Source organism: Blennius ocellaris (genome assembly GCF_963422515.1).
Source record: "Blennius ocellaris genome assembly, chromosome: 12".
Lineage (NCBI taxonomy): Eukaryota > Metazoa > Chordata > Actinopteri > Blenniiformes > Blenniidae > Blennius > Blennius ocellaris.
Genome location: NC_137661.1, coordinates 17,894,848 through 17,966,936, shown reverse-complemented (window position 1 = coordinate 17,966,936; position 72,089 = coordinate 17,894,848). Strand labels below are relative to the sequence as shown.

The 72,089-nt window shown below is 43.3% G+C and overlaps 4 protein-coding genes across 4 annotated transcripts; 1 reads left to right on the top strand and 3 right to left on the bottom strand.

Moving 5' to 3' along the window:
- Positions 1-5,091: 5,091 nt before the first annotated feature.
- Positions 5,092-12,692, bottom strand: zbtb7a (zinc finger and BTB domain containing 7a; the record flags this gene model as incomplete). The annotated part of the gene is made up of 4 exons (XM_080506447.1): positions 5,092-5,527; positions 7,462-8,363; positions 9,066-9,629; positions 12,660-12,692. 4 exons carry the CDS (start codon positions 12,690-12,692, stop codon positions 5,092-5,094), a joined length of 1,935 nt encoding a protein of 644 aa, XP_080362573.1.
- Positions 12,693-22,272: 9,580 nt separating this feature from the next.
- LOC308137949 (dual specificity mitogen-activated protein kinase kinase 2) lies at positions 22,273-35,356 on the bottom strand. Its single transcript, XM_080506857.1, has 11 exons — positions 34,711-35,356; positions 34,332-34,542; positions 30,987-31,133; positions 30,759-30,836; positions 30,176-30,227; positions 26,961-27,085; positions 26,160-26,373; positions 25,891-25,955; positions 25,729-25,790; positions 25,098-25,143; positions 22,273-24,996 (listed from the first exon to the last, which is right to left on the bottom strand). Exons 1-11 carry the CDS (start codon positions 34,797-34,799, stop codon positions 24,886-24,888), a joined length of 1,200 nt encoding a protein of 399 aa, XP_080362983.1. The 5' UTR covers positions 34,800-35,356; the 3' UTR covers positions 22,273-24,885.
- A 6,819-nt stretch (positions 35,357-42,175) lies between these two features.
- Positions 42,176-51,708, bottom strand: LOC308137525 (E3 SUMO-protein ligase PIAS4-A-like; the record flags this gene model as incomplete). The annotated part of the gene is made up of 10 exons (XM_080506278.1): positions 42,176-42,444; positions 43,013-43,158; positions 43,979-44,139; positions 44,230-44,303; positions 44,454-44,559; positions 45,640-45,768; positions 50,715-50,805; positions 50,970-51,011; positions 51,112-51,196; positions 51,309-51,708. The coding sequence occupies 10 exons, from the start codon at positions 51,706-51,708 to the stop codon at positions 42,176-42,178; spliced, it is 1,503 nt and encodes a 500-aa protein (XP_080362404.1).
- A 7,458-nt stretch (positions 51,709-59,166) lies between these two features.
- On the top strand, positions 59,167-60,739 carry foxq2 (forkhead box Q2; the record flags this gene model as incomplete). Its single annotated transcript, XM_080506277.1, has 2 exons — positions 59,167-59,682; positions 60,365-60,739. 2 exons carry the CDS (start codon positions 59,167-59,169, stop codon positions 60,737-60,739), a joined length of 891 nt encoding a protein of 296 aa, XP_080362403.1.
- Between the last annotated feature and the right edge of the window lie 11,350 nt (positions 60,740-72,089).

The following is a 72,089-nucleotide window of genomic DNA, read 5'->3' as shown; positions in this document are numbered from 1 at the left end:
GATAGATTCAGCAAATTGTATTTTTTTTTTTTTTTTTTTTTATAATAGCAAAGGAAAAGAACATATCAAGGTCTATTTGTTCTGTCTGTCTCAGTGTCGCCTGTGTCAGAGTAACCTTGGTCTGGGGCCGAGGCTGGGGACATACCAACTGTGGAGGCCGATAAAGACACAGCTCTAATAAAGACTTTTACATTTTTTTTTATTAAATATTAAATAAAACTTGCGAGAGATCATTTCAGTATCAAGCCAAACAACAATTTGGACCAAAATGTGGCAAGACGTATACTAATAGTTAAAAAAAAAAAAAAAAAGGATGGATGGATTTTGTCAGTCCCTTTCCACATAAGGCACGCTGTGGCCCTTGATGCTGCATTGTCCACCTGGTGGAAGTGAGCCTCAGCCCCAAAACTGGACAATGTGACTGACCGAACGACATGGAACGCGACAAGCTTAGTGCTACCCCGACAAGGCCACGATAGGGTCCGTTACAAGAAGAGAACATTTAGATTCAGTTTTTTTTTCTTCTCCCCGGAAACTGAAATCATCCAATTCAGCAGTGATCAGAGAACAGTGTTTAAAAAGCAACATCATGTTTCATCATTATTCATCAGTGAACTTAACACAAGAGGGAGCTCTCATAGTTGACTTTAAGAAAAAACAAAAACAAAAACAAAAAACAAAAAAAAACTGGAATCATCTCTGGCAACTTCACACAATACATCTCCACCACTGGATCAAGACAGTCAAACGTCAAATGCATCGCTGCTTGTCAAAGTGTCTTATTCTCAGATCATTTCTTAATTTAAAAAGAGCAAATATCGTTTACTTCCATCACAAATTACATCCAGAATCTCTTTTCAAGAGGCTTCAGATCAAATAACAGAACGCCATTAATCCAACATTACATTAGTAGCATACAATGCCCAGTGACTTAAATGAAAGCCATGGGGGATTTTTGTTGTTTTGTTTTTTTTTCTCCTTTGGTATTTGTTGTTGCTGGACGTCTGTATTCCTTGATACACTAACACATGATTATTTCTATGGAGGGGATGGATGGACTCTTGAGACCGTCGAGTATTAGCTCTGTGCTCATGAAAACTCGCAGGCCCTTTCGGAGGTCTCCTGTCCTTAATAAGCAGGACAAGGACAATTAACATTAGTGCAAACTTTTGCTCTCTCAGCTAAAGCACCATTTCCAGTGCTATCAGGCTTTTATCCATAACCCCGCCCCCACCCCCACCCCCACACAGACATTTACCCAACCCTCCTGGCACAGCATCCCAAAACCCAGTCACCCCCACCCCCAAACATGCACACACACACACACACGGACAGCCATGGAAAAAATAGCTGTAGCACAACATATCATTTTAAGAAAAGCAGGTGTAGAAGCTACTCCTCCTTAAACCTCTCATTCTCTTCCTCACAAGGGACACGAACAGTGAGAGAAAAGCAAAACTCAAGTAAATATCTCGCATGATCTCGCACACATTTTTCTGCATATGCATTTTGAGAGGAGGGCACCTGTGTGTGGGCGCCGTCATGGAGGCCCAGTCTGAATGATTTAGATGTCTACTTTCCATACATCGCGTTGACAATATACTTAATAGAGGGCAAAAAAAAAAAAGCTTTGGTTAATTAACACACAACGTAAGACAATAGGGGAATATATATATTAAGATTTAAGTTTAAGATGGCTCACGGGTCTGACAGGAAAAAAAAAATTTCTGCCACAAGACAAAGTGGGTGTAAGCAATTCATGCCAAGTACCACTATACATAAAGATCACAAACCGAGTAGACATTATATTACCCAGCGTACACTGGTCTGTCTGTAGGAGTGAACCTGTGCAATAAGAAACCCCATCTTTATCATAACGAAGAAGCAAAAATAGAACGCGAACCTCTCAAGACCAAGCCAGCCTTGACAATGACCGACGGGGGTAAACAAAGAGTGGTGCAAATGTGCACCAAGAGAGCTATGAAGTAAACAAGCAACTGTCCAATGGGTTGTTTTACAATATGGTCGTTTTTTTTTTTTTGGGGGGGGGCTCCAGCGGTAGCACAGACCTGTTATAACTGTAGTTCCTCTGAGAACACGTGTGGTTATGAGGGGAGCTGGTGAACAGATGGGCCAGACACAAAGTTTGTTTATCCAGAGTTGTCCTAAGACCCTCCAACCAGCCAGCCGGCACCGCATGCTCGTGCACACGCTCCTTAAAAAAAAATAAAAAATGCATCCATCCATTCGCACACACAGTGCCCTCTCTTCTTTGTATGCCTCCTCCTTCTAAACCTATGACTTTACATTAAGACACAAAGACAATCACTAGATTTCTTTTTACAGCTAATTTCAAGTGCTTTCAGTTACATGGATTGATTAGTTTGTTTGTTTTGTTTTTTCTCTCATTAGTTTAGGTCACAAAACCCAACATGCGTATAGGCCTCTCCTTCAGAGATTTAAACTCGTATATTACTTATTTGATTACTACCTATGAAGTTTTTTGCTTAAATTTTTTTTTCTTTTTTTTTTTTGGCAGCTTGTCGTCAAAACCTGAACAAAACCAGAGAAGGAGGTCAAACATCTCCACTGCGGACTGAAATTAAATGGAACGGATCTCAATTGCAACTGGTTTGTTTCATAGTACCCGTTTTGTTGACAAAAGTGCCCATCTCAGTAACAAAGTGCATTCACAACCTGCTCCGATCCAATTAAGGTGCACTACTGCAAAAAAAAAAAAAAAAAAATTATATATATTGTGGGCTGCTAAAAAGGGGGGGGAACTCTACATCACACACATCGTCTCTTTGTCTTAAATGCTGAACGTACTTGTACGGGAAATAACATTACGTTTAGAGATTGTTAACATGACGCAAATCATTTAAGATTTCTGCCCCCCCCCCCCCCTCTCTCTGGAGGATACCTGGACCCAGCAAAGTCTGAGAGTGTGTGTGAGAGAGAAAGTGCACAAGGGCTGTCAGCTCAGGGTGCATGTTTGAACAGGCTGTGGCTGACTCACACACTGATGATGTGGCCAGAGGGACCCTGGCTGCCACGCACACATATGCACGCAAACACACGTACATGTAAACAACGCTTCGGACACTGAACCGCCAGCGCCAGGCGTCCTCTCCATTGGAACACCAGGCTCTAATACAATAATATCCCCCCCCCCCCCCCTCCCCCTCCAGGCTCGTCCGGGGGCATTAGAGGACTACACAGGGGGAGAGTGAGAGGGAGAGAAAAGGCCTGATTTGATCCCCTTCCTGCCTGGAAACGTGGCTGAGCTGGGGGAGATTATTTTTTGGAATGCAACAGACATTGTGAGATCCCCCTCCCCTTCCCCTTGCCCCCCCCCCCCCCCATCAACCAGCTGCAGCTGCGCTTCTATTTGGCCTCCCAATTTGGACAGGTATTTATTGCTCTCTTCAACATACAGGTTGCCGACGGTTGTGTGGTCCCCCAGGGCAAAAGAAGAAAAAAAAAGAAGATTGGAATAAGCAACGATCCACAAACCTCCACAACGTCAACCCACTTCCATTATATAGACCTCTTCTCTTTCTGTTGGATATCTTTAGTAAAGCTGTGCAAACATAGAGAAAAAGAAAAAAAGAAAAAAGGTGCTCATCTATCTCTCCTTCGTACTGTTTGTCACTCTCTCGCTTGGGCTCCCTGCCAATCCTTTAACCTGCGGTTGGTTAAATGCTACCCGCGCCTTGTCACACAAGGACAGATTCCGAAAAAAAAAAAAAAAAAAAAAAAAACTGCACAAAAGTTAAGCACATTCATTCATTCGACCTCCTCATCTCATCCTTTGGGCAGGAACTATACATGTCAAGTGTTAAGTTCAGGACAAATGGGTGACACAATGTTTTGTTTTGTTGTTGTCGTCGTCAAACATTCATACAGTTTGTTTCGTTCACCCACGAGCTTCACTCTGTGAGAAATATGACATCAAGCCTAAGAGGAAAAACAAAAAAAACAAACAAAAACGCGATTGGTAAGTACACCTCAGCATTAAGAGGGGTCTAATGTCATATCACCACCTGCTGTATATACATGTATACAATTATAAAGTGTCAAGTACCCAAAGCAGTCAACAAAATTTTTTTTTTTTTTAAGACAAAATCAAATAGGAAAAACAAATATGCTGACATTGCAGGGTTGTGAGGGATAAGAGGCAACGTAGTAAAGCCAACAGATACATTGACAATGGTAGTGCTTTAAAAACACAAACCCTTTCACCCCTCGTATTCCCGAGTCCTGCAATTTCTGAGCCCCCAATGAAGTGGATTCGACTCGAACGCAAAATTTGTTGTTCAAATAAGACAAACCATAGATTCCTAAAATTCATTTTTATAAGAGTAAGTAACACTTCAATCAAACCCTCGCCTGATTCTTTCTGGAACATTTAGAGAGAGAAAACTGTTGCATCGAAACTGTGGTGAGTTTTTTTTTTTTTTTCTTGCATATGCCGTAATGTGGCAATGTTGTTTCTATGGTAACTGTACATTTCAGACCTGCAAAAGAATAGAAAAAGACTTGTTTTCAAATGGGAGGATTTGTCCTCGCTTCACCCGTACAGCAGCCAGAAGGTGCTTGACAGACACCTTTCTCAGAGCTTGAAGGCTGTGAGGACAAAACCAATAAAAATCTAAATTAACTGCATAGTTGCTGAGAGTTTCTTTCTACCTATCATACATTTGCCAATGTATAAAACCCAGAATATTACAAAGAAACAAATGGCCCAGAAAGTGGACGTCATGGGTGCGTGATTTGAAGCATTCTTTGCTCTTTAACAAATAAAACAACTCAAGTGCTTGCAAGTCTACTCCATTTCTTAAAGTAATAGGAAAAAAAAAAAAGGAAAAAAAAAAAAGAAATATAAAGATTAGATTTTTGTGACACCCTGATTTGGTTTATAGAGGAATAGTTAGTTGTTTTGTTGTTTGTTTTTTTTCTTTAAATTGCCTTTGCATGTTTTTTTTTTTCCCTCCTCTGTTCACAGACCTGTCTCACAGGCGGTGCAGAGTGACTACGGTGTCCAGCAGTGTCCTTGTCGCCCCCCCCCCCCCCCCCCCCCCCGTCGTATCAGGGCGCCACCTCCCCCGCCAGCTCCTGCAGCCGAGGACTCTGTGCGTGTGCTCCGGCGGCGCCCTCCACCTCTGCCGCCAAGTTTGCGTCGGGGCGCCGCCGTCCCCTGATGGTACGAGGCCCCATGCCCGTTTCGGAGCCGGGGCCCAACATGCCCGGGGGGGGCTCCAGGAGCCCGGGCTCCCTCACCCGGGGCTTTCGGCCTCGGCGAGAGGGGATGCCGTTGCAGCCGTCCTTCTTGAGGTGGCGGTGCAGGTGATCCGAGCGCACAAACGTCTTAAAGCAGCTTGAGCACTGGTAGGGGCGCAGGCCAGTGTGTACACGCATGTGGTTCTTCAGGTCGTAGTTGTGAGCGAACGCCGCTCCGCACTGTGTGCACAGGTAAGGCTTCTCTCCTGTATGTTTCCGCATGTGAACCTTGAGCTTGTCTTGCCTGGAAAGGGACAGAAATAAAAAGGGCATGGTCACAAACAATTACACAACAATCTAAATGCATTTAAGGATCAGCTCACACCGACTTGAACGCACTTGGCCTGAGTGATACATGCATTTGTGTCGTATGCATTTACATTATTACATGAAAAGCTTTATCAATTCGATAGTCGTATGCACAGAGGGCAGTGTAATGTAACTTGGGAGTGTTTTAGTTTGTCTTAAAGCAGCTATCTCTTGGATCTATTCCCATCCTGTGCATGTGGTCAACCAGGGAGGAGCCAGACACTGTACATTACTATCAGTGTAATTAGACACAAGAGTAAACAATGAGCTTAATGTTCAACTCCTCTGCTTTTCAAAATAAATTTGAACACTTGACATTCATCGTTGACTAGTAGTGAAACATACATGAACCTGTAAATACTTCAACTGTACACCCGATTTGTAGTAGTAGTATTACATAGTAATAGCTATCACACCTCAGAAAATCTAATTGCTGGCCCAGAAGACAAAACTCCCAATAATTTAAATACGGGTCATTTAAATTTGCAATTCTAAAAATAGCTCGACATCTCCTACTCTGAAATCGTCACACTCGGTCCTGCATATCTTTTGTTTCTTTTAACTTTACAATGATGAACTGCCCACTACACTTGACGAGGCCCTCATCTGACTCTTGTCCTTACCTCCCCCCTTTAGCCCTTACTATCTCTTAAATGGCCTAACTCTTCTGCACTTAGGGCAGAGGGCTTCTTGGCAAACAAGCGTCGGTGAGACAACTCCAATTCAACCAGACAAACACAAACATGCGTGTGTGTGTGTATATGTGAGTAAGTGGATTATCTGTCATATAAGCACATAAATAAATCACTGCCACCCTACCAGGTCAGCGCAGGTTGTGCCCTGAATATAAAAATTAACAATGGAGTATGCATCAAGGTCAAGAGAAATACACAAACATACACGCACAAAGATTCAGACCGCCTTGTAGCAAAGTGTCACAATGACAGGGGTGAATTATTTGAAGGACAAGAGTGATTTATTACTGAGCAAGGCACACTCTTAACCCTGATCAAACAGGATTAAGATTACAATGGCCCCTTACCACTGCCGGTCGAATTTAGCCAGAAGGTAAATTCAGATTGGTCTTCCCTGCCGGCCATGCCAGCAGAGGTTCTGGGTATTTCCAGCCTACTGTCTCTATTTCCAGCCCAAGTCGACTGATTAATTAATTAAAGGAATTATTTCAAGGAAGCAGCAGGACTCTTAAATACGCGGAAACCATGTGCAATCTCAAGTCCCCCTCTCTTGACTTGCCACATTTATCTGAGCAGCACATGGCAGATTTCATTAGAGAAGTAAAGGAGTGATAGAGAGAAAGAGAGAGAGAGAGAGGAGGGGGTGGTGTAACTACTCTGCCATGGGCAATAATCAACATAACCAGAGATCAAAAGTTCACATTACTGCATTGGTGCACACAGAGCGCCATCCAGGACCTGTAATCCCCCTCTGTATCAGAACAGCACTTTATAGCAGCCTTAACACTAGATAACACTACCAAGGCACAGCCTTCTTTTATAGGACCCCTATGTTAGAATTCCAGGACTTTGCTATGAATAGTGTCACAATAAAACAGACCTTTATAACCATCCGACTCCTCTCTCAGCGCTGCAATACTTTGCATGCCGTGGTGATTAGGATTTGTCGAACATAAAACAAACGGGTCAGTGCTCAATCTGTCCAAGATCAAAGTAAACATTTAGATTCACACACTGTTGAGCCTCGTAACGCAAAGCTAAATTGGTTAGCGCTAATACCCCATGCACTTGGCCTCGTAGCGTTTCCTACTGCTGGGCTGTTTGTCCACGGGTGCCAAGACCAAGACTATTAGTACATGTGACATGAGTTGGTCACTTCATTAATTGGGCTTACCTGGTAAAGCGCACTTTGCAGATGGCGCACTCGTAGGGCTTCTCTCCCGTGTGCGTTCTGATGTGGCGGGGTAGCTTGCCTGCTCCTTGAATGACCTTGGAGCATATGGGGCACTTCTGGAAGGCCTTCGAGCGCATCTTCCTCTCTCCTCCTCCGCCTCCTCCTCCGCCGCCGCCGCCGCCACCTCTCTCTCCAACCCCCCTTTCTCCCGCTACTCTTTCTTGGCCCGTGGTGCCTCGTGGTAACCAGAGCGACGGCACTCCCTGTGTCACGGCAGCGGAGGCTGGATCGTCATGCTGCGTGCTGCTAAAGTAATTCAAGTAAAATTCCATGTCGGGGTCATCCCCGTCTCCTGGCTCCTCCCCGGTCATTGCACGCTCCTTCTGCCTCTCAATGGAGTCCATCATCTGCTGTAGGAGGGCGCTGGCCGAACCCCGCTCCCTCGCCATCGCTTCCCTACCGCCGTCCTCCACCTCAGTCTCCTGACCCAGCCGAGACTCAGAAGGCAGGTAGAAGTGCCCATTTTGGGACGGAGGGTAGTATGGTGTCCCCAGGCTGGCGCCGTTGTCGTGCGCCCCATCCCCGTCCTCATCCTCGTCGTCGTCGTCGTCGTCTTCCTCCGGGTCTTGGGTAGAGGCTTGGGACAAAGCGAGGGCCAGGGGGGAGTAGTACTCACCAGGGCCAATGGGAGCCCCATTGCTGGGGACGCCCCCATTGCCATGGTTAAAGTGCAGGTGTGTGGGCAGATCCCTGAGCTCCGGCGTGCTGCAGCTGCTGCTCCAGTGCGCCCCTCTCTGGAAGTACTCCAGGTACTCCCGGGCCCGCGCCCGGTTCCCCTGCTCTCGAACTCCTCTGCCTTTACCCTCCTCGTCCACCTCGTCATCCCGTCGCTCACAGCCCGCCTATTGAAAAATGACAAGAAACAAAACTGTAAATTTTAGTAAAAAAAAAAAAAAAACAAGTGTCAGAAAGTAACACGGACAATAAAGTACAGCTCAAATGTCAGACAGAAAGAACTAAACCTTAAGTGTTAACTATGCGTATTAGTGAGCAGTTAAAAAAACAAAACAAAAGTATAAACAAGCCAAATTGGGTTACTGTTACTTTACATGGGAGAACCATTTGACATTAATCACCCGGGAGCATGTTAAAGTTTTAACATGTCAAAGAGAATTGTAGCTGTGATAATCACGTGATAAGAAGCACTATGTTTTCAGATAGCATATCACTGATACACTATATCATCTTCAAGTGTAGCTGCTATGTGCTGTGTCTGTATTGTGTGAAAGAGCATGCTGTCCCTCCACAAGCGCTGTTGGCTCAGCATGAGTAAGTGTTGAACCAACCCCAAGGTTGTGACTGTGTGTTTGGCATAATTAGAGACGCTGATAAAGGCCATGATGTAAGCTTGTCTTTGCTGACATTTTGATAAAGTAGATGGTATGATGAGTGACTCGCCCCACCCCCCATTCGTTTGATCCAGAAGGACACATTGAATGAAACATTGCCACTGTGAAGCACGGCTACTCAACCTGAACCCCTCGGCTCAGATGCAGTCTGGTATCTAACTTTGAAACACAGGCAAGTGTGTGAAGGTCTCGTACCGGCGGGGAGAGCACTTTGGTGTCCAGCAGGTGTGTACAGACTTCATGGACAGGTGAGATTTCCAGGAGGCGTGCAGCATCGAGGATATCAGCCACACTGCTGTGACTGACTGTTAAAGTGGCCGTGTAGGCAAAGTCCAGCAACGCTCCCAGGGCCTCTGCTGCCACAAAGTCGATGTTATAGACGTTCTGTTGGTCGGCGGCAGCTCCCGAAGTGAAAAGCTTATGGAAGTACGAGCTGCAGGAGGCCAGGACGGAGCGGTGAGCGGGGAACTCCCTTTCCTGGGAGACCAGGAGCACGTCGCACAGCAGCCCACTGAGGCGCTGCTTGTTCAGGCTGCCCAGGATGTCGGCGCTGTGCTCGGGGAAAGGGATCCCCACGGGGCCCTCCTCTGCCTCCCCGGCCCCTCCTCGCCCACCCCCACCCCCGCTGCTAGCTGTTCCCCGGAGCCGCCTTCCGCCCCTCCCACCGGCTCCTGACGACATCTTCCACCAGCCTGCCGCCGAGCCGCCGAGCACAGCCCCCACCCGTGTATCCGTCCTGACGTCTGTCAGTCTGCCTACCTGAGAAGCAAAGAGTTGAACAGAGGGATGGGGCAAAAGGGGAAGACAAAGAAGGGGGGGGTCATTTAGGATTGTATGCAATATATGGCAAACAGAGGTCACTTATAGTGCTTTTTGCACAAAAGAAAAAAAGAAAAAAACCCCACAGCTTTAGAATGTTGCCACGTTCACCGATTCACACACGTTAACCCACTATTAAAGATAGTTTCCAAAATTAAGAATACAAAGAGAAAAACCTACGACAAGTTATGACTGATGTATAACAGTGAAAAACTTGAATCAGTCCCTTTCTCACATCAAGTTACACTTTGTTCTCACTCTGCTCTCTCCGTTTCTGTCAGCCAACAGAATATTCGATTTGCTCTCAGGGATCATCATCATTCAATAAATGGATGATTGTGTATTTCACAACAAAACAAACTCACAGTTCCATAGATATATATGCGTTAAACCTCAAAGAATATGATTTGTTTATCATGACATGTTGCCAATAGTCAAAAAGATCCAAATAAACAAGAGATATATTTTCACGCTCCATGGGTCACTGAAGTATAGATAATAGATACATTTTAGTTACTTTATTGCTGTGTGTAAAGTTTAAAAGAGTGCCAAAAGCATACCAACAGTAAATACAGACAACTCAACAATTCATAACTTTCATATGAAATCAAACGTCTTGACAGTGTCTCAACGACATTGCGAAAAGGCATAAAATAACACCAGATGGCTCATCATAACAGATCAGGCTTCTCCACTCAGATTTGATATTTATATGACTATATTTACACAGCAGGTGTAATTAAAGACCTAGTGCGACATAGAAAAACGTCAATCTGCAGAAAATGGGATTCTGATGGCCCACTTAAAGAGTAACTTATTAAACTTTTGATGAATTCGGCCAGTGCTTTTCCAGCAAAAAACACCCAAGAATACGTGAATAAATGACTGAAGTTATTTATTCACGACATACATGTGCAGGTGGCTGGGCGACTGTTTCCTTGTATAAATGCCCACACGATGGGTCCGTGCGTGCACCCGTGCAAAGACTCAGGCACGGGGTCATGGAGGACAACTAGGCAGAGGGTTGTGGGGATCAGAGTGCATGCTGGGAGCTGGGTTGCGCAGCCTTTGCACACTGTATCAGTTGAGAGGCAGGCAGGGAAGCAAGAGAGGAGGAGGAGGAGGAGGAACAGGAGGGAGGAGTGGGGGCTGCCAGAGCAGACCCTGTGGAAAAAAAAAACTCTACAGGAGGAGGAAGAGGACACGCAACAAGCTGCGAGGGAACAGTATTAAAAAGGGAGGTTGTCAATCCGGTCTGAGCTGGTTACCCCACCCTGTCCTGTGTGCCAAGTTTCAGAAAAGGCCAGTCCCCTTGCTCACGTGTGGGGGGAGGGGGGGGGCAGATTAAAATGATCGACTGAAGCCTGCACAGTAGGGGGGGGGGGGGGGGTTTCAACAGAACAAGCCATCCTCAATTTCTCTGTTCACACACACACACGCGCGCAAAGGCTGTAACATCATGGAGATATCAATAACGCACAAAGCACACATGCTCATAAACACACATATAGGACATCTCCACCCTCCTCCCCTTCCTTCTCCATCTGCCAGGAAGACCCAGCAGGGGGCGAGGCTCGGGGGGGGGGGGGGGGGGGGGGAGGCAGGGCCGGGTTGAACGTGTTGCTCTCAGCAAGCGCCAGACCGTTCAAATGACATTCCTTCAGATCATGCCTTGTGGCATGCTCATGCCATACCTGATCATGAATTGCACACTACACCCTCAATACCAAACCTGCCGAACCTGGCCGCCTCTCCTCTCTCAGACCTGTTCACTTCTCCTCTTCTCTCCTCTGTGGTGTTCGATTCTAACCCCCCCCCTGTAAAAAGCAATGCACCTATCTGCCTCCACACCTTGATATTTATGACGTGTGTCCTCGTCCCACAGGTCACAATCTAAAGACGTTTCTGTGCTGTGGCAGTCTGGTGGTAGACTGAAATACAATATTCGTTGTTGCGTGTTTTGGGCGAGGAAAGGGGTCAGCATTTTTTTTTTTTTTTTTTACATAGATAAATATTAACTTAGAAAATTAAGGCAACCTGTTCTACTTGTCGTTACTGTTGTTTTATTGGTTTTATTATCGTATGCTGTCGACATCAACCTGCCGAAGGGGCTAAAGATGGAAATTAGCCGTTGGCTACAATCTTGCACGCTTACATGTACATGTTCATAAATATGTGTTGTCCCCGTTTTAAGTAAATAAACTGAAACTCGAAAACAACAAAACAATTGCACGTCAAAATAAAATGGGTCACACAGATTTAAATGACTTTCGTTTGATAGACACTGAAAATTCCCCACGCAACTTCTCTTGCCCGTAATTGTTACATCTTTTGAACCCGATGCACTTTTTGACAGGCAGCCAACCACAACTAACTCTACAAAAAACAGGGCAAATGTCTTGAACAAGCCTCTGTTGAAAACAGACCGTCAGAGACGGTGGAAGCAAATTTTACTATCATCTGAATATGCTGAAGGAGGGAAGAGGGACCGGGGCAAAGAAAAAAAGGGAGACGACGCAGGAGGCAGAGCGGCGGGGGGGGGGGCGAGAGCCGAGTGAGATGGAAGGAAGAGCGAGAGAAAGGGCAACCACATGGCTACCGGTCATGTCCTTCACAGGTGGAAATAGATCTCTGCGAGCCCATCTCGATCCGAGCCGACCTGCTTTTATCGAACACAGGACAGCCACTGCACCTGCCGGAGACGGGTCTTTGTTTGCGAGACCACGCAGCGCATTTACGCACCGTGCGTACAGAGTTGACCTGAGGTCGCGGCTTTGTAAGGGTAAAGACGCCGAGCTGGAGCCCAGAGGAGATAAAACACACAAACACACATGTGCGCACACAAACTAAACACACGAGCTTGACCCGACGCCAACGAAGCGTGGAGGCACGGCTCTGCATGCAGGGGCCACCTGTCCCCGGATAAACCCGCAAAGAAGCCTAAGAAAGAGGAAACACGGTGCAACAAACCTGATCCTGACACCTTCTCATGGCTTGAAACATTCCTTATCACTAATTCATGCCTGTGGGTGACAAGGCCTGCAGCCCAGCACAAAGCAGCTGTCCCGTGTCCCCGGCGCTCCACTTCCAGAGAAGGGCTTGCTCGTCGAGCTCACTCCATGAGCACCCGGGCCTGCTTTGCAAGTCAAACTGCTTTAACACAAGACCTACCCATCCCATCCCCGCCCTCATCACCTTCATCCTACCCGTAATGTGCTGCTTCTTCTTCTTCTTCTTCCTCCCATTAATCTACCCAACAGTCTACCACGAAGCGGTTTGTGTTTCGCGGTTATATCTGTTAGTATCTACGCTGGGACATCTGCAGCAGATTTGCTTGCCAGTCACAAACAAAGTGTTGGTCGTCAGTAAAAGTGAGATTTTATTCTGGCGGTATTAATCATTTTTTGCGTCGTCCGCTGAATTTTCACTCTCACAGTATCTCCATCTTCGGCTGATACATAGTAGTCATTCCTATATACGAGGGAACAAACCGTTAACCCTATGTGACCCGTGATGTTTCCTACTAGATGTGTAGTTCGTCGGAAACTTTAAGAAGAGACTACAAAAGCAAAAAAAAAAAAAAAAGAGGCTATAAATAAAAGTATTCAATGGAAAATATTCTTTATTTTGTGTTTATTATCGAGTTTCTCAGTAAAAACCTCTTTACAACAATGTTTTGTGAGCTTTGAAGTAAACTGTAATTTGCTCTTAACGTTAAAATCAGATTTGAGACGCCTCAAAAATGCGTTTGGAACAAAACGGGTTGAAAAATTCATCCTCTGAACTACTGCTGCTCAAGTAGAATGAACTAGATAGAGAGCAGTTGTTATTTTGAAAACAAGTACCTTTTGAAGGGTTTGCGGCATTGCCAGGAGAATATATTTTAACCATTTAAAGCGTGTAAATACAGGAATATGGGAATAAAGCTGCAACCTGTCTGAGCTTTCTTTGCCCCCCCCCTCACCCCCCCATTGTCCTAATTTCCTGAACTAAACTCAACTGCTTCTTTGACAGTCTTGTGCAGTGATTCTTGTGCAGCACGAGAATCCCTTCCCTTAGGTCATGTGGGTTCAAGGTTGGACACTGCAAGATAATTGAAATGGGGAGGGGGGCGGCAGCTCCAAGGAAAAGTGGATTTTGACAAAGTGCCACGGCGAAGTGACTCATCGCTGCCAGTGTGGGAAGGAAAACTGATTGGTCATATTCGGAGCGAGGCAGGAAGACGGCAAGTGACAGATAAAGCTAAAAGTTGCGGAGGGCCCGTGGTCGCCTGGCAGCATTCGCGAGAAACTAACGAGGAAGCGCTGCCAAAACACAAGACACAAAGCCAGTGAAAAGGTAGTGGGCGAGGCAGGGTGTTAAACCTAAATGCTCGCTCATAACTCCTGGGCACAGGGTGCCCTCGGAAACCCAGCTCTGATGTCAATGATAAACTTCAGCGATCTCATTCAGTTACCTGGTGTAACCTCCGACAACAACAGGAAATGTAATCGCCTCCAAGGTGGGCAAAGTTTAGGTGAGCAGGGAGTTATATGATGTCCTTACAGTAAATTTTCAGCTGAAAAAGAAACCAAACTCATTACTCACACCTTTCCCCACGATTGAATTTAGACTTTCTTGATGGTTTGTATTGTGTCAATAAGACTCAAAAAGCAAAACAAAACAACAATGCACCTTAATTTAGTATTGATTATCTAAACTATGTAAACTTTGTCACCGGAACAGTAAAACAATTATCCTGGGTTTTATTATTAAGTATTTCAGAGCTGTAAATACTTGTGTTATACTTAGTTTACTATATTTGATAACTACATAATTATACTCGATATCATAAAATCTTAACAACTGTTACAACATGTGAAAATGTTAAAGTATTGCATGTATGTATGTATGTATATTTATCTATGGAAAGAAGAACATGCGACAACTTCATTACACTGATTATTCTGTTGAATCAATGTGAGTGAACACGTGTTTTTGGACACTTTTCAAGCCGTACTGAAACCACATCCACACACCGAGTTCCTTTTATTCTGAGTAGTGTGCTGCCATGCTGCCAACCAGGAAGTGCAACAAAATGTAACACATGGGTTTCAGAAACACCGCAGCATCGTCCAGCCGGACTCGGAACTGGCCAGTCGGTCAGTGCGTGGGCCTGACGTGCCCTATATGCGCCGCTCTGTGCATGCGCAGTCCGTCGGGGGGGGAAAGAGGACTTCCTGCGAGTCTGTGGCAGGCGTGTAACAGAACCCGCTCTGTTATCAGATGACCAGTTCTCTGCTTGCTCGATCTCTCTGTCCCTACTGTCTGACCCCCACCAACCTCTGTCTCGCTATTCCTCTGATCTGTCGTTCTCATCTCGTCATGGCCTCAGCCTCCGTCTCAGACTCTGCATAGGATCCACCACGTCGCCCACTTCCCCTTTACATTGCTGAGGAGGCAGAGCAGCACCGGTCCATCCACCCTCCTCAGTCTCGTCCTCCTTTGAATCAATCCACCCATCTTTTTCTCAGTTTCTTTTTTGTTTTTTTTTTCCTTTATCAAATCAATTTTCTAAATTGACTCACAGATTCCATCAGATGGGTCATATGTACCCCCTTGTGATCATCTGGCCTTTCTAACTAATTGAAAGTGGGTTCTGGTCTCCGTATAGTATCTACACTGCTGAAAACAAGCTTGCAACTTTTAACTGATAATGTGTCGTTTAGAACATATTAAAGCACCTTAACTACAATAACATACATGTTCCAAAGTGTGAACACTTAAGTCCATCTTTACCCCCACTCTGAAAAACATCCCAGCTGCTTCTTCTCCCCCCTCTCTAATTTGATCAGGTTGTGTTGGCCTCTCCATAATAAATGTCCTAGAAGAGAACAGAAGAAGCCCCTTTACTCCCCCTAGACTTTAGCACAACAACAGAAAAACAACAGAGAGGGGTCTGTCTGTCTAGCCAGGCTGGAAGCTGTGGTATACTAAGCAGCTGACCAGGGGAACCAAACATTAGGGGGAAGTGAAGCCATTCACGAAGGAAGAGGCCGATGAAACAATTCAAACTGCAGATAAAATGATCAAACCTATACAACAGAACCCAGAGAGAAATATTAGAGGAGATGCAAAGTAATGATGCTGCTCCTGTAAAACAAAACACACACAACACGACTCACTGTAGATGCACCAGCAGATAATCTAACCACACGAAGCAAACATAACGAAGGCTACATGTGATATACCATGCACAGGCAACATTTCACTCGAAAATAAAGCCTCAAACTGCCACGGCGACATCACGCAACCTGTCTTCTGAGTCTGTCTGAACCTGCTAGTTTCAGGCCATGGTGGTGTAGGCACAAACATACAGGAATATCAAACTGTATTCAGCCTCACCGCCAAATTGATGGGTGGTGTCTTGGACCTGCCCACAGCCACTGAAGTCCCCTGCAATTCCCCTGCAGTCTATTGTTGGTAACACAGACGCATGCGTGCACACACTCTCGCATACAAGCACATATGGCGTCCTAGTTTAACCTCTAGCTGGAATTTACTTGAAATAACTATACTTTTCCCCTCACGGCGGTACCTGGGCATGCAGCATCAAGGCAATACTTGCCGTACCTAATAGTTTTTGTGACACCAAACTGAAGAAAAACTGCCATCAAACTTGTCTTATGCCGGCTTTTGAGAAGCATTCCACAAACCTTCCCAGCACTTGGGCGTCTTCGCGTAGTGCGCGCTTCTTGTACCCTCACCGTGCCCACACGTTTAAAAACGGGTTGGACAAGTATGCACGGCCCCAAAAAATATGCATCTGGTTATCAAGCAAGGCAGCCAGGTCGCTGCAGAGGCTTCAAACCACGAGCCACAGGCAAGCGTTACATGGCTGGCGAGATTAGAATCAGCTTTTAACAAGATGCTGGTGAGTGGACTAGAAGAAAACAATGTCCAGAGATTGACCGTTGTGTGAAGTGAACTGCAATCAATCAGCCAGTACACAACTCCTTCGGAATGTTGCACAACGTTACCAGAGCTTTCTGATTTTGCATAGATTTTGGCTGAGCCAGCTTTACCTGACAGTGAGGCTTGGTTGTCACAAGATGTGTCACATATTATCCACTTCAGCAGGGAGAGATCTCCCTAACCAAACTGTTACTCAACACCTCACCAGTAAACTGTCGGCTATCGGCGCGATTGCCCCGGCCACAGTCTAGCGAACGTCTGAGGTGGTGGTTTGTGCCGAGTTACTTCAACACCGCGAAAGAAGCGGCAGTACAGGATGTGCAACTGTCTTCATCTTTTGCTGTACTAATAATAGCTGCAGTGCCATTTAATCACAGAAGTAGATGAAACCGTCAAAAGACCGGCGAGGAGTGAAATGACACAGACCACAAAAAAAAAAAAAAAAACGCTCAAAAGCAGAGGGTTAAATTGTCAGCACAATGTAAATACCAACTTTCCCGAAGCAGAACTCTGTGTAGCACCTTGCACGCAGGACTGACCTATTTGCTATTCACTCTTTCTTCTGCAAGTGGGTCAAGAACTATGAACTCCATCAAGCCCCCTTCTTCTTTGACGCGCTCCTCCACTCATAACACCGCATGTGTTTTTATTTTCTGTTCCCCTCCTGGTCTGACAGTTGAAAGGCTCAGACAGTGTGCGAGTATGTGGCTGTCTTGTAGTGCTTACCAAATAGGCAGAAAATGTTTCCCGGGCCCTATCTGCCTCCCCTGCCTGCCGGCCAGCTCTGCTGCCTCCCGTCTCTGGGCAGGGCGAGAGCATTACCAGACAGGAAACTTGTGAGTGGCCCTAGTCATACAGGCAAGCCCTTGCCTGATCCCACACAAACAGACACCTACCTACCCCCCCCCCCCCCCCCCCCCCCCCACCACCACCACCACCACAACCACACCACCTCCACCCCACCCCCTCTATTTTCAGCCCACAACTCAGCTCCGCATCCCTTTCCCTCATTGGCCTGACAGCAGCTCACTCACCACACCTCCTTGTCGGGATAGGCTGGCGGCTGTTCCCGTTCCTGGATGGCCAAGGGCAAGGCATTCTGGGATATATAGTTCTGAGACCTCATTTGACCTGCTTCGTAGCCCCCACTGCAGACTACGAATCCCAGCACCCACTGCCCCACACCACCCCCACTATCTCCAAGGCTGCTCTAACGTAAGCACTCGGGGCTGAATTATACACTACAGTATGTTGCTAGCAGGCTGCCAGGTATTAAAGTACAGACCAGCCATCAAACGGGGGCAGAGCTTCGCAACAAAAAAAAATAAATAAAAAAAAATTAAAAAAACACACACACTCCACACTCAGCTGTCACAGCTTTATTGAACCGTTAAAGATGGGATTCTCTCATCACCGCACACTCAAGTGACATTTCAGACACACTGAAAAACTCCTGACCTAAATTGTGACTTACTCCTGTTCCAAACAGTGTAATGCCACCACAACATGCCCCCGCGCACGCGGCGCACAACCTCCACTGCACTGGAGCCTCCTACTGTCCCAAGAAAAGTTGCTGCCATTGCTTGAACCTTTTTTCCAATCATATTCTTTTTGGGTCTACCTTCTCCTTGATCAGTACCCCCCCCCCCCCCCGCCCCTACACCCTCTCTCTCAAGACCCCCCCTCCCCACCTCACCCCCCCTCCTCTGTCGCTGCCGCCTCCTCCTTTCCCTGCTCCCTCCTCCTCTAAGTGCTTCCACCTGCCTGAAAAGTTAATGCCTTGAACACATCCTATAAACTTTATCTCAAGATTCCCCAGAGGTACAGAGCAATACAGAGGAAGTACTTTAGGAGGATTGAGAAAAAGAGGAACCTTTGACTAGGGACTGCTGCTGTGACCCACCTCCCCTCTCCGGCCAACCCCCCCACCCTACTCTCCTTTCTGGCCCCCTCCCTCATTCCTCCCTCCTCTCCTCTGCCCTGCTCTGCTCCCTTCGACAGGCCCAGGGCAGACAGAAGGGAGGATGGCATGGGTGCCTTTAGCTCACCTGCGATGGCCGTGGTGGTGCTTGTTGTGGGTTAGCTCAGCCCTCTCCTCTCCTCCTCTCCGGAGCTAGCTCTCTCTCTCTCTCTCTCTCTCTCTCTCTCTCCCTCTCACTGTTGTGCAGCTTAAAGCCCCGTATGCGCTAACCAAGCAGCAGCAGATCAACTCAATTCCCTTCCTGGTTTCTGGAGGGCAAAGAGGTCCCTCCCTTTCTCTCTCTCTCTCTCCCTCACTCACACTCTCTCCCTCTCTCTCTCTTAAAGAAACAGCATTCCCACCTCGGCGTCCTCTTCCCCCGTTCTTCTGTGAAGCAAAAAGTAAAAACGGACATTTCTGTCCTGCAAAAAGTGGGCAGCAGACAAAGTCATGAGGTCGACCAGAGATGACACAGATCATTAACCCCTGCTTTCCCACTCAGTAGTTTCCCCAGTTAATGTCGCCCGGGCTTTTTCTCTCTGAAAACTTGAAAACTGCAGTTTCAATTAAAAAAAAAATTTAAAAAATACGTTGAGAGGCTCGTCTATCTTCACCCGCCTCATCTCTTGTTGCTCCTCTCCTTTTCTATGCAAGTTGAGTCGCACCCACTCATCCTACTGCCTGAGGTCATGGTGTCCCACCCCAAAAGCAAGTCTTGGCACATTCCTGCACATACAGTAGGGGCTGCCAGCAACCCCCTTGATACACACTCTCTGCACACAATACCTGCCAAGCTCCAACAGGTGAGGCATGAGAGGAGACATTACTAAGTCGAAAAGTGGCTGCGCGGGACGGTACTTTTCCCACGTGCAAACCTCAACAGTGCAAGTACTTCACGTTGCGCCACTCCCAGCCGCCCACCCCATAACACCCCCTCAGTGAGCCCGCAAGCCAGCCATTGTGCCACCGAGTGGGATGGAAGCGCAAAGAGAGGCCTGACGGCTGCGTGTGCTCAATAAACCATCCCTGCACACCTGTCACCAACGTGACCTCGGCATTCACATGCGAAGACAACCTTTACATATTGCTGCCGTGTGCGAAGACGTGTCCCCTGCCTTCAGCCTCACGGGACCTACAGGGAAATCCAGTGCAAGCGAGGCCCGACACTGACCCCGGCGCCACAAAGGTGCGGGACAAATGAAGCCTATTTAACCCCAGAGAGAGGCGGTATCAAACTGTCTGCCTAGAGGGCACTGTTGAGCAGATCAGCGCTTTCTCTGCATGAGAAGAGAGGAGATGCAGTTTTTGAAACTTCAGAAAAGCACAGGAATTGCAGGATGTGTTTGATGTCGCCACGTGCTGTAATTTGCTAAGTTAAATGAGGAGGACACAGGTGTATGTTTTAGCCAAACTGGAATATATATAGCGCGATATGAATACACAACATTTACACAAGTTGCCTTCTATTCAATGTTGCTCTAATTACCCTCAGTCAAAGTGAGGAGTTCTCGGTTGAGAGCAGCTTGAGATGATGTCAGATATTTTTATAGCCATGTCGCCTCTCAGTCCAATATAAACTAGTCTTCTCCCATGCCAGCCATCCCACATCAGATCTGCAGTTGTCATTACTGTATGAGCGATGGTTTTGATTAACCAAGGAGCTACACGCATGTACACACACGACCATGTATATAAACGAGTGGTATATAAAAAAAAATGTGTCTGCCACTGATGGCTTACATTACTGTCAGTGGCTGCAAGTCGCCCGTACTAATTTATCCAGTTGTGTTGGTAATTGTGTTGTGTCCCACTCCCCAAGTATTTTTTCATAGTTAAGTGAGCACAAGTTCAGTGCAAATTCACTTACGAAATGTTAAGTCAAGGTCAAGTCATATTGTGCGTCTGCCTTTATTTCTGGCAGCAGCCGGTCACAAATGTCTTTTTGGAGAGGTTACACAGACGACCCGTTTAGTCCCTTCCACGTTTAATACGCAGGAGGTGTTTGGTTGATTGTGTATAAACCAGAGACGTGTTTCTCCAGGTTGTACTTTTAACCAGTGTTTTGGTAAATTACTTAACATGAGAAACTTAAGATGAGTGACAAACTACATACTAAAAAGATAACTGGTTATTTGAAAAACTAACTTTATCTGTGATTGCCTGCAAATGCACCCCTTGATTGTAATGAGTAACTTAGTTAGATGCATTTCGTTTTTACAGTCAAGAGATATTTCCTGTTGCTGTAGGGAAGACTGAGTAATGAATCATGACACGTTTCTCTGGAAAGGAGACCGTTTGAAATGTTTTCATGCACACAACAGTGACAAGTCTACAGACACGTCAGTGACTTTAACACGCAATAAAGTGTTATAATAACACGAGATTTTAAAACACTGCGAATAGCTCAGTGACTTCAAACTTTGGATCCACGAGAAGGAACTTGTTAAGGTTATCACGTGGTCATTTTCAGCCAAGTTGTCAACACAAATCGACAACCCCATTAGGCAAACATTGATATTGGAAATGTTTACTTTATAGTATTCGTGTGCGTGTGCGTGTCATTATTCAGCCACATTATCTGTGCAGTTAGCTTTAGCCTAAAGCTACACAGTCACGCATGTGCCGTCTGAATTGTGATTTGCGTCGCAGAGAATTGTGCATGGACCTTATGTGGCCTGATAAAAGGAAAGAAGTGGGATAAACTCATTCCGTAAATGTTCCGTTTCGAAGGACAATAAAGTGTTAAATACAGTCAGCGTGAGTTACCTGAGGTGAACTCTGAATGATGCAAGTCTTTTTGTAGCAGTCAGCCAATAAGGAGACCGGAAATACCTGCACGCTCAAGACGTGATGACGTCGAACGTATTAAAACGCAGCAAAAAGTTTTAAACGTTTTTTTTTTTTTTTTTAATATATATTTTATTTCAAAAGGATTGCCATGTGTATTGCATTGTCGTTGGGCCTTTCTCTTCTCTCTTTTGTTTTCATTATCATATAATCTTCAATTTGACTGAATACTTTTGTGCAACAGTAACAGATTATGTCTAATTTACAACCTATTTGGAATTAAATGGCTCAGTATCAGAGTAGAAGAGTTGTGGTTTGTATCAAATGTGACACTTTAGGCTAATATTATATAGTTTATTTTATTTATTTAAATTTTTCCAGATAAATTGAATCATAAAAGCTGCCATTGACACTTGTCAATTTTATAACTACGACTTTTAATGGTTTATGATTGGAGTATTACTGAGCAAAATTTAAGTAGTTGCTCTTGCTCACACATTTTCAGTACTATTTGCACAGTATTGTTTTTTTTTTAATTCTTAGTATTAGAGCTAAGATAGCGTTTGCTGCAATGAGCAAACATGAAGCATGCCTCAGTGACCCAGCACAATAATTACGCACAGTAAAAAGAATCCTACCCAACGACCGTTGTCATATCCTACAAATTCCCAACAAAAAGATTGTACGACATCTCTATCGCCACAGAAAACCTCAATGATTCCCAATCAGGTCTAATTTTAACTAAATGATATTATCGTACAATCCCTCTTAAATGCAAGTAAACATCCTCTAAGTGGGTGTTATTGAGCAATTAGATATGACTCAAAGGTTGCGAAACACACAATAAACAACAAAACTTGGAAGTACATTCACAAATAAGTTTTATTTTAATCTTTCTTTATACATTAAAACCATATTGAACACAAAATTTTATATTATAACATGACTCTTCTTGTCATTTACATAAATCAAAAAATTTGTAAATTAAGACTGCAAAATAGTACTCCTGTAATTTATAGCTTTGTACACATACAAGTGATGATGCATTCGTTTTGCTCTCAAAGAATGCACATATTGGGGGGGGGGATAAGAAAGGGCAGCCATAAGCAGAAAAAATACAAGAGCTCTAGCAAGACGGCAGGCTAGCAATTAACACCACCACCACCATGTGACCAACACTGACTTGGGTTAAAATCTTCCGCTCGTACAAGAGGTCCGAAGTTCTGTTTGAACCCGATTTGCACTTATCACGAAAATCACTGGGTTAAAACACAAAAGAAAGTGCTTGATATATTTTAACCCACGTCTTTCCCAAAAGCAAGACTCTAGGTTGGTTGTGTCCCAACAGAAAGCTTAAGAGCACCACATGTAGCAGAAGGGCGAAACTAGAACCAAAAATACACATCAAGGAAAGTACAGACCAACAACATAGAAAGAAACAAAAAAAAAAAAAATAAAATCAGTTAAGAGTGATTGAAATTTTATAACATTGCAGAGATTCAGGCTTGTGATCAAAAATACCAGCTAATTGTCTCTATTATGATCCTCGGAAACGAACAAACAGAAAAAAAAAATACACAAAGATTAGAAAGATAATAAATCATGCTCGTCCCATGAATACATTTTGATCATTGTTTTCTCACGGTCAATAGAGACATTCTGGTATATATCAGGCCTCCACAGCATATAGTCTCTTCCCAGGTGAGACGTACAGTGTGGGATGTGAACTGAAATGGAGACAAAACAAGGTCTAATGCATATTCTCATTTGTCCAGGTAGGAGGCATCTTAAAGCAAATGGATCAAGCTCAACCGGACCTGGTCAAACAGTTGTGTTCAAAATAAATGCAGTCCAACAAAGGTTTTTCACTCACAAACAAGCGTGCTTTGAAACGTTGACTGGAGGGGGGGGGGGGGGGGCAAAAGATAAAGAAGGGGGGAAAGTGACGGGCTGCTTGGGTGAAATGAACTTCAATGGAAAGCAAAACCAGAGAGACGAGGAAAAAAAACAACCCCCCCCCCCCAAAAAAAACAGACCACCATCGTTTGAATGGATCAAAGATTAACCAGACTGGAAAGACTCCGCCAATGATCAGTTATAGGGTTATCAAAGACTGGCTAAAGTTGGCTGTGACAGGAGACGCTTGGGTGAAGCTAATCCATCAACAAGAAACAAAGTCCCACTGTTGGGGGCGGGGGGGGGGGGCATGCTGAAGAAAATTCAATCATCCAAAGAACACACTAATTGCCCTAAAGAGAAATGCGAGAAACATATTGTGGACTGATCAAAGTAAGATTGTTCTTTTTATTTTTTATTGTCCAAGGGCCACAGATAGTTTGTCAGACGACCCCCAGGTCGACACCTCACTATGGTGTCGGGTTTATTTATCACGTAACAGGAATCATGGATCGGTTTTGCATATATCAAAATACTTGAAGAGGTCGTGTTGCCTCACGCTGATGAAGAAATGCCCTTGAAATAAGTGTTGCGACAAGCCAACAAGCCCAAACACATGCAGTAAGTGAGCAGCATCTCCCTTCCAGGCCCCAAAAATATTAAAGTTGTGGAGTGACCAGCCGTATCCCCGGACCTTAATCCCATTTATCTCTCCCAGTGACGTTGAACACAACTGTATGACCCAAGTGGCTTCATCAGTTCAGTTCCTTTGACGCAGACAAAACAATGTGAACACAATCATTGTGTAGATCACTTAAGGAATAAAAACCCAAAACATTCAAAGTACTATCCATGAATGTATACCCAAAAAAGAAAAAGAAAAAAAGGCTAACTGATGAAAAACTTTAGTAGTCGTGAGTACCCTCTTTGGTTTGTGACACGGTTCACAAAGTGATTTACAAATCACTCCTCTCCCCAAAAGAAAAAAATAATTAACCAAATGACCCTTCACTCTTTCATCTGTCCTGCACTCTATTCAAAAAATGTGATTGTTACATTGAAGGTAACTGCAAACATGATTTTTAAACCAGAATAATTGCATCTACCTTCAATCGAACACATTCAGAGTTTGTGAGTAGATAACATCTGGATTCCCCTGTTATTTTCTCCCCAACAGGACGACGCAGCAGGTTAATTATCAAAACGCAGTCCCACAACTGTTGCCATAGAAAATATTAATACAGAATGTTCAACAATACAAAAGAAGTTTGTCAATGCAAATTCAGCTGACACACACAGGCAGCCCTTCAGTGCTTTATATCCCCTGTAAGCAGAGTGGAAACGTGAGCTCTTGACACTGACATGGCGAAGCTGTGGTATTACAGTACAATGACTCAATGGGCTCTGCTGCTTGGAAGAGGGGGGGGGGGAGCGAAACCGATCAAACCAAGAGCAAGATGAAAGAAGGTGCCAGTAGGTGTGGTGTCTTGAGTACATGCATGTACGGTGTGTGTGTGTGTGTGTGTGTGTGTGTAGAAAGAGGCCCAGAAATGTATCAGCGGCAGCATGGGTGGAGCGGCAGCATGGGGGGGGGGGGTGTCACTCCGTGCCACGGGTGGGAGTGCTGGGTTGGTTGAGACCCATGGTTTTGCACAACCAGCCGGCAAAGTCCACTTCCTCCACTTCTGATCGCTTGATGAATGTGTGACTCTGAAGGAAAGCACAAGGTTAACATGGTTTCGCAACTTGCGGCCTTTTAAAACACGGAATGAAACACGACCCGGAATGAAACTGTACTTTCAGGTACCCACCATAAGCATCTTCAGATCTGCCCTCTCCGCTGGGTTTTTAATCAAACTACAGGCACAATAAAAAACAAAGAAAGGTTAATGAAACACCTCTGCTCTTATTAGGATCCCCTTCCGCTCATTGCTACCTTCTTTGAATTTTTTTCCCCCATTCAATTTACAGCACAATGTATGTGTAACAGATGTTTTCCAACTGCTCAGTTCGCCGTCACGTCTCAGTTTCACGCTGGATTTTGTCTTGAGGTCTGATGGAAATCGGTAAGCAGGCCACATAAATACACCAAAAGTTCCATTTCATAAATGGAAATGAAAGTTTGAAATTTAAATTGGCCACATTTAGAGACTTTTAAGGGGGAAATGCACTCCATTTTAACCTGGAAAAAAAAAAAAATCCATGCTGTGTTGTTTATTTGACTCATGTGGAAATTAAGGTTTGACGTTGCAAACACAAATCGAGATCAATACCTTTGTGTGCAAACGAACTGCTTCATTCATGTCCCGGCACACCCGAATGACACAAAGCAGTCAAGGATGGCAACATAAGCTTTTGCGATTTCCAGCAGCTAACTCAATAAGCTTTTAATCTCTTCTTTTTAGTCCTTTTGACCACAAAAATAACATTCTCAACATTCACCTTTTTGTCACAAAGTCTTGAAAGTCACTGGTGAAGACACCATGTGGCAGTTTAGGGGGTGGCTGAGGGGAAAAGGAGAATTAAAGATCAAAAGTTAAAACAAATGAAAAGGTCTGTGTGGGTTTTGTTGTTTTGTTTATATATATATATACATATATATACCTCATTCACAATGTAGTCCAGAAGTTCAAAGATAGCCATGGCAGGTCGACTGTCCATCCCATGTCCTGAGAAAAAAGGTCCATATCATGAAACACATATTACATTTTGAGTACACTTCAAGAATTATAATTAGATAAGATCAGTTGAATCAGATGCAAGTTTTCAAATCTCCAAATATAGTAGAAAAGTTGTATCCAAAAAAGTAGAAATGCAAGTTTCGCTGTGAACTTCGTGCAATTCTATAGACGTGTTTGTAAATGTGTCTGTACCACTCATGGGCCGGCCTGGTGGTCTTGGCCTCTGCATATTGGTGTGAGGTTCTCCTTCTCCCCCGTCCATGATGCCCCGTCCGAAGATGCCTTCCAGCTCTTTGGTGTCTGGCGGGGGGATGGGGTAGCGGCCAATGGCCAGCTCCACCAGGGACAGGCCCATGCTCCACACGTCGGACTGCACCGAGTAGTGAGTGCCCTGCAGTCTCTCCGGCTGTCGAGAAACACACAGACTACGTCACGGGGAGCAGGGAGAGCCAAGACTCCGGGGGCAGGACGGAGGGTCCGGCACAGGGCCGGGCAGGGAAGGCAGAGGAAGTCGAGGAGTGGGCAGAGAAGAGGGGTGGTGTTATGGCAAAAGGAGAGGTGGGAGTGGTTCGGGCAAAAAGGACAGAGGAAGGGTGGGTTTGGCCGGGAGACAAGAACAGCTTTGAACTGTTCTAGTTCAAGGGATGAGCAAGGGCAGAGGTGTGTGTGTGTGTGTGTGTGTGTAATGAGTTACAATCAAAAAGGCAAATATGTCAGCTCCGGTCTCACTTGGTGGGTAAAGGACGTGAATAGGACGGGACAGAAAAGCAGGCTTCAGCTCTGCACCCACCAGGTGTCGAGGAGGAAAGAAGGACGAGGGAGAGCAAGAGTGCAGTTCTCGGGTACTTGGCAGAGGAGTGAGGGAGGGCCGGAGGAAGAGAAGGCGGAGGGCGGTACCGGTGAACAAGAGCCATGAGAGAGAAGTGGAGAAGGAAAGTGGGGATAGGGCCAGAGGGAAAGGGGTGGGGGCGCGGGCATGCAGAGCTGACTCACCGACATGTAAGAGCGTGTTCCAACAAAGGAATTGGCCATGGAATCTATGAGCTGGCCACTAACGCCAAAGTCACACAGCTTGATCTCCCCACGAGAGTTGACCAGGATGTTGGAGGGCTTGACATCTAGAAGGCAGAGGCGACATGGACACAAGACATACGTTATATTGTCACACTGCAGCACCACGGCCACTCCAAATAACCAACAGACAACAACTTTACCCGAAGAGGCAGCAAAAAGACAATTCTCAAAGAATGTCATAAATGTTAACGTTATCTGAAGATATGAAGTTCCAAACCACTATTCCGTAATTTATTTGGGAAGATCTAAAGGACGTGATCATCAAGGAAGAATCAGGCTGGCCCCAAATCTTTCTTTTAATAATCAAGAAAACCAGAAATGGGCTTAATGCAAATGTTCTGAAACAAGAACAAAGGCAGAAATTGCACATGACGTTCAATTAATGGAGTGACTGGTGTGAATACTGTAAAGGTAAAGGGTTGCCGAGTCCATAAAAAGTGGATGAAATCCAGCTACATTAATACAACAATACCCAGCGAAATGGTAAACTTTTTCTAAATCTGGTAGTTTGTGGTTTTTGTTAGTAAGTTATTGTGGGTTTTTTTTTTTTTTAAACAAACAAAAACAAAACCAACCTCGCACCAAATAAACAAGTAGAAAACAGCAACAAAGCCACAGCTTTAGAAATAATGCATTGATGTTTTAACAAAGGTTTGAAAAGCACTAATCCAATGAAAGCAGACTAGTTTATTTTAAAGTAGTGGGCAGACGAGGGGAACGGTGGCGATGTTGTGAGTTGGTTGTTGCTGTTTGTGTTTGAAAAGTGTCCCTGTAATGTGGTCAAGATCATCTCTCGCTTATTCTTCTCAGGACTGTTGTGGATTATTGCCACCAGAATAAATGGACACATTGGTGACCTCACCACTAATGTACAGAAGAGCTGCTGTTAGTATTAAGTGTTGAGCCGGGTGATTAGTCATCTGATCAAGTTTGATATATAATCCAACCCCACAATGTACACTACATTATAAAGAAGGGTAGGAAGGAAATAACTCGGCTCATAATATAGTTTAAAGTCTTATATGCTCCAATAAAACAAAAGTAAAAAAAACCCAGGATATATCTAAAATCCTAGTAGCAGGAGTCCGCTACGTGAACTCCGATACAATATTAAAGTTTAGACATATATCTATCTGTATTTGTCTCCGGTGTGTGATAAGGAGGCTCTGATGCACCGCTGCAGCACACCGTGATCTAATGCAAGCGAGATCGCCGCTGGAACAAAATTAACATGGGCACTGAGAGAATTAGAGTTCATGGCATAGCGCTTAGTAGGTGCAGCTTTCCCAAGTCTAAGAATCTGAACATCTTGAGAGGGCTTTGCGCAGTACTGTGGATGAGGTGTGGGTGTGACAGACAGTAAAGTCTGCAAAAGACTGGTACATAATGACAATCTTAATTTCAACGTAGAACTATCTTGGAGGCACGTATTTTAACGAGGCCAACAGTGTTCATGCGCCTCTGCAGAGAGGGTGCACGTTGTGTCGACAGCATCTACCTCCCTCTACTCTCTCTGAGCCACGGCTCGAAACAAGTACCGTCCTCCACATGTCCAATTCAGCAGTGAAAAACATCCTGCAAAGTAATGGAGTAAAACCGAGCACTGCAATATGTCCTCTGTGGCGTGTGTGTGTGTGTGTGTGTGTGACCCTCTCCCACTGACCAAGGACGTGTGGGGAGTGACTGAGAAAACGACGGCATCAAAGAGTGGGAGAACGATGGAGTGCGACGTGGAGGGAGGGGGTCAACAGGGCGCGGCTGCAGTGTAATCACATCCGAGGGGGTGTAATTACCCCCTGAGCTCACACACTACTCTGTCCTGGAGTACCAGAGACCCCGAGCTGCTGTGAAACTTGACTGTCCCCATACTATACACACACGACAGACAGCTCCCTTTGCCAAGTGCTTTTCACAAACACGCTTTGGGATTCTTCCAACTGCAGTGTGTGGAAAAGCATCTGCCTTCATCTTGCTACGGTGCGACTTGTGACTTTGTTTGAAAGCAGAGATAATCAAAGCTCCTGCAAGCAGCCTTGAATGGCTCTTTGCTCCTTGTGGGACTCCGACCGAGACCGCCAGCCAGCGTGTGCATCTCATCTAATGGAGCTTGTGAAATTCGGGGGTCAGTCGGAGCATGGGCAGGTTATGGAGGCCGTACTTCCCGTTTCCAGCGGGTGGCGCTATAGCCGACGGTCCTCTTTGTGATCTAACCCTGATGCAATATGTCTAACTTTGAGGCCGATCTGACCATGTACAGGCCATTTACATTGCACGTAATCTTTGAAAAAAAAAAATGAATTGAATCCATTTGGGAATAAGGCTGCAACAAAACAAAATATGGGAATAGTGAATTACTTTCTGAATGATCTGAGTGAACAGGTACGGGGACAATTGGCACTAGTAGAGGTAAATAGGAGAGTTGAGGAGGATCAAATCATCTGACAGGAAAAACGTGAATACAGAAGTTAAACAACGTTTCCATGACGACCAGACACGAGGGTCACGGTCACATTACAGCTCAAAAACATTGTTTTCTTTATGTGGCTTTATTATTCTGAGCGACTGAAGCCCGAGTACAACACAAATCAATAAAAACATACATATTCTTTTGTGTTTTGGTGAGCGGCACATGCATGAAGTCATTTGCATTGCCGTGGGAGTCTTTTCAGCTCAAGATTGTAGCATACGTGGGGTATTCAGTCCACAGTTTGTTGCTTTAGTGTGGCACAGTTTTGCTTTCACTATAGTTTTCAGCGACGACTGCACTCCATGCCTTGGCCATTATTGCTCACAGGGCTCTGCAGACGATTGGTTAGCAATTACAAAAATGCACTCACTCATGTGGTTGAAATTCTTTGTCGCCCAAATGATAAAACCTGTTCCCACATTTGCATAGTGAACGTCTCACATTGTGATTCGACTATGTGTTGGATTAATCGCTCGGCCCTCGTCTGAAATGTATTCCTCGTGGTGCTGAATGGTTTAGGTGCAGTCGGAATGCACATGGCGAAACACTGTCGACTTCATTGTTCGCATGTGGTGAACTCCAAACTAATGATTCATTCCATGATTTTTTTTTTTACGCCACTGGGGAAGAGATTGACAGCAATCAAGCGCGAGGAGGATGCGGTTACCTCTGTGCATGATCTGGTGCTTCTCCCGCAGGTAGGCCAGTCCCCTCAACACCTGTACACAGGAAGCAAAATTGCCCAAACAAATTCCAACATAAAAGGTTGCATCTCATAATAACAATAACACTGAAAACAACAAATACATTCAAACATTGTAAAGATTTTGAATTGTGATAGTTATTACGTTCAGTTAAAACAAATATAAACATCTGATATGATAAACATTTCAGGTTTTGTGATGTTCTCACTTCTGAGCTACATTACTTTTTTCTTTTCAATTTTTTTTGTGACGCATCTGCACGCATCGATTGATAGCATTACATCTGTAACTTGATGAAGGGGCCCCGAGTTGTGTAGGAAACAAAAGGCTGTGCTGTTTCTGATACATGACGGTACAGCACACAACTTGTTGAGCAACAGAGAGAGCGAGAGAGAGAGAGAGCTGAAGATCAATGTGTGCAAAAACATGCAGAGTTGACGTCATGTCTGTGGCTCCATAGTAAAATTAAAAAAAAGAAAAGAAAAAAGAGTAAACATCTGCAAAGAAAAAGTTTGTGCTTGAATGAAACATGAGTAATGTACATACAGCTATGCTAACTTTTCCCAAGATTTCTTCTGGGATTCTTCGAGCTTCCCTGAGAACCTGATCCAAGGATCCGCCATCCTGTAGAGGCGAGAGTGCTCGCATTAACACCGACATAGAAATACACAATGCATCTGTAACAGCGGCGGTTCTTGTTATCAATCAAAGGTAATGCACTGAGTACATCAGTTCTGCGTTCATGGGACGCGGATCCTGCCGGCAGTCTCTCACCATATGCTCCATACAGATGCTGATCTCCCCGTCGCTGTAAAATGCCCCGTAGAAACCCACGATGTAGGGCGAGTTGCACTCGTGCAGCACCTGCAGCTCCCGGATAATCTGGTTTCTGATGGCGGGTTTAATTTCCAGGTGGATCAACTGAGGAGGGGCGAGAAGTGAGACGTATTTACATCATTAACCGACACTACGATATATATCAACATGTGAATCCGAGAGGGGGCTTTGCCTGGCATCCCTGACTGCTGGGAATGTCTGAGGCACACGGGTGAAACCGCACATGCAAAGGCAAGTGCCCACATTTGGAAACAGCTTCCCATAATCTGCCAAACTGTGAATTCCAAATAAAAGCGGCAGGTCGTCACACACTTGAAGAATTCACAGCATACAAGTTTCGGCATGCGAGAGCTTCGACAGCAGTGTCTGTGCAGGGTCCGAGCGATCACCATGGAGCCAACAGTTCAGGCAACAACAAAGCAAAAGACTATTCAAGCAAGTACCCAATTCTAAACTGGAACGCTTCTCAGGCTTATTGGGGGGCAATTACACACATTCATGCAACAGTATTACGGCTTATTATGATGACATAAAATTAGAGTAGTAACTTGTGTTGGGTTTCGCGGAAAGGCACTTGCAGTGAACGTCAGTTGGAACAGTGGGAAAACACACTTGCCAATACGTTCCAATAAAACAAATCGCAGGATTGAAACAGAGCTCATAAAATACTTAACATTGTGCAGGAATTTCTTCATATTGTCAGATGAATACACAACAGATCATTGTCAGTGTCCAGTGATTAGAGGATAAATGCAGACACTGGATTCAATAGGTACGCTAATTTTTCTCAAATCAAAATGGTAAAATAAGTGACGAGCCACAAAAGTTCTTATTTGCATGAAAAAAAAAATAACTGCACTTTGTCCTGTACTTGTAGTGAGCACTGGTGTTTGCATTGCCGGAGGTGGAAAATATAATTACAAGTAAATACAAGTGCAGTTTCAATATTACTGTACTTCACTTTCATGTTTTCAGGCGTTTGTATTTCTCATTTCATACTTTGTCCGACCACAAATCAAATATAAACATTTGTACATTTATAAGGAGGAAAAGATGGATGCATGGCCACATCTGTTCAAAAAAAAAAAAAATGGAGACGGTACATTATGGAGCAGATTTATCATTTCAGCTCATTTTAGAACCCGGCAATTGATCAACGGTACGCCGTCGTTGCAACGTTTCAGACAGGATGTTCTCAGACGGAAGTGGTTACTGAGCCTAGACTGTCATCAGCAGGCTGATCAGACATACAGAGTCTGGAAGAGACGCAGAAAGACGTTGACGGGTCCACAACCCACACTGACGAACGCCACTCCAGCTCCAGACACCCAGCTGCCATTTGGCCTCTGAAAGTTTGATGATCTGAAAGTTTCTCTAATCTAGGTCAGTCGAACTCTGGACAAACGACTTCCTCTGCATCCAGACTGAGATGAAGTCTCGGTGTCCAGAGGACGCAACTGTGAATCGTTTTAAGGTTGTGTACGTCTTTCGCCAACAGATAAAACTATTCACACAATGCTAATCCAACACTAACAAAACCACATGTGCAATATACAAACCATAGCATTGTAGTCAACGCTAACAAACACCATTGATTTATAAATATCCTTTCAGTAATCTGTATCTATAATTCTTGAATACCACTTAGCTTGAGACTAAGTCCAGTGCAGAACTTATTACTTATTACTGATTAGCATTGTGGAGTAAGTGCAGCTACTCTAGAGAAATACGCATTAAAATGATCCGCTGCAGCGTCCAGAATCCAATCAGTACATCAAAACTAAATCAGAGACGCAATATGACGTTAAACAGTCGGCATATACATACAAGACATTCCTATCAAATCTAAAACTAATCCAAACATCATGCTTCCTCTCAGAGGCACAAGATCTGTGCAAGGACGCGTGAAACGTTTTATTTTTCTTGCTCAGGACATGTTGTTCACACGAGCTGGAGACCCAAGACTCAAGGAAAGTTTACTGCTGGACTTTGACTGGAGATACTCATGGGGAAGTGTGTGTGTAATTCAAAAATGTTCTGACCGTTACGTAGCAGTCGGGCAATGAAAAGAAAAAAAAAAAAAACCCACATGAATTTCTTATTCTGCAGCAGCTCAAAAAAACCCTGGTTTCACCAAAATATTCTCAAAGTTGTTAAGAGTCAGGAGGAAAACCCAACACCTTAACATTTGATGCATATTCCATCAACTGGTGTTTTATAGTGAAGATGCAGGTTTGAAATCGCAATCCTTTGATTTATGCGAGTCAACTGGTCTTTTTGTGCAAAACTAAGAACATCACAAGCTCGCACCATCAATTTACAAAAAAGAAACGAGCGTGAACAGGTCCCTTGCTCTTGTGGCATTTATGCGTTTGGCGGGGAATCCCAAAACATCCAAGGCTCTTGCAGCCACAACTCTACTTTGTTTACATTCCACATACTTTTTCTGATGCGTTTTTTTTTTTTCCATTGAAGCACTAAAGTAGCTGACGTGCTTATCAGTACGTCATTTCATACGAAAACCCCGAAATTTCAGACACTGTCAGAATTTTGTTGCAGGTTGTCTTTTGGTCACAAGGTCACGTCTGATTTTTTAAACTCAACATTCCTTTTTTTTCTTTTGGAACTAGGAGAAAACCTAAAGAAATATAGACTTCATAAACCAGAGGATGCTAAATTTTTACCACACAACGTTGCTCTCGCCTGAATTGGAAGAGATTACCGCTACAACATACCTCAATAACCAGGAACAGCAGCAGCATTCTGTATGTCATCTGCGTTTCACCAGCAGTGGCTTCAGGAAGTAAGCAATGCCAATAGTACTGCATTTATGTACATTAAAAAAAACAAAACCTGTATGGAAGCTCCATAATAGTGAAGCAGTGGCGAGGCATTATACCTTCATGGAATCTGCGAACAATTAATTGTGCTGGTTGCATGTCATTATCTGAATAATTCCAGTTATTTATGTATTTTTTTTAGCAGCTGTGGCTTCCTAGAAGCAGTCCCGTCTGTGTGGTACAGTGAAATGTCTGATTTCTTGTGGTAAAACTGCCACGAGCAAATGCAAAGGGACCATCAAAATAAAAAAACAACAATGGACGGTTCCCCAGGTCTGCTCTACATCCAAGTGTGTTATTGTGGTTTTTCTTCCAACAAATCTAATTTTGCACCAACCTGATCTAAACAATACACTCTTTAATTTAAAGGGGGAGGGGGGGGGGGGGGGGGGGGGGGGCTTAATCTGCACCTACAACCCAAACAACACAAGTAAATGGTTACCTTTCGAGCCATCACCAAGCCCGAGGGCTTGTGGCTGACTTTGTTGACCACCCCGCCGTTGCCGGCGCCCAGCTCGCATATGGGGTCGAAATCCTCCTCCTTCAGCTCGCCCACCTGGGCTTTCTGGGTGAGGAAAGCTTCCAGCCGCTTCCTCTGCTGCTCGTCCAGGTCCAGCTCACCCAGTTTCTTCTGTAAGGCCTCGAGGTTAGCTCTGGGTGGGAAGAGACACAGATGACGGTTCGACAGTGTTTATAAAAAAAAAAAACAGACAGGAGGGAGACGAAACGTTTTTATTCCGGGTGACTGGGTTGTAATTGGGGTGTTGCAGTGTCAGTGAGCAGGTGCAGGTTCGTTACGCTGGACTGATGGAGCTACTTACTCGGACGAAGCATCGATGGTGTTCGAAGTGGCCTGTCCCTCCCCAATGGGCTTAATGTTCAGGGGAACGGGCTTTCTTTTCGCAGGCATCGCTGCGACAAACTCTATCCGACTTTCTGTCCTAAAGCACTGGTCTGTGGTCAGTTCGACAGGTACTACTTCAAACCTTTCTTTTTAATTTTCCTTCCCCCCACCCCACCAAATTAAGTCAGCTCCTGGCGGCTGGGCTAGCTAACGTTAGCAAAGTTACTACACTTTGGGAAGCATGTCAATTGGGTCGCGGTATACGACGTGTCACGGGTAATACGGTGAGCCCTATCAGCGCCAAATCGTCGCTCCGGTGCATCTATGAGATTTGCAGCGAGGACATTTCTATTAACCCCCCCTCAATGTCTGGCGTTTCTACTTGCTGCTGCTGCTGCTAGCCATTAGCCACCTAGCCACAAGCAGCTAGCGTCAGCTCTGGACGGGAGGAAGAAGAAGAAGAAGAAAAAAGAAAAGCTCGTCTCTGAGCGTCAAAATGCGGCCGCTCGCTGCTCCGCTTCCTCTGGACGACACCGTCTCCTCCACGGGGACAGCGACAGAGCCGGTTTCCCCCAGAGTCGTCACGGTAAAGCCCTCCGTGTGTCGTTTCAGGGTGTGGAGAGAGAAGCGCTGGCTCTTCAGTACAGGAAGCAGCAGCTGCCTGCAGCATCAGAACCCGAGCGTGACACTGGGTTGCCAGGTCCGACTGGCGGAAAGACGTACGGCCGTGCAGAACCTTAAAAACGCTGGGAGCTGGATTTCAGTCTGTTCCAAATCCAGTGTCAGAATGAGTTGGTGTAATTTTCCATTATTAATGAGTTGGTGTAATTTTCCATTATTAATCATAATAAAAATAATAATACAGATTTAAGAAACAAAGTCTATCTTAAAGAGTTTGTATCTGCCATTAATGACCACTACATACCAAAACAATTTGACAGAGTGCACTTAATTTATTGTCCTCTTGTGTGCAATAATAGATTATTCGGTACAATAACATCATCTCTGGTATGCTTCCAATCATTACCAACATCATTGTTCAAAAAATATAAAATATTGTCACAGTTATAGTCTTGTTTATATTATTGTTTATAATACTTATTATTCGTATTCTTCAGGTGCTCTCATCACTGTCCACCTTACTGCACGATGTAAACATTTCCATTGTCGGACAAATAAAGGATGAGATGCTCTGAAGAATCCAGGGGGTCTTCAGGAGTCTAATTCAAGTTTACAATCCGAGATCTTAAAATGTCCACAGGAGGTTTAGAAAATCCAATCTAAATTGCGTGGGAGCCGAGTATTTGTCTGGTTTGAGGATTGTTGTTCTTGTTTAACGATATTGGGTGACCTTTTCAGAGTACTCCGGGTGTACTTTCAAGATGATGCAAAAGTGTTGAATTAATAATGTACCACTACCAGGGCTGCACCGTGGGGCAGTGGTCGCCTCACAGCGAAAAGGTCAAGGGTTCAAATTGTGGCGTTTGCATCGTCTCCTAGTGTGTGTGGGTTTCCTCCAGGTGATCCAAGTTTCTGCAATGGTCCAAAAACATTCTTGTGGGGATAATTGGTGACTCAATTTCACCTAGGTGTGAACGCGAGTGATTTTCCACTCCAAACTAGTTATTTCCACTATTGCCAAATAACTCTCTCTTTAAAACAAGCGTAATTGCTGCAAAAAAACCCCAAAACCTTCCATTCTCACTGCCTGATTGTCATTGTGACCACATATAAAACCATATATTTACTGTTAAGTAAATGCAGCAATTAAGTTATTTGGTGAAATGTCAAGAGACACTCGGTATAAAGATGCTTAAATTGACAATTCCAAATTAAATCAATGGTCATTCTTTGGAAATGTATTTGCGGGGGACAAAGTATGTAGAGGAAGGCAACTTGTGGGCTGCCAGTTGCCCATGATTGGCATATAGTGTCCGTCTGTCCCTTTCTTTCGTAATTTGTATACATAAGAGGTCTGCACAAGTCAAACACACACAATTTTTTTTTAATAAAACAACAATAATCCGCAGCAACAGTTCGAAAGTATCCCAAGTCCGCATACCTGGCAACCTCAGCGTGACACCCACAGGGAGAGCCCCTCTTAAATAGCGCGAGACTGTCTGACAAGTTGATACGAGATATGCAGAAATCTCACGAGGGGAGTGTACGACATCTGCAGTCTGTGGTAACACCTCAGGTATGCTGCTTTTAATGAGGTACGAGCCCAGTTTAACTCCATGTCGTCCAGCCTCGGCAGCACAAGGGCAGCACTGCCACCCAGCGGCAAAACGCAGGTACTTTGAAAGGACCAACCAACAAATGAACGCTTCTGAATTGGTCATAATTTTAAAATCATGAATTTTTGGAAGGTTTTAAAGGGTGGGGGGAGTGAGCAAGCGTGAGTCTGGAGAAGAAAAAAAATAAATGACAGAGAACACTGCAAACAAGCAAAAATAAATTCTTAAAGGGACACTTTTAATGGTTTGTTTCTGTTCGTTGAACCAAATATTTACATATAAGTGAGATGACAGATGGATCTTGCCGTGAGGTGAGAATACCAAAGTCTGGCCTGTCAAGTGGGTCCGTCCGTGAAGAGTTCACATGTTCTTCACTTCTGTGTGTCACAAACATCTCATTCAATATACACATTTTCTCTAAACGTGAGGTCTCCTTCTTTGGTCTCTTCTTCTTAATCCCATTTTTATAAAACCATTTTCCTGTTCTTGTATCGATTGTGGATACAATGTACTGAGAGATGGACTTTTCTCTGCTTTCTTCCCATCTACAATGTACCTTAAATCCACTTTTCTTACAAGGTGAGCATTACCCAAATTCTAAAGATGTCAGATTGTCCGTTACAAGAAATGTTGGAAGACCTGGCAAAAACATGCCAACTTTGTTTTTGTCGTTGCTTAAACAATGAGTAACGTGGGAGACATTGTTTTTACAATTTCTATAAACATTTGTATAATTAATCTATTACACCAGGTAAAGGATAACAAGCACGTTGAAATACAACAGTGGTCTTCAGCAGACGTATTGAGAAACATGGAATTCTACTGGTCTTCACCACAGTTTCAACCATCTAAAGGCATCATCTGAGGTCTGATTCATTAATGTAGTGAAGGCCGACGACGCGGTGAAGAGTCAGAGGAACTGTCGCGGCAACATCCGTGGGCAAACAACCAAAACGACGACGATAAAGTGGGTTTACAAGTTTGTCGCAGAGATTCATTTTGGGACCAAGGAATCGCTGCGTAATGAAGCTGAACTTAAAAAATCAAAAAGGTGGGACGCTCCCTCCAAACATACCTGCCAAATTGTCAAGATGCATACAAAATGACAACAACAGCAAGCCAAGCCAAGCTTTTGTTTTGTTTTTTAAATGAACTGATGTTTATTAATTCCACACGTCAATAACAGCAGTTAGAATACGATCATTCTTAATTTTACAGTTTTGTCCTCAACAGGCTTAACCCTCTATGGTACGCATAATGATGCCAATTGGGAAAAAAAAAAAAAAAAAAAGGAACGTTTCTCTCATTTACTTTTTAAATCAGACTGAAACAAACTAGAGAATTTGTGTAATAGGTTTTCTTCATGGAAGTTTTTGAAGGTTTGTTGCCTGGAGGCAACGTTGTACTATAATGGTGGATGAATGAAAGAAAAAAAAAAGTTTTCCTCAAATTTGAACATCGTTTCTCTCTTAAACATGTGTAAAATATTTTGTAGTTTCAACCGGTTACAATACATGCCATTTTAAATGTAAAAACATTATAAAAAGGAGCCATTTAAAAAGGTTTGTTGTCTGAAGGCAACATTGTACCACTGTGGACCGACCCATCATTGGAACTCGTCAAAACTTTTACACAGATTAAAACACCGAAACAAAGATCGAAAACCATTTGCAAAAACTAGAAACTGGGTGTCAGAACTCATTTTTCATCCCGTCTTGTTTATACTTGACATGCAGTCGTTTTTAATGTTCCTCCTCACGGTGCTAATTGGTCAGTGCCGACACGGCGGAAGTGGAACTGGTCAAGTCTCCCATCGTTTGAAGACCCGAGGATCTTCCTGTCACTGCATTAGACAAACTGCCACGTCGGCGTCAAAGCTAAACAGGTGGTGACGACCTCTGTGACGTCAACGGTCACGAGTGCAACAACACGTCACCACGTTGGGTCAAACCAACCTGCATCACGACTGGTCTAGAGTCTAGACCCGGCTCACGCTCCCCATTAGTGGGTGAACGATCCACCTGCTTCATAATGACGGGAAGAGCCGACATCCAAAGGATCACGCGTTATCGACTTTGTAAAATTGGCATATTTATTCCAACAGTTATTTATCTTATAGCTCATTTATTTAAAAACCTTTTTTTTTTTTTGTGTGTGTGTGTGTCGTCATTCTCCTGGAGAACTGGGTCAATTTGGTCAACATCATTTTTCTTGTGCGTCACCATAACAGTAATTTTAATACACAAGCAATATCAATATATGGGCATTTATTTAAAATGGTCTTGTTTTGTTTTTTTCAATTCTTTGTTAAATTGTAAAGATAAAAAATATGATGAATGCTATGTTTTGGAACATTTTATATACATTAACACATGCTGCCTTGGTGATTCCATAATGGTACACTGTTGCAATGCATTTTGAAAAGCTTCAATTATTCAATTACCAGGAAACGACCAAAAATTAAGCTTTAAGTCACATTAATTGGCAGATTTTCTTCTTGATGAAATTAAAAGTATTCAGGCTTTTTTTAGTGGAGCAAAAATGGCAAAGTGTTTTGCATCCAAAAAAAAAAAAAAAGTCTGCAAAATCAGATTTGAACGCGGCGTCCTGAAAGTCACGCGTTCCCCCTCTCCGCTTCCCTCTCTTTTTAAAAGTAGTACATCGTTCAAACCAGGCCAAAAACTCTCCGCGTGTTGCTCGAGGGCAGCGTCATACCATAGAGGGTTAAAATGTGTCCCAAGGTCTGAGCATCAAGTACAGGATGTAACAACACACATGTCACTCAGTTCAAGGCTCATTAAAATATTTAAAATGTAGTTTTTATTATGAACATACAAAAAAAAATAAAAAAAAAAAAAAAATAACATGGATTGTATGCCTCTGCTAATGCTACTTTGTCATTGTTTTTCCATTGTTTTTTGTTGTTGTTGTTGTGGGGGTGGGTGGGGGCTGGTACTAAAAAAATAAATCCAGACCTTCAGCTCTCTCCAGCAGCCAACACATCCTGCACATGATCTGGCTCAGTTCCACAGTAGCAACTTGCACCGCCTCTCCTCGTTCCCCACACGAGAGGTACAGGGGGAACCATTTAAAAAGTCCTTCTCCAGATAATTATTTTGTTTATACATATAGCAGTTACTTACAAATACAATTTGCCAAGTTAAATGTAGATGTTATGAGTTGTGACATGTAGGATCTTTTTTTTTTATTTATTTATTTATTTATTTTCTTAAATGTACAAGTCTTTTTAAGATAAATATCTGGGACAGAGTAATGTATCACAGGCAAAAGTCCATCAATCATTTCTGTGCAGATTCCCCCAATTCTTTCATCTGTATCACTTCTTCGAGCTGTCAAGAGGAGACGGAACAATGGAAGACCAAATCTGGCTTAATCCAGTTTGTCAATCTTAAGCCTTGATCGCAGGATGCACTTGTGCAATTGAAGCCCCAGATCGTCGTCTGAATTTCATTTCTCAATGCATTTGAGCACGTTAAAACTAGAATTTGTCCCGATCAAACCTCAACAAACAAACAGGAGAGGGAAGGAACTTTACTTTTATTAGAAAAAAAAAAAATTAAAATTAAAATAAAATTAAAATCCTCCACATGGCCCTGCAGGTGCAACAGGACCACTATTTTATGAGTTTTCACATTTTCTGATTTCGATGCGACGAGACGGTTGAGAAGAATCTGTCACGAGAGTGAAGGACCCTTTTATTAACACTCCCCAGCGGAGGGCTTTCATATAAAAACAAGCCATAAACGTCTATTGAAATATCAAACAAGTGCAAACAACTATTGCAACATTTTCGTTTATCAAACAAATTCGGAGGCCTGAATACCAACCTAAAAAAAAACAAACCTGCAGACCCAGTCTGATGTCCCCACCTGACAAGCAGCCGTCAACATGTTGAGAATACCAGTGTAGAGGAATATTTGATGTACGCCTACACAGCAAGTAGCAAATTCACGTCCACCTCCTTTTTCCAGCAAATAGATGCGACTTTATCTTCCGCGAGAAGAGCCTGAGAGGGGGCCGCCGGATGAAGAAACACTGCTCCTTCCAGACTGGCAAATTAATTGGTGACAAAATTCTGAAAAGGTTGGACTTGCAGATATTCAATTAGACTTTATTTTTTAATGTTTAAGGCGTGCTGAATCCAGCACAGCAAATCTATTTTGAATGGTGCTTTTACCTGGGATGGTTAAATCCAGGGGGGGGGGGGGGGGGAGCAGCATTCAAAAAAAATTGTTTTAGCCAAAATTGAAATCTTAAAAAAAAACAACAACACCCAAGTCCCGGCAGCAGAAGTGCCCTGATAGCCGCAACCTACAGCTTCGGTCTGTACAGGACTACAGACAAAAAGATTTTAGAGACTTACCACAAAAACAACCGAGAAGAAACATGTGACACAAATAAATAAATATGTTGTAAGAGCTGGACACATCAGTATTGGATAAAGGAATGACAGAACATTCAAATCTTTTCTTCATCAATTCGGAAAAGCAAGCGTGTCGTGAATGAAATGGAAATCTCACTCACAAACCAGCTAAAAAAAAAAAAAAACCCAACCCCAAATGAAAACAAAACTAACCGATCTTCACCACTTAACAGAAAAGGCACCAAAACCTCAAACCCCGCCTCCTGCTCATTGAATCGGCCCGACGGCAATATGGATGAAATTTTTGATGGAACAGCCCAAATGACTCCCGGTACAGAAGTGATCGCAGTGAAGTGAGTTACACGACAAGCTTAATACGCCCACGCCTACGATTACGTCGGTTATCCACAAACTAGCTCAATTTTGACTGAGGGTTTTGTTGCTGCAATGGAATTCAGGAAAAACGCCATGTCCAGTGTGAAACATCTTCAATTCTTCTGTCACCAACTCCTTTCAAAGCTACTCACTGATCAGTCTGCTAAGTTTGTATGACTGAGGTAGGTTCTTTATCAAAAAGGACAAAACAAAAAAAATGGAAAGCATCACTGGAAAGCATGACTGCGCATTTTCTTTTCATCAGGCGAGCACCCCAGAGCTTCTAAAAACCCTCGGCTTCCCGGGGGGAGGGGGGGGGGGGGGGGGGGGGGGGGGGCGTGAAGTCAGGTTGTTGCATTTTAGTGGATGACTGAACTTTTCCTCAAGTTTTAGGCCCCCTGCCTCTGTGTGTTTGTGTCAGTCTATGAGGGGACAATACAGCGGGGTCAGTAGACTGTGACCAGGTCGTTGTCATGGTTAGATCTGCGCCTCTTTGGGGTGGCGCTGCCGGTGCTGTCCTCACCGTCTCCCCCCGCCGCATCCCTCACCTCCTCGTCCTCATCGTCATCCTCCTCGTCATCCTCCGAAGAGGAGTCAAGAGTCAGATCTACCACTACGCCGCCGCCCGGTATCGTCCCCACAGAACTGCTCGCCGATTTGCCCGTCAGACTGGAGCTGCTGTTGGCTGGAGAGTGGCCGTTGGCTTCTGGACTGCCTGCAGACAGAGAGAGAGACAGAGACAGAGACAGAGAGACAGAGAGAGACAGAGAGAGAGAGAGAGAGAGAGAGAGAGACCTTGAGTTTGACAAAGTCATGAAGAAGCAATTACTTCACCTCAGTCCTGTGTTGCGTTTTGTGAACAGATAAAAAGGTTCAATATTATACTTTCAGTGTTATTTGTTCATTCGTCGAATCAATTGTTTAAAAATATAAAAAAACAAAAAGGGAAATGCAAGTAGGGAGTTATTGCTTTGCTATCCATTGGTGAGTTTCTGTAACAATGTAGAAGATCCATCTATACAGAAAAGAGGAGAGGGAGACATGATCACGGAGAAACGTGCTTATTGAATTAGATAAATGGAAGCTAATGCTATTGATAAGAGCTAAAAGTGGACCATGTGACCCTGACTGACCAGAGAGCACATTTAAAGCAGACGTCAAGTTAAATGTTGGGCTTGAAGATGTCGATTCAAAGAACACATTTTAAAAAGAACTCGACGGAGACGGATTTAAATAAGAACAGACCAAAAGACACCAAAAGGAGAAAAAAAACAACAACTTACATATATCAACAAGAGGACATTCTGGTGTGTTGCTGCGTTCTCTTTCACGTTCCCTCTCCTCTCTGACGGGCTGCCAGGATCCGTCCGTCAAGTACTCAATCTCCTCGATGTCGTCATTCGTCTCCTTCAGAATCTCACTGAGCAGCCTAAAACGCACAGCGCTGGTTAGGTGCAAATAAAACCAACAAGCTCTCACACAACTGTGCTGGGATCGCCCACTCGCGGGGCCAACCTGCAGTCCTGAGTTGTGGGGATCCACAAATAAATGTCTCAATACTTCTGTATTTTGGTACAATACAAAAAGGAGAAATCGGCTTCAAGAGAATGAACTTGCATCTTTCATCATTTCAATACACCTTTTAATCTTGACAACATACATTTTTATTCTGACATCTAAAGATGAAGATGAAGGAAAGTGCACCACCAGATGGCTGATGTTCAAATTAAAGCTAAAAGCTCCTTGAATGTTTACACTGTACTGTTCTGGGTGGCTGCACATGATGCTGAATTACAAAACATACTGCCATCTAGTGGTCCGGCATGTAAACTACAATTTTTCTGTGCATGTGTCACTTTTTTTCCCCAAACAAAAAGTGAAAGACAAACTATTTAGAGTAGATAATTGTGTTCACAGGGCTTCACATACTACGAGCTTGAGAACCACACAAGTGTGGAAAACCCTCCTGGTGGTCAACTGAGGTCTGTAACCAAGCTTGTGTTTATTTTGTCGGGGGTAAAATAGATGGGAGACGTTGAGCGCAGCAGCAGAGCGCTACTGGTGGAGTTGGCCATTTATCGGAACGTCCCTGTGGGATCCTCTGTATTCAATCTTATAACCAAAGTCCTTACATTTAATTTGAATAACTTTCTGTGAGCCGGCTTCAATATGCAGACAACTCAAAATTGCAAAAGTAAAACGATGCCCCAGTGAGTCAGACAAGTGGGAGCATGTTTCCGTCCTCTTACCCATCAATAGTGAGCAGTTCGTACGGAGCGGGTTTGTCACAAACCGGGCACGTCCATGTGGGCTTCTTCTCGTTCATTTGCAGGAAGAAAACCGCATCGAAACATTGGAGATGGGCACAAGTTAGTGCTCTGCACGGCACGCCGAGTCGCATCTTCACCAGCTGCAGAGGCAGGGAGCACACGTCGCGGGGTCGGTGACACAAACGTGCTTGAGACTTTTGAGAGTAATTGAGAGGCGAGGTTTTACTCACTGGACATATGAGAGAAACTCGGAGGCCTGTGGTGGCAATTTCACTCTCTGGGTCAAAACGGAGTTTGTCTTGAACTGTAAATAAAGTGAATCAAATCAAAGAATGTACTGCAATGCAAAAAAAAAAAAAAAAAATAAATGGAGAGTTTAACCCTATAAGAACAGCGCAACCAAAATGAGTGGCAGGTGAAGAGATTCAAAAAAAAGTTCGACAGTGTCACTTACTCCGTTCGCGACAGCGTTCTGCATTCTCAACAGAGCAGTGCTTCAGTTGACTGTAGAGGTCTGCTGAAGTGAAGACCCTCACTAAATACAACGCCACGGAGTACCGCTGGAAAAATGAGAAGATTACATATGAAACAAGAGAAATCAAGAGATTTCTGACCTCTGCCAAGGCAGACAAGGACACAGGGAAATGACACGTATTCCACATCAACTGCCTTTATTGATTTATGGAGTTTGGTGATTTTATTTCAGAATTTGAAAGAACGCGAAATAAGACAATACACAGAGAAACATTTTTTTTTTCAATTGTCACAATGATTTTGATCCGGATCACCACCAAAGATTTAATGGGTTCTCCTATTAGTTTTTTGGTTTTATAACCCTATTTGAGGAAGTAACGAGCCTACGCTCTCACAAGGTATTCAAAACACTCAAATCTAACTTGGCGTCATGCCGTTACAAAACTGCAGTGTACTCGAGTACTGGCACATGGAGGAGCGCAATCCAATGGCTCTGCAGCCTCAACTTGAGCCAGGCAATAGCATGCCGCCAGGCAGCCTTTGCACGTGCATGAAACATCAACTCACTTAACCAAGGAATAGTTCTGGTACCAACGAGCAAAAAGGGGCCAGTGCTTAATATAGCAGACTAATTGCACACATCCTTAGTGGCGACCTGTGAGCAGTGGGAGTAGACCAGTGAGTTTCAGGTTACAAGTTCATGTCCAACATTTAGGCCGCCACTGCCACTAAATGATCAACCAGAACATTATATCCCCCAACCGAAACTATGAAATCACACAACTGTTAAATTGGAGCACATCATTAAAATGAGGGAATATTCTACATGTTGCAACTCTCACACAAAAAAAACAAACAAACAAAGGCTTCATGTGGTGTTTAACCTCAACTCTAACGTTGGTCATCTCCAACAGGTTTGCACAAGAGCCCTGCAGTCAAGAGTCAAGGTGCGGTCGCAAGTCCATAACTACAGAGTTGTGAAGAAAGACGCGCACATGGGCAGGCTGTGAATAGACTGAAAGACCCAAGATGTGTCTGCATGTCTTGGTAGGTGTTGGAATCTGATTCGAGAAGCTGGACGGCCCCGTCGTGGAAAGAGCTCGGCTGCCCTGCTCTGTGTTCATGAACCTAAACGGCAGCGATGATCTTCAGCAGTGGACACTTACCTTGCCAAAATTTCCCCAAGTGATGGTCACTCGGTTTGTGACAGTGGAGAGGTGCAACCAAGGAGTGATGTTTACAGGACGACAGGGACGACGGGGTTCAACACCAGGCTTATTCGAGGGGTAATATCCCTGTAAACAGATGAGATTTGCATTTTGAGTGACAATGCGATATATAATTCAGAGTTTGACAGTGATCGGAGAGAAACAAATCATTTCACCAATTATTTCCACAGATACAAAAAAAAAAAAAACAGCCCCACTTATAGGTTTATGTCGTCTCGAATGTCTTGTGTTTATAAAACGGATATAAAAACTGTAAAGCTCAAACATGCCATTTTTTGTGAGGTGTTTCAGGTTGAATTTGCCAAGTACACTTGTACATATGTCACAAAAACAGTCACTTCCACATTCCAAAGAAAGTGGAGGAACATACAAAAAAAACAACAACAAAGAATCAAAACACTTAAGGCTGTAATTCCCGCCAAAGGTGGCCCTACAGAAAAAAAACAACAACATTTTCAGTGGTCAGCTGTTTCATGTAAATGGACATTTTCAAAAATATTGACATCTAAATGACACATTGCGACTTGAAACATTGCTCTTCAAAGAAGGCCCAAGTTGTGTGTTGGATAACCTTTTGTTTCAAACGTGACACTGTGTCGAAAATAGACACAGTTAATGATTAAACAAAAACATCACTTTGCGCAATGTCAGCAACAGACAAGCCGGAGAACAGTTCAGTGGCAGCGTCGGCTATGATTCATGCTTGGGGAGTGGTTTGTGAGGCAGTACCCAGGTAAAATGAAATAAAATACACTACACTGAATGACTATGAAAGTACAACATTTAAGTAGAAGCATGCGACAGTGATTTCCTCATCTCAAACAATTTATTGAAACCAAAGCCAACAACAGTGGAGTTTACATCATAGCATAAAAATGTCCAACAAAAACTGCTGAGGCATTGGAGTCCCACTCTTCGAGAACAGCAGCCCTCGGGTCATTGGAAGCTTTGGGGTACAGCTTTACAAGCCCATGCGCAGCGACTCCGCTGATTCCAGATATTTTCTATGGGTTTCAGGTCCTGGAGAAAGTGCAGGCTGCTCCACTTGATAATCAGAGCTGGAGCAGCGTCGTCCATGAAGATGAAATCAGGCCTGTGTTGTTCATGCAGCGCCACATGGTGGTGTGGTCCGGTACCCTTGCAGAAATTAATGTGGGATGTAGACACTTCTATGTCTCCCCGTGACTCATCCAGTCTCTCTGAATCTCTGTTAAACCTGCCGATGACTCAGTGGCCACAAGTTCAATGGCCACGTCTATCTGAGACCATCCTGTTTGAAGCGTTGCAATGGCGAAGTACCGTTGATCCATTGTTAGATGTCGTCTTGGCGTCGTGACGTGAAAATGTGAACAGCATGATGAGGACTGTATAAAATACCAATTCTATTTGAACCAGATCGATTTTTGGACAATTCGTAGCTCAAATATTTGTTGAGAATTTTGCAGTTAAAACTCCATGTCAGAGAATAGAAAATTGGGCAAAAAGTAGTGAAACATAGACCAGTGGGACATGTGCATTCAAACGTTGTCTTGTAATATCCAATGCATGATCCCTGATGTGTGTGGAGCCTTGGGCATTTCGCCAATTCTGCGATGACAACTTTCTGTGGCCAAATTACAGGACACGTCATCCACATGAAGTTTGAAAGCACCAAGAGGTTGATGAATCAAAATACAATAAATAAGCTTTTAAGGAAACAACCATAAATCACTGGTTACTCAAAAAGAAGGAAGAGTCCAAGTTGACCAAGCAGTATGTGAATCTGTTCTGAAATTCAGCAGCCGCTTTTTACCGAGTCCAGAACGATGGTCGAGGCCGGTGATGGCGTGGGCCGGTTGAGCAGGTGAACGCCTCATCGTGTTGCCATGTCTCAGTCAAAAACAAGTCATCAAAATCCCCATTTAAAAAGTCCATTGACAATTAAAGATCTGTTCTCAATAGAGCAAGCCTTAAGAGGGGTAATCCGGATCAACGTCTATCAGTGCACTCCACTGCCGACTGGAATCACACAGAACAGGGTGAAACCATTGCAGATGAGCGAGTTGCTGCCGCCAACAGAAAGGTGAACAGGTCGGGGACAAACAAGTCAAGCGAACCACCGTTAGACTAAGAAGCGCAAGCCACCGGTTGACGTGTGCCGCAGGTAGAGCTGGGCATCGATTCAGATTTTCCAAAAACCAATTCGCAGTGCCAATTTTCTTTCAACAACAATGAGATTCTCACAGAATCAATGTGGTAAATAGTAGAAACTACTTCTAATTTGGTGCAATATTAAAAAAATAATGTTTACATACAGAATTGAAACCAAAGTAGTTACATTAGTGATGTAACTTTTATTAAACATGTCCTGACCAAAACAAAAATGTAAGAAATGAATGGCAGGCAGTGCAAGTACAGTGGCTTCAAACACATTGTAAACTCGACATTCACCAGTGACGCTTTCACGAATATTTTGCACACCGTTACAAAGCAAACCTAACGACTCTCTCAGAAGATAAACAAAAAGAGACACTACCACATAAATAACAATATATTAGTTTGTACACACCGCCCGTCGCTACTACCGATTGGATGGTTTAGTGAGGTCCTCGAATCGGCGCCGCCGGGGTCGGTCACCGCCCTGGCGGAGCGCCGAGAAGATGATCAAACTTGACTATCTAGAGGAAGTGAAAGTTGTAACACTGTTTCCGTAGGTCAACCTGCGGAAGGATCATTAACGGTTCTACCGGCCCTCCCCTGCTGCCTGGGGCACGCTGCCTCAGCGGAGGGCTCCCGTCTCCCCGAGGCAACAAAGCCTCCAGCCCTGGTCTTTAACCCGCGGGCCAAATAAACCATGTGCTCTTGTGCCGCCTGCCACCCATCCCTCTCCTGCTACGAGTCGGGCGACACCTGGTAGCCACAAAGGCACCCACCCAGGGTAGGACGGCCGGGTTTTGCGAATAGATATCGGGCTATTCAAAGGAAAAAAATGTTTTTTAAACCCAGCCCTAGCTGCAGGTGCTATATAACTCCCCGCAACCTAGAAACTATCTTCCGGTGCCACCTCAGCTTCACAAGGACACTGGCTCTGGTTCTCCTTGTACACCGTCTCCAGAATAACAGCCCCCATGTGTTGTGTAAAATAGTGAGCACGCCGGTGAGGAACACACCACTGTAGGTGGAAAAGTCTTTCCCAAACGGCTCCCGGTAGTTCTTCATCTCATCTTTGATGTTAAGAAATGTGCCCCGATCACAAATGCAAGCAGCCAAGACAAGTCAAGGGTAAAAACTATTTTTAAAACTACACCGACAAGCTGAAGCAAAGCTGAACCCTGAACCACAAATAATAGTCAACCAACGCCAATTTAAGATGCAGGGATTAGACTGAGCCAGAGAGGATGTCCCCACAAATACCATATTGTGAATCTGGTCATTTTCATTGAAAATTGGTCAAATTTCACTGAAATACATTAATGTTGCCGTTGGCAAACTATAGACGTGATAGAAACAAAAGGGGAAAAAAAATACATTGATATAAATCAGGTACATAAGAAAGTGCACCATTATTTAAAAGAACAAAACCCACAAGCACAAAAGCAATAGCGCGACATTATGATTCATGATAAATAATGTAACTTCATACTATCACATCAAACAGCATTGTGACATATTTCACTTTATCAGCTAAACCAGGTTTAAAATCGCAAGCGAACTGCATTTTCTATTGACCCTGCGACGAGCAAAGGGGGTTCGGACAGGTTTGCTGGGCAAGTGCAGTGTGAAGAAGGCGTTAGAAGCCAGTGGGTCTGTCTTCTCCAGCCGCAGTCCCACTGCACAGTCTGTGCCGGGACGGTACAGTAAGGCAAAGCGCACACGGACTGAACTGAACTCTGCTGCGTGTTCCCACCACAGAGAGGAAGGTTAAAATGTAGGCGGGGTTGTGAACGACGCAGGTATGCCACGTTATTAGACAACAGTAGTCGCGCCACCAATGTGGGAAGCGGCCGTCTGAGTAAAACCTTGACTTTCCAGTCTCTGCGATACAGCGGAAAACTTTTTTTTCTTTTAATTCTGAAAAGCAGAATCTCCTCCTCTCTTGTCACTGAATAGCGTCTGCACCTCGTATGAAGACCGCGGTGTCGTGTCATGTGCGGCAAGTTCATTAAACCGAGTCAACAAAACAACCAGTGAGCACAAAGCGGCGTATGTAAACAACGGAAGGGTTTATACGGCCGATTAAATATTGTTGCTCCTCTTTATTAAACCTGTTCTGTTGTACGAGGTACCTCGGTGGAGGCGTGCCGAAAAATTGGAACCGGTGGTTACGGTTTTTCTGGCACCATCCGCAACTTTTGTCTATGGGGACGCAACAAAAACCCGTTCCGTCATTGATCAGTATATTAAAACAACTGCCACATAGTACACACCACACAAAAACTGAAAGATCAAACTCCTCTCAATACATTATGAATCACTAAATGACTGAGACGGCAACAAATGCTTTTATCTCATTCAGAATCAACTCATTGTAATTCTCTCATCAGTGGCATCAGTCGGGCCTCGTTTTGTATTTACGGCTGGTCAAAAATGATGCCGCTTATCTTTACCAGGAAAGTGCAAACACATTACTTTAATACTGACTGACTGTACAATTTAAGAATGATTTCAAAATGTTGTTTATTTCACACGTTTCCATTTGCTCGCTCAATCTTATCCGTCAGTAACCTTACATTCCCTGGAAGTGCTTTAGGCCTGCTGACCAACATCTTTTTTTGTCATTGCAAAATCCACACTCACTGAAGTGGGGCAACGATTGCAAACACCGAGCTGTCGCCTTGACCAACAGTGTAAAAACCCCCTTTTAAAAATCACATCTTAACTCAACTCTTTGGTCTTTTTGTCTCCGCGCGAGAGTTCTTCTTATGAACAAATCTTTGCATGTTTTATAGCTCCACACCACTTGGTCATCAGCCATTATTTTTCAAAATGTGCTTTCTGAATAAAGATATGTTTGATTTAAAATCGACACTTACTGGCACATGACAGTATGACTGGTTGACTTTGACAGCAATGTTGGGAGGATACTGGTCTTCCTGGACACCGGTGGAGTCTGTGTAACAGATTCTGTAACGGAGAGCAAAGAGGAGGAGGAGGATGTTTACTACCAATGGTCAATAATTAGGAACGAATGCACATTAATCAAGTGTTACAAAACTTCAGAAAAATGTGATTCTCCCCCCCCCCCCCCCCCCCCCCAATTCAATGACCGGAACATTTACAAAACTTACCGAAGAACCACTTGAATCGACCGGACTCCAGGTCGAAGGTCACTGAAACAAAGTGAAGGCTTACAGGTTAAAATAATCCATCTGCATACATTCGCATCTATAAAGTGCAGCTCTGAGGAGAAACGTTAACGTTTGCGGTTACCTTGCATTTCTGAGCTGGTCTGCCTGATTTGGCGATAACTCAAAGATGCATTGACTGTCTTGCAGTTTCTCATTGTTCTGGGCAACTGATTAAGACAAAGCATTCATTAAGACCTGAGCAAACACAATCGTATTACTTTCAAACACATGAAAACACAAGGGCAAAATATGGAAAAAAAATTTTTTATTTACACTCACCGAGCTCTGTTGGTGGGTGCAGTGTTTCCAGAGTCTGGTAGAAGGGCAGTGGGACGAGCTTGACCTCCGTCTCAGGTGTCGTAAGCGGTTTGGACAGGACATTAGAGGCTTTTTGTTCACTTAATATTTTGAAGAACTCGTACCCGCCAGAGTTGGGGGAGGAACTGGGGGACGAATAGGCGACGGACTCGCTATCGGAGCGTCGTACTGATAGCCAGGCAGGTGGTTTGGGGAAACGCGACAAATACAACTGTCTGACTTTCTTCAGCAGCTCTGGGCTGGACTCCGTCTGCAACAACTTAAGCGCTCGACCCACCAGGTCCTGCTTCAGCCCGCTTTTGCTGCGACCCATGGAGGACAGCAGTGTTTGCAGGTCTGAGACCCGTAAACCTTTGACCATGTTCTGTTGGGAAGAAGAGAAATGCACATCAGAATTCGAACACACACATCATTTGTTTGTTTATCATTTGTGAATTAACTGGTGCCGAGATGATGCCTTATTAATGCATTGGGAATTTTGTAGGCGGCCTCTTCCTGAGGGAGCATGTGACCACTGCACATGGACTTGGACTAAGGAACATATAAACACAAATGGCTTATCAAAGGTTACTACTTTTAATTTGTCTGGAAAGCTTCTGAACTCAAACAAGTGAAAGGCTCCACATCATCATTCATCAAGTTATACAGACAGACTTTAGGTAAGGAACATCACAACTGTCTTTATCCTTGTGGGAATAGATTCAACGAGGTGCAGAAAATGTCCCCGAAAGATTGTGGTCCCTATCAATCTGCCAGCATTGCACATTTGTTGACTAAACATCTTGACATGAATCTCCACTTCCACTAAATCCCAAAGATGCTCCTTTTTACTGAAATGCGACTTTGGTCAAGAGACGGACATGGTCATCAACAAAACTCAGGTAGGCTTTGGCGTTCGAGACAATTGAGAAAAAGGCCCCACCAAATTTTACCAAGAACATATCATCCACATTACAGCAGCTGACCAAATGATAGAAGACAGGACGGATCCATATCTTCATCCTTTTCCCTCTGATAAAAACCATTTGACTGTTGCAGCAGAAATTCAAGACATCTGACCAGGCAAGTTTTTCCCTCCAATCTTTCAATTTTTGTCAGCCTGTGCGAACAGACAGAAGTGGCATCTGGTGCCGTGTTCTGCTGCTGTAGACCAACAGTTTGGAGTTTTAATGTGTTGTGTAGTCAGAGGATGATCAGCGTAACACAAGGGGTGTCCAAACTCTGTCCTTTTAGGTATCTCCCAAATGCATTTGCAATGAGGGGCTCATAATTCAACTTTTTGTAGCTTGATAATGACATCATCATTCGATACAGGCATTATTACATCATTGTATCAACACATTCCAAGATTATTTTTTGTCCTTGGTCACTTTGATGTTACAGAAACATGAAATGGCCTTGTAATTAGTGGACTATTGTCAGAAGTCAAATCACTGCTGGGTACAATTGTGCAACTTTGCAGCATAACATTTAGGACTAAATGACAACAATGCAGATTATATCGTCACATAAGACACAGAAAGATGCTGATGAGTTCCAGCTACTGTCAACATCTACATCCCCCATTCTGTATTATTCAAACCATTGTCTCAAAGACAAAACTATTCAATTTTGTAAGTTAATCACACACCCCTATGGAGGGAAGAGTTAATCTCAATTATTTGAACTCTGGGGAAGAAACAAAGTACTGATGGGGAGAATGAGCAACCTCTATTCAGAGAAGCAACTGAACAAATCTCAAACTGATGATCTTCTTGCAGTGAGCCGAGAGTGCCAACAACCATCCCACAATGTGGGTCATACATTATCTTATTGAAGTTATATATCTGAGGGACATTTCTTTCGATTGTTGCTATTCAATGGGCGGAATGGTCTACTACACCACGGTGTGCCCATATAACAATGTTACGAATAAATTATTACTATTGTCAGAAAGAAGAGATAAAAAACAGACAAATATAGCCAAACATTGAACCAACTCCATCCTCGATTTCATTTTCAAAGTCAATTTAATTAGTCCACTATGTATACGTCTACTATTACCGGCCTATACAACTTTGAATGGTTTGGGCCCAGTATACATAGTCTTCTTAAAGTTATGAAACATGTCGACCTATTAAGTCCTACAGATCAAAACATTTTTGTTCTCCAGGCAAAAACAAACCATATAGAAGGTGCGTGTAGTTTGTATGCACCAAATATTTGGTGCAAGCTCCCAGAAACCTGCAGGACAGCTCCATCTCTGAGTTCTTTTAAAACAAGACTGAAGTCCTTTCTCATTTGCTGCTGCACTGTATCTTTCGCCATTACATCACATTTGTGTAATAATTTTATTTCAACTTATTGCACTGCCCTATAGTTCCCTTCCTCATGTCATATTATGCATTTGTTGGTGTAAAAGCGCCTTCAATAGCACTGATGCTGCAATGTGCCATACAAATAAATCAGCTTTGTCTTTCGGAAAAATAAATAGGACATATTAGTAAATAATACACATCAATAGCGATGTACATTTTACATGTGTTTGACTCCTGCATTAGACGCCTTGTAATGGGGACGGACGGAGTCACACCACGTAACTATTATTCATAACTACAATCGCCAGCGTTAGAATATTGTATATATATTTCTTTGTCATTTTCAAAATAGCAGCACAAAGAGCGTACAAACGTTGAGTAGCCGGTATAACATTGTTGTTGTTTCCCTGAGGCGTGTGAACACGCTTCATCTTTGTCTGATGCTACCGAATGGACATCACTCGTCACAACCGCTTTTGTGTGCCCGAGCCGAATGTGTAAAATAAGCCAAAGAGCTCCACTTTTATGCGTGCTAAGGGGGGAAAAGAAAAAAAAATGCCGCAGATTTGCAGTCGTTGAGGTTCCAGTTTATTGTTGTTCACGACCGGTGCAGCATGTGCTATCTCTGAGCTAGCTCGTTTTCAAGACCAGGGGGCATTCGGCACTCAATCATAGGCACCTGGGCTTCTTATTATTATTTTTTTCTCTTTTTTTTGACAGGTGCACAGCTCCATAAACTAACCGGGCATTTTACAAACAGGCAAGAACCCGGAGACCGAACACATCATGTGCGCACAAGCCGGGGAAGGTGCGCAAACAACAGCGCCTCGCAATGCTGGTACGCTCTCATCATTCATTTCGGCGTCTTCCTCCAGAACCAGCGTGATCTCAACCAACGCATTCTGCCTGGTTAACGCCGCCTAGCACTTTAGCCGCCACAGGCTACTTCTTCCCCCGCCGCGGCTCCCCAACACAAAACAGTCACAAAAGTGAACGCCGGCTTTCGAATTCGTGAAAAGTCGACAGCCTCCCCACCCCCGGGCGGGTTCGGACCCACTGTCCCGCACTCGTCACCCATGAAACCAAAGCCAGCCAAGCTCTACTTGCCATCGCTTCCACCAGTTCGGCCGCCATCGTCTTACAGCAGTAACGCGAGAGTCAGAACCGAAGAGTCTGCTTTCACCAATGAGACGCCGAGCCCGCTTTGACTGACAGCCGCCCGCAGCCAATCAGAGTGAAGTCTCAATCAGCGCCATAACGGCTCCATTCAAAAGGGGCGGAACTAACGTTTTTTTAAAGATACAGTACAACTTTTAAAAAACACCAAGAGACAGGTCTTCTTTCCTATTTAGGCCTCAGTGTCCCCCAATCACGCCACGGGTCCGAGTGGTTTGATTTTCATCACGTTTCAGGTTGATAGTATCGAGATATTATCAATTTGTGCACAAAATTCAGTTTGTGTTGAACAGGGATAACAAGCCCTGGGTGTTAAATGGACAGGGTCACATGGTCCAGCTAAATCCAGTCCGAGCAAATTATTCCATTTCTGGTTTTGCAGACTTACTGGTGCTGTGGAGTTGATGCTTTGTCTGAGATATGTCAATAATTAAATCAAAACGGCTAATTAACCGAACACACTTACATGGAAAGGGGTTCACCAACTATACACATCCTTACACACTAATACCATTGTGTTGTCATGATGCTTGCAACATCTTGACAAAACAGTAAAAAAAAGAAGCCCCTCTGCACTATCGGTGCATTTCCAGCCCTACTTTTATATAAGCTCCTTGTGAGGGACCAAAAAGTGTCCTCACGGGAAAAACAAAAATCAATTGAGTCAATTGCAACGTCCTGGTATAAGGCAGTGTGTTTTGCTTTGGCTTTACTTTGGCTCTGAAATGTCACAACAATGTTACAACTGCAATAAAGACAGTTTGGTTTGCAACTATGATGATTGTCAGAAAATAATATCCATGCCTAATCTGAAATGATTACTTTAATAAACTGAATATCCGAAGAATATGACAGATGACTACAGTAAGATCATGAACACCCAATATTTGTTATGACCTCAAGAACACCGATGTCATCAATATCCTAATCTGTATTATTTTAAAATAATTATGACATGTGGTTAAAAGAACATGTGCATGGACTTATATAACTATGTGAAAGGCACAAGCTTGTAAAGCTGCATACAGTCAGGAGCCGCACGGTGCTGTTGACGGAAGCCTTTTCTTGTTCCACCATTTCAACAGAAGGGGGCAATATGGGCCTTGATATGACTTATTTAAATCAGGAGCTCTGCGAAACAGCCAGAGTGAACCAAACGTATCTTGACTGTTTTCTGGTGTTTAGGGACTAAAGTGATGGCTTATGTGTATTATTGTGAACTATATACAGGCTTAATGATGCATAGTGCGATATAGTCAGTATAAACTTGCGCACAAAGGTACAAAGGAAGAAGCAGGTACAATACATGTGATGCAAAAAGTTTAACTTGTTTTAAAATAGAAACCTGTCATTATCATACCTTTAATCATTTGTGGGTGTGTGTTGAGGGGATTCAAACCTGTGGACCTCAAATCCCAAGTCCACTTATCTAACCTCTCGGCCACTACTGCCTATAATTTTCCACACAATCATGGCTGACTGCGGTTATATGTATATATTCTTTCAGTTTCAATCTGAGTTACTGCTTTTACCAAAACATCCTTTTTTTTGTTGGAAATTATATTTATTTGTTTATTATTTCTTATACTGTATTAATCTCCTTTTGGTGGAAATCTTTTTACCGGATTGACCGATTGGAGCGCAGCCACATCATGGCACTCAGGGGGAGCTGGTGGGGGTCAATGGTCTTGTTCAGGATGGGGCTTTTTTTGTGTGAAGAAACTGGAGTAGTTGGAGGACACTCACTCACACAAGGGAATAACATGCAAGCTCTTTATAAAGGCTCCAGCTGGTTATTTGAACCCAGACCTTCCTGTGCAGCAAGAGTGCTAACCACTGCTAGCAAAGTGAAACAAAGTGGTGTACATGAGGAATACAATTTTAAAGGCATTAAACAAAATAAAATATAAACAGAAATAAAAAAAGACTAAAAATAAACCCATAACAAAACCTTTTTTTTTTTTTTTTTAGATCAACAAACTTATGAAAAAAAAAAAAAAAAAGAGGCCATTAGTGTTTTACAGTGACACTCTACCAATTCCTTTACGCATTATTTCATACTCCAGATACCACCAGCAAAATAGTTGCACACTGTAGTCGTCAGCACTCTTGCCTCACAGGGAGCATATTGTGGCAATGGTCTTTGTAGGCATATGTGTGTTTTCCTCTGAGGACCCTGAATTAACCCAAGATGTGAATGGTAGTGTGTTTTGTTGTCTGTCTCTTTGTTTGTCCCGCGATATCCTGGTGACCTGGATGTAACCTACCTTCTCCTAAAGTTAATTAGGATCGGCTCCTGTACCGCACGACTCTGAACCAGTGAAAGAGGTAAGCAGTTTTTTGGGGGGGATATATGTACTTTTAAGAATCTTTAAGTATGCAATTTTACTCACTATTCAGTACAATTTAATAAACTGTATCACAACATTTGAGATTAAAAGTCACGACGCCCACAATTTGAATGAGCATTTTATTTGAGCTGCATTTTTATTTTTAAAGTAACCAGATGGTTATCATGATTGCAGAGACAGCTTTTGAATTTTCATCATTTATTTAGGAGTTCAACAGTGTAATTCCCATCCCATATTTGGTGCAAGATTGTGGGGCACTGGAGCCAATTCCAGCTAACTATGGGGGAAGGTGGGGTATAGTCCATCGTAGGCCAAACCGACAGAGACAGAGACACGATATTTGAACTCATGACCTTGCTGTGAGGCGAGAGCGCCAACCACTATTTCACCATGTAATCCTCCTATACTTTATTTGTCTGAGAAATGTCCGGCTATTGACAATTTATTTGATTGTGGTTTAAGGACTCTTGCTTTAGTAGTAGTTTTACTCGAGTGCAGACCTTCTCGCCACCTCTGGTATTACCAGAGGACAAATGTGTATCACAAATTAGAAACTTAGAGTTCAATAAATATTGAAACATTGGCTTGGAAATTGGAACTTAAACAACATAAACAAGCCTATGTAAAGTTAACTTTTAAAAACAAAGTAAAATCACCTCATTGTCGCATTAAACCACCATCATACACATGACAATTCAGTCTTACAGTTTGAGAATGTTGGTAAACACCTGCCTAAAATTGAATTAGAGTGGATTTGTTCTGCATCACAATGTTACAACAAAAGCTATACATTTTAGTTGGACATTAAAAAAATTTGATATTACGTAAATAATAAGAAAGGAAAATGATTAGTTTTAAGTCAAGGGAGTATATATATATATATATATATATATATATATATATACATCACACACACACACACACACACACACACACACACACACACACACACACACACACACACACACACACACACACACACACACACACACACACACACACTGTTAAATATATATAATTTTATCTTAATTTTGCTGTGCTGGGTGAAAAGTCATTAGTGTTTATATTTGTGTACTCTTCTGGGACATTTCTATATTTCTCCAGTTAAAAAACAAAGCAGTATCCTGTGTTAACAGGTATTTTGTTAAAATATAATTCAGGGCCACAGGTGATGAGATTCAACACTGTCTTGTCTCAGGAACATGATTTTACAGTCATAGTCCTTGTTACTTTATGCCTGTCCATGGCTGCATGAACACTCTTTACAGAAACAAACACCCAAAACTCATCAGGACCCATTAATTACTGCTCTGTGGTAATTGAAGTAATACTTTAGGCAACATCCTGGACAAAACAACTTTAACAGGATAACTCCGGTATCTAAAAGGTATTTGATTCCATTGCATCCATCCTTTGCACACACTAAATCTTGAGTGTTTAATCTCCCGTAATTACAAAGATTTGCTGAGGTTAATAAAAATAATCCTCCTCAATTCAGACCCCCTACCTGGGCCTCCCCTGTGCCGTCTTGGCCCCTTTCTGTGAGGGATAAATTCACAGTCATATAAATAGAGACACCTTCCCAACTGTGAAGCACAACTCTTGGATTCAGGAGCAAAAGGGTGTCGGATATTGAGATAGACGTGCGAATTGGCGGCTTTATCGTAGTCGATAGCAATTGCTTCAACTTTGTTGGTAAACAAACCGACCGTCTTCACTCCGGTCAACTGACGTCATTTCCACAGGGTTCAGATAGTGTTGCTCGCGAGCGCATCAAGGTTAATAACAGTTGAGTGGCTCATCTTTATCTGTGAACTTGTCAACAGTCCGACTTGAATCTTGTTGGCGGCGAGGTGCTCACTTTATGAAGAGTCCTACTTCTTAAGGAAATCAGCGATGCTGTGAGACTCAGAAACACAATTCTTAAAGGACTTTGGAGGAGATATTTTTTTTATTTAATCAAGAATCTAGCAGAAACCAACAAAAACTTCTGCAATGAGTTTGAGATGTCTTAATTCAGAGGCGACAATGGAGGACAGAAGCAGCCACAGCGGAAGCAGACAACAGTTGGGACTGACCTTCACTATCGACTACCTTCTGTTCAATAAAGGAGTCACAAGTTCGAAGGAAGACGCGACAGGAAGTCGTGCGGCAGCGGGAGCAGAGAACAACATGCTAAATCATCACCGTCTTGAGCTCGAAGAGGTGGGGATTCACAGCGATACACAGGAGAAGACCCCGCCGAGGTCAGACGCAGACGCTGAAACAAAGAAAGTTGAAAAAGAGGAGGGGGATCAAGAACAACAAGAGGAGGGGGAGGAGGAAGTCACCACCACTACCACCTGCACCAGCATGTCCACCAGCGGCAGTCCCGAGAGGTCTGCAGACAAACCCAACCAGTCGTACATTGCACTGATCTCCAAGGCAATCTTGGAGTCTGAACAGAAGAAACTACTACTGTGTGACATCTACCAATGGATCATGGACCACTACCCTTACTTCAAGAGTAAGGTATGTTCACTTAGGTCTCTCTCGTTGTATTTTATCTGGGTGGAGAACCAACCCAAAGAATGGCACTGTAAGATGACATGAAGTCAGGGACTTAGCCGACAGGGTAAATGTCTGAGGACTTCAACTTATACAAACTGTGCTACTGTATTCTGGTCGTGAGGTAGGTAGGTCGGTTGGGGGGTTAGAAATTTTGCCCTGAAGGGCTATAGTCAGATCGTGAACAAATAATGTAGCTGCCATCTTCGCAGGTGAAGCGACCTACTTGGCAGAGGTAATCTGTCTGAGTAGTTCGGCAATTAGGTGCTCACAGGGACACTCAATGATCCTGTTGTTGGCGAATTCACAAATAAAGTAATCCTGTTGCTAGGTTGCAAACTGCCTCTGCCTTCACCAGGTGTGACAACAGATTGCACATAGGCTAGTGGATTAAAGTTGATCATTGGTTTGACGTGCTAAAAAGGTAACTGAAGGTGTTGTGTCCTACTGTGATCATACACGGTCTTGACACGCTATTTTGCATTGTGCCAACTCCACCACAAGGTGACATCCTGAAGAGGATCAGCGATACTTAACTGCCACCTTTGTTAATTTTGAATTGAGGCCACTCGTTGCTTACTTGTTGCTTAATGTCATATATTGGTTTTGGTTTAACTGAAGCTATTGTCTTCACCTTCGCCAACAGGACAAAAACTGGAGGAACAGCGTGCGTCACAACTTGTCCCTCAATGACTGCTTTATCAAGGCGGGACGCAGCGACAATGGAAAAGGCCACTTCTGGGCCATTCATCCCTCAAACTACCAGGACTTTTGCAATGGGGACTACCACTGCCGGAGGGCACGACGGAGGGTACGTAGGGTCGCAGGACAGCTGCACCTAAACCCCCTGACCTCAGTCTACCACCCCGCTCTCACCCGCCCTCACCGAACGGCCTGCTGGTGCTGCCCTCAGGTCCCTGCACTGCCTGTGCCCTGCTTCGTACCCAGAGTCTACTGGCCTTGGTCCAGTGTACGGTCACAAGCAGGTTTCCACCTGAGTCTGAATGCATCTGTACAGTGATAGTAAATTATAGGGAACTTACAGTTTGGTCCAGAATTATTTTTGAGTGAACTAATAACTTTAGAACCTTATGTACTGTACTTCTACCTATATAATTAAGTGAGATTGAACACTGTCAATAATGCACTATATTCTTATCTACAACAATTGATAAAAGGATTTTAAAGGGATTTTAGGACATTCAATTGATGTGTTTTTGTGTGCGTGTGTGTGCGTGTGTGTGTGGGTGCGTGTGTGTGTGTGTGTATGTATGTGTGTGTGTATATACATATGCTTTTCAATTACTTAGGAAAATACATTAATTGTTTTGTTATAATTGTCAATAAAATATTTTGGTATAATCCCAGTAAGTGAGATGTGTTTTTCATTCACTGTGTGTGTGTGCACGCTTGTTTTACCCTCTGTTGAGCCAAAACCTTAACTTATACTTGCAAGACTTGATTTGCTTTGTGGACAATCAAAATGCTGGACATAAAATAATTGACATATTACCACTAGGTAAGAATATGGCCGGGGTCAGGACAGGATAGAGCCAATGATTACATTATGACAATCAGTGTGCTTCTCAAGTAATCCCGTGTGTGTGTGTGCGCGTGTGTGTGTGTGTGTGTGTGTGTGTGTGTGTGTGTGTGTGTGTGTGTGTGTGTGTGTGTGTGTGTGTGTGTGTGTGTGTGTGTGTGTGTGTGTGTGTGTGTGTGTGTGTGCGTGAGAGAGCATGAGGACAGAATTTGCTAAAAGTGAGCCCATTGCTAAAATACCACCTGGTGTTAGATGCTAATTAGTCAAAGCTGTCGGGATGCAAAATCTTCTGCCTAAAGAGACTATAATCAGGCTCTCTAAAGCTGCCACCCAAGGAAATGAGGCCAGATAATCTCAGCAATCCCAAATAGTTTCAAGAAATAGGAAGCTTATCACACAGTGTAATCCATAAGCACTGCTGCAGAAAGAGGGGAACCGGCGGAGGCCACGGACTGAGGAGGCAGGGAAAAGGGAAGGAGGCTGAGGGAGAAGGGGTGTGTGTGTGTGTGTGTGTGTGTGTGTGTGTGTGTGTGTAAGTGTGTGTGTGTGTGGTATTTGACAGAGGTCACTGAGATTTTAGAAGAAATGTGAATGCGGATGAATTAGTCAAGATGGAACCTTACTATCTGAAAAAAACATAGTGGAGAATAAAAGGAGAATCATAGGCACAATATGTGTAAAATTAGAAATAGGCATTTATATGACCTAGACACTGCTTAAATTGACATGATTCTCTGCCTCTAAAACAGACTTATCAGCATTTACATTAACATTATTCCAAAACACTGCCACAAAAACAAATCAAGTCCATTTTTTACCTGTCGGGCAGCCAGACATCAATAGTGAAATTCCTCTCTGACTTGCAAAGGTTGGCATTTACATCCTCAGTGTTCCAGCCTGAGAGGATTAGATGATACATTGACTTTTCTGAAGTTTGTTTGTCTCAGCTCAGCCGGGCTTCTTATTTGCAAATTATTGAATATTTGAATAAGGCAATATTTGGGATTGAATTAGAGTCTGTATAGACAAACACTACGTTCTCAGGCATAAAGCCTAAAAGACAAGAGAGGGACCTGAAGAAGGAGCCGACATTATTAGCAACAGTTATTTGTGATGTTCATTAGAACAATGACAAATCCATCTAATTAATTTTTGTTCGCCAAATCTTCCTATTCAATGTCGACAGCTAATTGGAGACCTAATTTGCTTAATTCCCATGAATTGGGCTCTGCATCAAATCCTCTTCAATTCACCAGCTTTAAGGCTTTAATTTGGTTGCATATGTTTGCTCTGTGCACACACACACACACACACACACACACACACACACACACACACACACACACACACACACACACACACACACACACACACACACACACACACACACACACACACACACTACTATGTACATGTGCATAAGTGTACAACTCACATATACACAACAAATAAAACTAATAATTTGACTCAAAAACCAACACAAAATACACAGTTACTTTACAAACAACATACATTTTTTGAGAAGTTTGTTGAATGACACATTTTTGCCATGTTTAATCTATTTGGGATCATGTCATGTGAGCATTTGCATGTCCAAGATTTTTCAATAACAGTACATCACGCATAAAATCAGCCTAAATTATAATTAGCTGTCTTCTGAGTGAGCATCAGATTGAGGCCAAAAGCTCTATGTATGTGCATGTGTGTGTGTGTGCATGTGTGCACACATTATGTGTGTGTGTGTTAATACGTGCATGTCGTTTTGTTAATCTAATGAGATGGGCGGAAGGGTGCAGGGGGCCATAGATTAAGGCCCAAAGATTTGTTGGTGATTAGCTGAGAGTGAGGTAAGAAGATCAGTCCTGCTGAGAAGGTGATGAAACATTATGTCCGTGTTTTAATACAATACATTTACAGCAGCATTCCAAAGCTGATTCCTTTTAGCTTACATGTATCTCATTGATTTGAGTGTTGCAGCAACGTACCAAAGTTCACACAACACCGGATGAAGTCTGAACCAATAGATCAAAGAGATACATTTGAAAAGGGTGAATTTAACATGACTTCAGAGCAGATTATATTGGTTTTCAGATCTTAGCAACCACGCTGCTGCTATGAATAGTGTTTGAATCCCAATATGGGCGAAATGTTTGAAGAAAAAAAACAACATTATCTACTCAACTCAATTCATTTAATTTTATGAGGAATTACAGAAAACAACACACTGTCGACTCTGCTTTTGTTATATGATTGAATTTCCAGCATCCACACACTTCACAGGAGGTGCGTGCGTCTACCAGTTGTCATTTTTAGTCGAAATTAAGCCGGAGCTAATTTCCATTTTCAGCCCCTTGGCAAGTCAATGCCAGCTCCATAATACAACAAACTGCAATACAATAATAATAATATTAATAATAACAAACTGCAGGAGAAGATAGAAATAAAACATAATAATAACAGGAAATGTTGAAGTGGGAAAATTGCTGATTTTATAGCAGAGAAGGAAGCACAGCAACAGAAAAGAATGTTAAAATGCAAAAGTGCAGCACATAAGTAAAATGTTTCCTTGAGATTGCACGGTGTCCTGGTTTTGCACATCTTGTTTGACAATAGGCTATTTTTCTCTGTGAATTGACAGAACTGTGCAATTTAGAACATGTAAGCCCAGGGGTCACATGGAGGCACAAATCTGGTCCATTATTTAACAAAAGGATAGACACAAAAAGAAGAGAGTATCCAGGAGAACTTGAGATGCACCTGATTGATGATATTTATACTTTTATTTATAAATGAATTTGCACATCTAAAGAAACCTTATTTTGTTTACCAATATTATGAGGTCTTTTTATGATATTTACCACAGTTTACATAAACACTTTTGATATGATCACTATTCAGTCTATTTTGTGTGTTTCGACTCTGAAAAACAGCAGCTCAACCCAGTTCAAAGGCGTAATCTTTTTTTTGTTTCTTTTTTTTTTTTGTACCTTTTTGTTTCCCTGACTTTGAAGAAATTCAGTGGTAATATGGATTTCTCCCCTAATGCCTGCATATTTTCTTTTCCCAGTAAAGACAAATCTACATTTAAAAGAGCAAACATGCAACTGTAGTTGTTTTTTCTTTTTTTTTTTTTTTTTAAACTTCTGCTACAAGTTAGTTGTAAGTCCCCCCCCCCCCCCCCCCCACCCGCACTTATTCACTAAATACTGATATTTAAATAGATCCACGTCAAGGCTATTAACCAAAGTGATTGTGAAGAATTAAAAACAGTAAAAGTCGTTTGTTTAATAATTATTTGCCCCTGAGATGCAGGCTCTGCGGCATGCGGAGGGGACTCTGCAGCTGAATGATCCTCAATAAGACCGAAACGCTGGAGGAGCCCAAATTGCAGGCCTATTAGAAAGCATGATTGCATATAAGTAAGTCGTATTTAAGGCTTAGGAAGCGCTATAGTTGAACCAAAACCAGCTCCTATTTTCTGGTTGTGTCCCTCTATGAACAATAGCCCGGCGTTACCTCGGCTTCAAAGGCTCCGTAATAGTCAATCGATCAGAATGCGAGGCACTATTCTGCAGATTACTGTTAACAATAATTTGGCTCCCAGTGCTCCGTTGCCATCTTTGAAGCAATGTTTTATTGCCCTTTTTTTTTTTTTTTTTCATCTGCATCTGTCATCCCTGAGGTCCACTGTTTGATCTCTCACCACCAGTGTCTGCCTCCCCGGGGTCGCGTTGACCTGTTGATTGGCAGCTGCGATCAGACATATGGTGGGACGAGGCATCGACCGGAGCCCCCCGGAGACAAAAGCAGGCTAGTGGGTTTTTTTTTTCTTCTCCTTTTTTTTCCCTTCCTCCCTCTCCCCCTCTTTCCTTCTGCAGAGGAGCAGAGCAGCAGCAAGACTTGCATGAGCCCCGGAGAACCCCATCCGACCACTAGATGGCGGAAGGTGCAAGCGAATGTTGCCTACAGTGTTTCATATGTATAAGTACATGTGCAAAGTTTATTATCACAACAACAACAACGGCAATAATAATAATAATAATAACAATAATAATAATAATAATAATAATGTTCATTGAAGTTCCCCTCACATTGTTCTTCACCTTAACCTTTCAATTCATATCCTGTAGCAGCAGGCGTTTCATATGCACTTCCATAAATATAACTCTTGACCAATAACTGTATCAAGAATGTAAAAAAATGAACCTGCCAAAACACAGCGAAATGTGCCTTTGTATCTATACAACGGTCATTTATTTCCATTTAATTAATTTTTGTTCCGTTCATGATAGTGTAAGCGGAAATTTCACAATGATTACCTATACATTTTCAGATCAACACCTCCATGATAAGGACGGCAAGAAGAAATACAAAATTCTCCTCTGACGACATGTGACTTATATTAGTAACACAAGCTTGAATAACTGTCAGATGAGAAATGTAAGAATAATCTGGAAAAACGGAGAAGCACTCACTCACTGCATATATATTGATGATTCCACTGACCTCAATACAAATCAGATCAACACAAATCCAGCAAATCAAGTGGAAAAAAAGGTTAAAGGTGACACTGCCCCTAACAGGCAGAGATGAAAAATAGTTGTGATGGTTTGTACCCAAGTGCCCAACTACCGTTCCACATTGCATTCAAAAGTGCAAAATACTCTTTTCACAGTCTCAAACTCAACTCATACTATTTATAAAATAAACATAATTGCTATGAACGTAGAGATAACATTTTACACATACAGATACACACAATGATTCTGATTAAAGTATGGCGAGTCGTCTTGCTGTCATTTATTACTTTTCAATGCAATTCAATTCAATTCAATTCAATTCAATTCAATTCAATTCAATTCAATTCAATTCAATTCAATTCAATTCTACTTTATTTATATAGCACCAAACACAACACAATCATTTCTAGGTGCTTTTAACCGAGAAAAACCCAACGGAACCACATGAGCAAGCAGGTTTATTGTGACTGTGGAAAGGAAAAACTCCCTCCAACAGGAAGAAACCTTTGCAGAAACCAGACTCAGCGGTGGCGGCATTCTGCTGATCGGTGGGGGAGAGGGGATAGATGAGAGGAAAAGACAGGGTAGACAGAGAGACAGATTGGGAGGAGAGATACAAACCATTTCTGGAAACACTACAGGCCCAAATCCTTTGTGAGGATGTTACAAACTAGTCTTTCATCTCTCGGCTCTATTGTATTGTTTTCCCAGCTGTGTGGTAGTTCACTGGAAAGCCATTTGGAGGCAGTTTGACTCTCAGCTGCTCAGATGTGTTTGCTGTGTGTGTGTGTGTGTGTGTGTGTGTGTGTGTGTGTGTGTGTGTGTGTGTGTGTGTGTGTGTGTGTGTGTGTGTGTGTGTGTGTGTGTGTGTGTGTGTGTGTGTGTGTGTGTGTGTGTGTGTATTTCTGTATATGCAAAATGTTTGCATACAAAATGCATAACATCCCCCCTCTGTCTCCCATTATAGTGAGTATAGAATGTTGCCATGGAGATGCATCCCTGACCAGGGTCTTGCAGTGATCCCCAATGACCCTGATTGGTGACCTCTGACATTTAGGCCATGGCCAGTGTCGAAAGGTCAGCGATGGCCACAGGGCAACAAGAGCACTTCCATGATTGGCACGCTGACACGCTCACAGCTGCTTTCATCTGCAGAGCTCACCTCCCTCTTGAGTTTTCACCTCTTATTTGCATGTGTTGCAGAGTGAATTCCAGGTGCTGCAGCAGCTTCCCACCGTTTCACATTTGAACAGGTAGCGTGCTCTACCGCGCAAACAGCCAAACAAGGCTCAATACTCTATGATTTGCATTCACTGCTACGTAATGGATGCTCTGGTTTCCCAATTTGGTTCTGTGTAAATTGTAATGATAGAATGCAGGAGGCTAGTATCCCGTATCATGATGGTTATGATAGCAGTAACGATCATCAGCATTCCCGCGGCCCCAGCAATCCACTGTATGTGGGGATATTTATAGTTCTTCACGTCTTGTGTGAGTGTATGCATGTCGGTTCGTTTCTGGGGGATGGGGGGGGCAGGGAGTGCGGGCAATGCACCACACCAGGGTTCTTCTCGTGGGGAATAATTACAGAATTGTGGGTACTGAAAGTCATGTGACCCTCGCCTTCTGCTCCCAAATAATTTATCCCCCCGGCTGATAGCTCGTCAATATCAATTTATTAATTTAACAGTTCTGGACTGATAAAAGGTAGTGTGCACAGTTAGCCTGCTGAAGCAAAGAATAAGGATGAATTTTACAGCGCAACACTGTGAGGGGGCATGAAAGAGGGAGAGAGTCGAGGACAAAGCGAGATAGAAAACGGCGCAGGAGTGATCAATGGCAGCACAGAGGAGAGAGATGCGTATACCGTGTGCAAAAATGGGCCACCATCGCTCATATTGCAAGGCTATTGAACAAAAGTTATGAAAATTAATACACTTATTATCACCATATTAAAAATTAAGATTGAAGACAGCATGTTCATGGTATTGATATTCAAATGTGTCCAATATATTGATCTGCACAACCCAGTTTCACCTCTTTTTGTGAGCCTCCGTTGAAATTCAAGACGAAGAAAAAAAATCAGAAAAGCCCTCACAGATTTCAAATCTTGAGCACACAGAAAATCATTTTGCATCCGTGCACAGATTGAGGACCCTCAGAGGCCTCATATAGGATGATAGTTTCCGGGTGAATGGATTCCTCCAAAACAAGAATACTCCAGAAAAGCACATAAATGTTTCCACTTATATTTGACCCCTCTTGACCTCCCAGCACTTCCTTTGCATTCTGATTTTTTTTTTTTTTTTTTTTAAAAAAGGGTAATGAATACACATCTGCCTAAAGGAGAAAAGCATAAAGGAAAACACATATATCATCCGATTTCCACCACAAAACAGTCAACCTGGAACTTAACCTATTCCCAGAGCCATTACATAATATCCCTGAAGGAGGCTAAAAGGTATTTTAACAAGACCCACTGCTGTACGACCTTTGACCTCCTCTCAGTTGACCCCCCCAGCTTCTGACCCCACTTACACCAGCCAGTGATGGTCCTGCATGCAGATCCACTTCCTGGTATGAGGAAAACAAAGAGAGGGGGAAGATTTATTCACCAATAGTTGACAATTCAGCATTTCCAAGAGGTAACAGGCAGTTTTAATTGATTTCTATATAATTTTCTCTGTGTGTGATTTTTTTTTTTCTTCCTGATTCCTAACCAGAAGTATGAAGAGGAAAAACAAAATATCCGCTATGTCCTATTACTTCTTGGTCTTTATGGCTGCGCATTATATAATGCTTCCCTCTCAGCAGGCTTCAAGGCTCCCCTCATACGGACAATCACTGTAGTGGATTCTCCTCGGGTCTTTGGAGAGCTGCAGGGTAGCAAGTGTCAATAGAAGTGGAGTGTGCGAATGTGAGAGATGATAGACTGAGGTTAAGAGGTGTCAACACAGAAAGAGAGACGGCTCAAGGACTCTTCACCGGAGCCTGCCTGACACTCTGACACTCTCCTCCACCTCTCCTCTGATTAACCACTTTAAAGATGCCATTGAGACACACAGAGGCTTCAACACAGAAACATACGTACATGTGTAAACACAGACACACACACGGCGCTGATTCTCGGATGTCTCCGTCTTTTCTTACGAGACGCTGCTGCGTGAGGCTACATTTCATCTCTGCATGTGTGCATGTGTCAGGGAGACACACATCAGCTCTGAGGTGTGGAAACCTGAAGATGTGTTGTTCACAGGCACAGAAACCCTCTGAAAGGTTCTGGCAGTCAGGAATGGATTTGTTACACCTCTGATGTGCTGTGTATATGTTCAGCCGAGTGTAAGACACAACTATGCTTTCCCACAGGGCTTTGCACCTGTCAGGTGTTGTACTGCAACATACAATCTGCAGAACACACACAGACATAGGGTGTCACACACACGCACACACACACACACACACACACACACACACACACACACACACACACACACACACACACACACACACACACACACACACACACACACACACACACACACACACACACACACACACACACACACACACACACACACACACACACACTAAACCACTGCAACAGTCAGACTCATCCTACAACATGAACACGACCCTCACGTTTGTATATCGTGCGATTGTCTTTCTTTTTCTCTTTGGATGGTAGAAAACGGTAAACTCATGGGCCGGTCATTTTACTAAATTAATCTCCTTCTGTCGATCCAGTTATTTCAAACTTTAGTCATTTCCTTGTGTGTAACTGACCACCTGAACGCTTCCACGGTTTACTTCATTTAGTTGAACTTTGTGCTTGATAATTTAACTCAAGCTGAACTTTGCGGTTTTAATATGACAGTTTGATGACTCTATGTGAAGATTATAGGGTTGCTTCTCCCGTCGTGTGAAATAAAAACAGAAAAGGACCATTTCTGCCTTGTCGTCGCCTGCATCCACCAACCTCCAAAGTTGCATTGACATTTACATCTCTCCAGGCTCGCAAAATATATGTAGTAATGATTTTCAGGAAATGAAATGAAAGGTTTTATGCGTCGGTTCCCAAAAGATTCTATAGCCACAAAAATGGATCAAACCTGAGGTCATAGTGACCCTGGACTGTGATCACTGAAAAGCTTTCGAGTTCATCATAGAGTTCACAAGTTTATTTCCCGTTTAAAAAAATATTTAAAAAAATAGACATCCTGCAGTGCTTATGTGATGTTGCAAGATTTATGAAAACGTGACAAAGTTATAGTACAAAGTCAAAGTATGAAGTTATAGATGTTCTTACTTTTGACCCCCTTTCACCAAAATGCGATCAGTTAATCTTCAAGTGGGAGTGAACTCACAAGGAGCAGTCATAACATTATGAGCATTTGTCTTGCAGCATTTATGTCATCCAAACAAATTGTGCTGCACTTTGTATTCTATTGGAGTGAAACAGACCACAGGAAGCAGGATTTGCTGGCCATTTACCTCAATAATTCTCGATCGGCTATCGTCGGTTCTCTGCTTTTCCTCCCCCAGACCACTTTGGATTGACACTGAGCACTGCAGTCCGGTAGCCCCCCCTCCCACAGGAGCTGCCGTTTTGGAGATTCTGAGTCCAAGCATCACAAGGTTGCCTGTGATCTCAGAGTCACTCAAATCCCGATGATTCAGCAGCTTCTTGGTTTCATCATCAAATTTCAACACTGACCATTGTATATTATTTAATTTAACCTTAATTTAAGCAGCTCATTATATCATCTTATTGATTTACAATAGAAATCTCCTTCTGCACTCCCAGAAACAATTCGTAAATCATAATATACACACATAAATCTAGCAATAGTGTGTTAGTGGGTCAGAATAATTGAGACCTTGAATCTTGACTTGGAGCGCGACCCCCTCCCGAGTGCCATGGTGAAACGATAACGAGCTTCATTCACGCCACCTGTTCGTGGTCATAATATTGCGGCTGCTCGAGGCATGGCATGTGCCCAGTTAGAAGAAAATGTCTTCATTGTGTTACAGCGAGATTACATCAGTTAAAAAAACAACAACACACACACACATATTTACACAGATGTGCAACGTAAAGCCTATGGCCCACAGCTCGCACTCTGGAGCAGGAAACAAATAAAATTCTCCTCACTGATTTTAGTTAATGTCACTTAGTTTTGTTTTTACACACTCACATCATAGGACACCATCCTGCTGTAACTCCACTATATTCGATTCGGCAAAATTGTTGATTGTGACTCTTACTGCATTAACATGTTGACCTTCAGGGCAAAGTATTTGCATTTTTCTGCTATACGTTCTGCTTATGGGCAATTGCGCAGTCAGTAAGTTTTAAATTACAGTTGGATAGCTTTTATTTTTCACATCCAGGGCAAAGAATATTATTCCAAATAACACAACCAGCTGCAAAATGTGTTTAAAAAAAAAAATCTGTTACTCAACATAGAATTTATTTAGCCTGTTGTCACTGACATTGTGAATTTTACACATCTTTAATGATAGTATATCCTTGAGCTGCATGGATCCCCCCCCCCAAAAAAAAATAAAACTCAGTTGTTTTATTTTTGTGTAGTTGATTTGATGGGCAGTGTATAACCTGAACACGTCACCAGTCCATCACAGGACAAACACACACACACACTCACATTCACACCTAGAGGCAATTTGGAGTCACTAATTATAAATAAATACTTAAACCACAGTGACTCTGATACACTGCGGTATTATAATCACTCCTGTTTGCCTCCATGCTTGCATGTTTCTGTTTAGAGCCTCGTATCAGTCCATGTGTATGCTCATTCACAGTGAAATGCTTCTATGATTCAGACTTGCCCTTGTTTCCCATTCTGAATTTTTTTTTTTTAGACACCCGACTTGCTTAGGCAGCTGTGGTTAAGTTGCTCGAATGAGTCATCTCACATTTGTCGACGTGTCCTTGGGCAAGACACTGAACTCAAATCTGCTCACAATGGAGGTCGAGCAACTCGCAGAGCAGCTGCCGCCATTGTTGCGTGTGGATTGGTGGATGTAACAATCCAGAGTGATTTGAGAATGCTGAAGTGGTGAAATGCACCATGTAAGTGACATTGATTTATTGTTTACTTATTCATTTCATGGCGTTTCTATTTGACAATAGATGATTATGATATTGTGTTTTTTTTTATTATCTTAAATAACGATTCTACATTCGACTAAGTTCAATTTCTATCCCTCAGCAAGGAAATCTCAGTGTTTTGACAATCTGGTCACTTTTATAGGTGTAAGCTTGGACATGACAAGCTTTCACTCAA

What these genes read in the sequence shown, in the direction of transcription:
- LOC308137949 (XM_080506857.1), bottom strand. Translation starts at nt 34,799, where the DNA reads ATGCCTGCGAAAAGAAAGCCCGTTCCCCTGAACATTAAGCCCATTGGG. An exon ending in GAACACGCTCTTACATGTCG is followed by an intron (nt 26,374 to 26,960) that starts GTGAGTCAGCTC and finishes GTTTCTCGACAG; the next exon opens with CCGGAGAGACTGCAGGGCAC. An exon ending in CAGATCTGAAGATGCTTATG is followed by an intron (nt 24,997 to 25,097) that starts GTGGGTACCTGA and finishes GCTTTCCTTCAG; the next exon opens with AGTCACACATTCATCAAGCG.